General features: G+C 60.4%; 3 protein-coding genes across 3 annotated transcripts in view; 1 reads left to right on the top strand and 2 right to left on the bottom strand.

The window, feature by feature from the left end:
* Positions 1–13602: 13602 nt before the first annotated feature.
* CLBA1 (clathrin binding box of aftiphilin containing 1) lies at positions 13603–20172 on the top strand. Its single transcript, XM_021679934.1, has 5 exons — positions 13603–14034; positions 15403–15533; positions 16952–17081; positions 18244–18357; positions 19424–20172. Exons 1-5 carry the CDS (start codon positions 13603–13605, stop codon positions 19586–19588), a joined length of 972 nt encoding a protein of 323 aa, XP_021535609.1. The 3' UTR covers positions 19589–20172.
* A 6134-nt stretch (positions 20173–26306) lies between these two features.
* Positions 26307–33685, bottom strand: CDCA4 (cell division cycle associated 4). The gene is made up of 2 exons (XM_044918099.1): positions 33608–33685; positions 26307–28853 (listed from the first exon to the last, which is right to left on the bottom strand). Exons 1-2 carry the CDS (start codon positions 33608–33610, stop codon positions 28119–28121), a joined length of 738 nt encoding a protein of 245 aa, XP_044774034.1. The 5' UTR covers positions 33611–33685; the 3' UTR covers positions 26307–28118.
* Positions 33686–50444: 16759 nt separating this feature from the next.
* GPR132 (G protein-coupled receptor 132) overlaps positions 50445–64677 on the bottom strand; it is a 57166-nt gene continuing 42933 nt past the window's right edge. The window contains exons 5-6 of the mRNA XM_021679935.1: positions 54882–54999; positions 50445–51610 (exon numbers count right to left, since the gene is read on the bottom strand). Coding sequence (XP_021535610.1) covers positions 50484–51610; positions 54882–54999 — 1245 coding nt within the window. The 3' untranslated portion in view covers positions 50445–50483. The remainder of the gene's footprint in view (positions 51611–54881; positions 55000–64677) is intronic.

Below are 64677 nucleotides of genomic sequence, written 5' to 3'. Positions count from 1 at the left end.
CAGGGGGCAGGGGGCTGAAGGCTGGGGGCTGGGGGCTGGGGGCAGGGGGCTGGAGGCTGGGGGCAGGGGGCTGGAGGCTGGGGGCAGGGGCTGGGGGCAGGGGCTGTGGGCAGGAGGCAGGGGGCTGCAGGCTGGGGGCAGAAGCAGGTACAGAGGATAGCCACAGTGGCTTACCCAGGTCGATGTCCTCCCAACTTGCCCAGAAGTGAAGATCCCAGCTGAGCTCCCTCCGGCTGCCCTCCTGGGTCCCTCCCCTCCACAGCCCTGCTCCGCTGCCCCACCCTGGCCTCCTCCTCAGGCAGGCCTGGAGTCCCGCCAAGCCCCCTCGCCCCAGCAGAGGGATGGGCGGGCCCCCTTACAGGCCTGGAGCTGGGCCAGGCCCCGCCCCCCCAGCCTCAAGGAGCTGGGGAGCCCGCCCCTCCCCCAGAGTGCCCCCGCCCCAGCCCAAGCAGCTGACTGGGAAAGGAAACGCTGGCCAGCCCCGGGATGTCTGAGTCACTACCACCCGCCAGCGCAGTCCAGTCCAGTCCTGCTGTGTAGACAGGTAGGCAGGACCAGATGTCAGATAGGACATCCCCCGCAGCCCCTCCCCACCTCGGCCAGGCTGTTCATGGGCCCTGCGCCTCAGTTTCCCTGTACATGGGGGACCAGAGGCTCGGAGTGGGCCAGACCGGGGGTTCAGGGAACAGGGGGCACAGCCCGAGAGGTAGATAGGCCCTTCCAAGATAGTCTTGCGATGGGCACTAATTCCGGCCCCGTCTGGGACCTGAGGCCTTCAGGCTGTATGGAGACCCCTGCCCAGGGTACAGTCAGCCCTTCCACATGCAGCACAGACCAGCAAGGCCAGAGCAGGGCTGGCCCAAGCCCACCCATGGCCTGGGCTGCTGAGTGACCTTAGGGAAGCCTTGCTCGTCTGCCCATGTCCCTCAGGGGCAGCCTGACCCCGGCCACCCTTCCAGCCCCTCAGCCCAAACTCAGCAGCCACCACCTCCCAAAGCCCTAGGGCCTCCAACGAGCCAGGTCGGGGGAGGGCCCTAGAACCTGCATTTTAACCCCCTCCCCAGTCATCTGGCTATAAGCACAGCTTCTGAGTCTGAGACCCCAAGTCATCCACTCCCCAAAGCGCCAAGTGCCTGGCCTGTCAGCTCTTGTCACTCACCCTGCTGACCCTCAGGACTCAGCCCCCACCCTAGGTGCCAAGGGGGTGGGTGGGAGGATGCAGATTCTGGCTCTGAGGCCCCTCCCAGCTCCAGGAGCCCAGGCAGGCCTGGGCAAGACTGCACGGGCTGAGCCATCAGCAGATCTCTCGCTGGATCCCAGAGCTGCCCTGCCCTGTGCCCCACGGCCCCGTGGGGTGGGGTTCAGCTGGCTGCGGCACCTGCACCCCACAAGCAGGTTGGAGCAGGCCCGCACAGCTGAGGAACCCAGCCTGGGGTTCCAGGGCAGTGAGGGGTCAGGCCCAGCCCTGGGGAGGTGGTGGTGGGACGGCTGCACCCAGGCCAGGATCAGCGAGGCCGCTGCAGGCTGGGGGCTCTGGGGACCGCTGAGGGCAGCAGGCCCCGCACCGGGACACAAGAAGCCAGGAGCGGCCTGGGGTGGGGGGACAGTAAGGGAGGGCGCCTGGCCACTCAGAGGGACCCCAGGTAGGGAGGAGGCTCTGGCTAGCCTGGGCCAGTGGGCATTCTTGGCCCAGCGCGGGTGAGAGGCCCCAGGGTGGGTCCCCAGTCCAGGAAGGAGGGACAGTACCCAGGCCTCTCCCAGCCTCCCCCTCTCTAAAAATTTAACGGTCACAAATGAGTCTATTTACCGTGAGACAGGAAAGCTGGCCAGGCCTGCCGGCCAGGGACCTCACCCACTCCCACAGCCCCAGATGGCTCTCACCTGGGAACTCTGTTTACTGCCTGACACCCCACAGGTCTGTCATCTCCCCCAGGGCAGGGCTGAGCCCAGCTGGAAGGGAGGCTGCTGCTGGTACCGAGCAGGCCACCCCCCTCCTTCCCTCCTGAGCCTGGGTGTCCCAAACCCGCAGAGCCTCGTCACCAGCCCCGTCCTCCGGGACCCCACTGCCCCCCAGCTCCCTTGCCCCCGGCCGTGTGGCCCTGGAACACTGCAGGAGCCTGGGCTGGGCCCCCAGCTCACACGGCCAGAGTGAGCTGTGGCCAGATCCACCCCCCACGCTGTGCGGCCTGCAGGCTGGGGCCTGTCCTCCGGCCCCACCCTCCCCCACACCCTGTGCTCTGCTCCCCGGCATGCACAGACCCCCTCCAGGCTCTCGGCTGACTCTCCCCACGGGCAGCTAGCGCCCACAGCCCTCAGCAAGCGCTGTGGACTTGCGGCTCCCCTGCCGATGGGAGATGCGGGCGAGCAGGGCCTGCAAATGTGCAGGCCACAGCCGGGAGCCCTGGGCCGGCAGAGTCAGGCTGGAGGCACAGGGCTGTGGGTCCAGGCCACTGTGAGCTCGTAGGGGCAAGAGTCGGGGGCCGCCCTTCATACCTTGCCCCTGAGCTGGTGTCCGGTCCCACGGGGTTCATACCCGGCTCTCCAGCACAGAAGGGCCCTGGTGCAAGGCCCTGCCCACTTGCCTCAGCTCCCAAGGACCCCATGCGGCCAGGCAGGTGCTGGGCCAGCTGATGGGTGTCTGCTGACCCGCCACACCACAGGTCCCGAGACCCAGGCCGTCCAGCACGTGTCCGCTGATGCCCACTGCCCAGGCAGTTGCAGCTCAAAGCCACGGGCACCCCGGGCTCCTGCTCAGAGTCCACACGGGAACTCAGCTGCCGGCAGGGGCTGGGCAGGGCCGGGGGCAGCTGATAGTGAATCAGCTGGGGAGGCGGCCAGGGCCAAGCTTGGTGTTCTCAGGAGATGTGTCACGGAGGAACCCTTGGGGGCTGGAGCCGCCCAGGAGTAAAGCCGGCCAGAGAGGGAGCTGCCCCTTGAGCGGTCCCACAGCCAAGTGCCCTGTGGGAGGCCATCCTCGTCCCCCCACTGGGAGGGGTCCAGCAGGGCTGGCAGCTCTCGGGACACGCGGGCCTCAGTGGGAGACAGGTGCGGGGGTGCGGGCAGCCCCTGGTCTGACCCCCACTCAGGGCAGAGGGGCTGGAGCCCCAAACAAAGGGGGCATGACCTGGCCAAATGGGGCTGAGCCCCCGGGCTGTCCCCTGCTGCTCCTTTCAGAGCCTCGACTCTCCTCTTGGCACTGGACACCCGCATCCGGTGCCATGTCCAGGCCGGAGTGCCGCTTGTGGGCCCCTCTCAGGATTCCTGCCGCAGACCCCAGCAGGGTCCAGGAGGCCGCCAGGCGGCCTCAGCCGGTGGCCCGGAGCCTGCTCTCCGCCGACACTCCCGTCAGTCACCGGGTCCCTGCCGGAACCTCTCTGGCCCCACGGCGCCATGCCACCCCCACCCTCTCACACACACTGGGGTCACCGCAGGGCAGGAAGCAGGGTGGGAACCCAGGGCCACCACGTGCCGCCCCCGGCCCCAGCCCCTCAGGCCTTTGCATTTGAGAAAGTGCCTCAAAGTATTAAATATTTACCCCAGCAAGGCGGACCCTTGGCTCTCAGCCGCCTGCCGCTTCCAAAAAAAGACAAACAGAGAGAAGCCTGGCGGTAGAAGCAGCAGCTGGGCGGGCGCAGGCTCACCGGGAGCTGCGCCCAGACTCTCGGCAGAAAGCGCCCCTGACCTTCAAGGGGGCTGGGGGGCATGTCAGGGAGGTCAGGGTCACACAGCCAGGTCTCACCATGCATCCAGCTAAGCACCCCCACCCCAGCTCTCCCCACTTCCCCGCCCAGTCCTCTGCCCCCCTCCATTTCCTCCTCCTCCTGCCTGGCTTCATCCCTTCCCACGCAGACTGCCAGGAACCCGTGTGGGGCTCCCAGTGCCCTTGGAACAAACCCCCCTCCTAACAGCAGGCCCCTGCTTCTCTACCCTTCACCCCTACATGTATCCCCAGACCCACCCTGTTAATCTACTTGTCCCCCAGCCAAAGCTCTCTCCAGGCCTCTTGCACTCCTGCGCTCTCCCTACCACATGCACCTTCCTCCAGGAAGCCCTCCCTGACTCCTCTGTACACCCAAGGCTGGGCTAATGGCAGAAGCTGTGCCTGACTCACCTTAGCCGGATAGACAATGGTACAGTGTTCCCCGCTGTGTGACCTCCCACGGCCCAGGGCCCCCGACAGAGCCCTGAGTGTAGGATCTGCCTCCTCCGGCTGGGGAGATCTGGGTTTCCATGCCTTGAGTGAGTGGCAGGGGCCCCCAGATGGCTAGTGCCCTGCCCCACCGGCCTGGGTCCTTCCCCCTGACACCTCCACTTCCTCACCCCCAGGCAGGCCAGCCCCAGGCTCAACCTGAAACAAGAAGCCTTCAGCCAAGGGCAGCCGTGGAAGAAGGGATACAGAGAGGGTCGGAGTCTGAAGGTGAGAAAGAGCTGGGCCCAGCAATCCATGGGGCTTCCTGGAAGAGGCAGCTCCTAGCCAAGTCAAGGATGGAAGAGCTCAGCCGGAGAGAGAGAAGGCCATGAGGGCATTCCTGCCACAGGCCCAGCCACGATGAGCCCCAGCAGAGTGGGGCTCACACCACCTCTGGCGCACAGGGGGCGGCAGGGCCTTTGGGGCGCTGGACACCGCCCCCTTCCCCCCTCTGAGACCTTGGGGCAGGAGCAGACTGTCCAGCTTCAGTTCTCCCACAGGGAAAAGAACGAGGGTGCTGTCAGGAATCCATCTGCCACCCAGAGGGGGTTGGAGAATCTGCCTCATTTAGCTTAGGGAGGGCCCGTACCCCCATCCAGCATGGCCTCCGTGGCCTCCTCCTTGCTGCCTGCTCCTGCCGCGGACACTGTGGGCTGGAGGGAGTGCCCCAGAGCTCTCCCTGGTGGGGTAAGGCAGCACCCGCCGACTTCACAGCACTGAGTGGGTGGAGGCCAGAGAGGCCCCGCGCTGCTGCAGGGCTCTGCCTCCCGCTCCGAGCGTCAGTGTCCCCGTCTGCAAAATGGGGACACGGCCCTCTGCCGGTGTGGACAACCCGGGGAAAGCTACCGGTGTGGACGGTGTGGGGACACTTGCCACGTGTACGGGCCCGTGGCCTCCCTGACCACACAGCTCTAGCTTTCTGCTCCACCTCTGCTGTGGGCAGCCGTGGTCACTTCTGTTCACGGACACAGTTCCAGCCCGCAGACCCTTGCAGCTCCAAGCCCAAGGCCATGTGAGGCCACCAGCCCTGCTCAAAAGAGGGAAGCCACCACAGGGATGCCCCACACCGCAATGCTCTTGGGAAGGGCCCGAGTTACCATGGCCCCCCACAAGAAGAGACCACCCAGATCCTCCCTTATGGTGGGGCCTCCCAGGACCCAGTAGGCGCTTCTCAGAGTGGGGATGGGAGGGGGGCTCAGGCTAAGCCAGGGGCTTCGGGTGCAGGGCAGGGGCCCAGGGCAGGAGTAGGGGGCTCCCTGTCAGTCCAGCTGTGCAGGACCCAGCTCTGCCTTGGGAAGAAACTGGCTGCCTCTGGGGAAGGAAGCGGTGTGACTGCTGGTACCCATCACACAGTGAAGTGGGGGCAGTGCGCCCAGGTGGAGCTCCCTTCCCTCGCCTGCAGGGGCCTGGAAGGAGTTGGGGGCGAGCTGCTCGATGGCCAAGGTGCCCTGAGGCTGGGCGGATCCCCCCACGGGTGTCTTCTGGGCGCAGCCACCAGGGGGCAGCCTCCCAGTGCAGGCTGGACAGGAGATGGCTTCCTCCCCCAGCTGAGGGGAGAAGTGCACCCAGGCTCTGGGAGGGGTCTTCAAAGGACCTAGCATGGCTGGCCCAGGAGGACAGGTTTGGACTGGGCGGAACGATGAGGGTGCGGCAAGGCCTGCCCATCTCTGGTCTTCAAGGAGGGAACCGCGGCCGGGAGGACCAGGACCAAACCCCCCAGGGGCCTTATCGGGAATGCATGTTCCTTAGCCTTGGTGAAGGGTGGGGGAGGGCCTGGGAATCTGACCCAGCCCCCAGGGCCTCTGATCCAGCAGGTCTCCTCTCAATGCCCCATGAGAACCGCTGACATTCCCTAACAGCTGATGGTTTCCTAGACAGGACCTGAGGAGGGATGGCCCTGAGGCCAGTCCGAAGTCAAAGCAGAGAATAAGGGTCTCAGCTGCGGAGGGGCCTCCCTGAGGCAGCAGGGTGGATGAGATGGCTTTGGACCCTGCAACTTGGGAGTCTCCGGGTAACCTGTGAGTAAGGGTATAGGCCAGTGCTGGAGGCAGCCTCATGTCCTTCTGCCCCCCTCCTTTCCCTGTGATGCAGCAGATCCCCAGGGATGTGGGCCACGGCCAGCCTCGGTCAGGAGGAGGGGGCTGGAGGCCCACCACAGCCATCATTCTCCCGAGCTTGTCCACGGAAAATCCCTTGGACAAGGGAGGGCCAAACGGGGGGCCAGCGGGGCCTTGGTGTTCACCAGAAAATTGGGCAACAGAAGGGACCCTGGGGGCTCCTGCTGCAGCTGGACGGGCTGCCCAGGCCAAGGGGCACCCCTCCCCGCTCTGCATCAGCAGCACCATCATCATCTTCTACCCCAGTTTCCCAAGGAGTGGGGTCCAGTCTGCAGCAAGGCCCAACCCCCCCTGCTGGCAACTGGCCAGATGCCCTGGGTGTGGCTGCCGCGTCGCTGACCCACTCCTGCCCCTGCCTCACCTCACCCTGCCCCCCAAGACGCTGAGACACCCAGGCTCTGGAACCAGACCTCATGCAAGGACAGACAGATAACAAAGCAGCTGGTTCCCATTCTGCAGCCAGAGGCGTGGGGAGGGGGGAGTGCCCCATGGGCAACGCCCACCTTCACCTTCCCTTGCCCAGCACTGGGTACTCCGTGGCCTGAGCTCTGACCCCACTCGGGCCCCTCACCAAGCCCCAGACCTCAGGTCTAGCCCCACCACCTACCCAGTGACCCAGCCACACAGTAGCCACACTGTGGACCCAGCCCAGCCCAGCCTGGGACTCAGGACCAAGGCCAATAGCCCTAAGTCCTGTTCCAGCCAGGCTGCTCTCCCCCAAAGCGGGATAGAGGGTGAGCCTGGCAGCAGGTCCCCATGCCTGTGACCCACGGCCCTCACGCCCCACTCACGCCCCACTCACACGTGCGGCCCTCCCCAGGCGGCCGCCTCTAGGGACAAGACGACATCCCAGAGGGCTAGAGCAAGGGACAGTGACAGAGAGGGAAAGACAGGCAGGGGTAGTGAGTGACAGAGGTGGGGAGCGAGAGTGAGTGGTAGAGATGAGTCAGCGACCCAGAGAGACAAAGTGAGCGGCAGAGACGGAGAGAGGCAGAGCCAGGTAAAAGGCGAGATGCAGCAGGAGGGAAGGCAGCCCCGAGCAGCCCCGAGGCGCAGAAACGCGCGCGAGACCCCGGGCCGGTCCCCGAGGCGCCCCACCCCGGTCCGCACTGCGCACCCCGACGCGCCCGGCGCGCGTCCCCGCGCAGAGCCCACCCTCCCGAGGGGAGCGGGCTGCAGGCGGAGAGGAGGCGCACCGCTGCCGGGGGCTCCGGGCCAGGTGGGCAGCACCATGTGGAAACAGTCGCACATCGCGGCGGCGGGGCGGTGCGGGCCCGCGGCGGCCCGTCGCGTCCAGTCGCGGGTCTCGGCTCCGGTGCGCGGGCGGCCGGGGAGCCGGCGGGCGCCCGGGGAGCCGGCGGGCGCCGCGCTCTGCCTCCGCTGGCTTGCGCTGCCGCGGGCCGCCGACCTCGGACTGCGGACCCAGCCGGCGCCCCGGGACCCCGCCATCGCCCGGACCCCGCCCCGCCCCGCCCGGCCTGGCCTCATTCAGCCCATTGGCTGCCGCCCGCCCGGCCACGCCCCCGGGGCCCACCTCCGGTCCGACCCCCGCTGCAGGCCCGCCCCGCGCCCTCAGCTGGCCTTTCTGGGTCCCGACAGTTGACTTTGGGCCCCTGTCAGGGAGGGGTCTCCACACGCCGCGCCTGGGCTCCCGGGCTGGACCCGCGCTCCGCAGTCTTACCTCCCAGCCCAGAGACGGACATTTTAGTGACAAGCTGGGGTGCGGGGCACCCTGGGGGCCACAGAGGCAGCGGGAGCCCGTGCAGGCCATGGGCATGTGATTTGACCTTACTGGCCCTGCCGAGGGGGCTCCCAGGCCAGAGGTGTGCTCTGCCCAGTAGCACGGTGCCGCGGTGGGCGTGCGTGGGGAGGGGTTCCTGGCAGGCTCCCAAGGGACAGTGTAAGCTGGGACTTCAGGAGTGCGCGAGGAGTGTTGGGTTCAGAGGCCACAGAGTAGTGTGTGTGCCGAGGACAGGGTAAGAGAGCCCAGGCTGAGAATTAGGTGCAGTGAGGCAGGGGGCAGCAAGACTGGGCAGTGGGAGCTGAGGAAAGACCACCTGGTGGCTGGGGGCAAGCAGGGTGGTTGTCCCTGGGGGGCACTGCTGGAAGTCAGGAGCCCTACAAGAGGGTGGGTGGGGGCTGGGCCAGGGCAGCAAAATGAGGAGGGAGACAAGGACCCAGGATGTTCCAGAAGATGGCAGAGGGGCTTGGTAAGGACTGGAGTGGGATGGGCCCCTGGGCTCCAGCTTGGGTAGTATGCAGAAGATGACACTCCTTGGGGAATGGGCAGGGAGTCGCAAGGCCCAGGAGAATTCCGTTTCCACCGAAGCAGGGACTTAGCTGAGGCCCAGCCTGATGTAGATCTGAGCAAGGGGGCCTTGCGGTGTGGGTCCTGCTGGGGCTCGGGGTGGGAGGCCTGGGCCAGAACAGACCCAGAAAAGCACAACTACCGCCATGAGGACCATTCCGGGGGGCTTCCTAGGAACGGTGCCAGCGGTGCTGGGACAGACAGATGGACACACACACACACACCTGTTCCTAGGGCAGAAAGAGACAGGCTGCAACAGGGGGCGGGCACTCAGACACACAAACTAGACACAGAGACACACACATCACACACACACGGAGACAAGGTGACGCACATATTCACACCAACACACAGACACAGACTGACTCGGATACGTCCCCGTGCACACACACTCCCACACATACGGACACAGGTGTGCCCACGTGCCCAGGTATGCACAGCAGGACACAGACACACCCATGAGCACACACAGGCGCACTCCACTCCTGGGCTTCCGTGGGGATGCACACAGCCAGCCGGGCCCAGGTGAGCCTGCCCAGCAGGATGACTCATGCGTGCCAGTTCCCGTTAGCTGGGCTGCAGCCGGGCAGCCGGCCAGCCGTAGGTCGGACAGACATGCACGGCACTGCTCGGAAGCCTCCCCTCCACTGAGCCCACGGCACAACGGGGCACAGCCCTGTCCTTCGGCTGTGGGTCTCACCCTTCCTGCCCTGCTGTTTTCCCGCAGGCTGGGCAGCATTGCCCTGCAGCCAGAGACCCTGTGCTCCCCTCTTGTCCCTGGAGTCCTGCCCTGCTCTGTCCATCTGGGAGTCCGTCACTCATGGGTGCAGGGAGGGGGCACTCTTTGTGTCCCCGGGTGTGGTCCACATCTGTCCAGACCTGTTGGGATCTCGGCCTGCCCGTCTGTGTATGTGAGTCTGGCAGCAGGGGCCTGGGAACAAGGGGCCCTTGTATAATCAGGGACTAACTTAGGGCACAGACCCAGTTCTGTGTCCCCCTGCCCCATTAGATGAGTGACCTTGGCAAAGTCGTGTGGACCCTGGCTCCCTGTCCAAATGAAGTGGCCTCATTCCGTGTGACATCCTGATGTCCAGCATGATGGGGCTATGGTGGCTCCTCCCAGCTCTGTGGGGAGGGCAAGGAGGGGGCCCTGGGTGGGGAGGCCAGGGAGCTGCCCCTCCTGAACAGAGGTCAGGAGCAGGGGTCTCACATGGCTGCTGAAGGAACAGCCCTCACCCAGCCCCTGTGCAGCTGGGTGGTCCCTGGGACCGCTGGCTGGCCAGGGACCCTCCCTGGGGCCACTTCTGCACATGGCCTTGGTGAGGGCTGGGTGGGCTTACACTACTCTGCTGGGGCCTTGCTCACTCTGCAGCAAGGGAGTTGGCTTGGCTTGGCTCAGGGCCCAGATTCAGGATGCTCCTGCCCCAGAGGCTGCCCCTCCCTTCTGCCTGCTCTCAGGCAGAAGGCCGATATCACCTGTTATGCTCACCCCTACACATCCCCGGGGGGCCCCTGGGGGCCCCATTTCATCTCTAGGAGGGCCTGGCACCTCAGCAGAGTATGCCACTGTGTAAAGGGAGATGGTCCATACTTTGGCCCTCACCCCCACCCCAGGGCCTGCCATCCCGGGCCCTGTCTCCTGGTACCCACCACTCCTCCCTCCTGCAGGGGCCTCAGAAGCGCCCCCCTGGCCCCGGGATCACAGGGTCAGCCCGGGGAGAAAGCTGCTCGGGTGGAGCCCGTGAAGCCCATCCACAGCCACCCCCCACTCCCCGCCTGTCGCTACCCAACCCCCACCCCCCGCCAGCCAAAGCCTGGCTGTGAGTCTGCCGCAGAGCCCTGAGCTGCCAGGAGCTGCCGTCGTCCCGCCCCGCTACAGCCCTGCCCCGATGGCCCCTCCAGGGACAGATGCCCTGCTGGGAAAGGTGACAGCAGTTGGACATGGCTCAGGAGCCCCTGCTCTCCCACAAGCCAGACTCACAGCCACCCCTGGCCCATACAAGGCCCCCACCCTCGGAGCGCTGGGCGGGGCGCGCTGTTCTGCAGTGCCCCGTGCTCTCTCCCATGGGCACACACAGGCTCAGCCTCCTGCCTCGGACCACCGCGCTAGGCCACACCTCAGCCCGGCCCTCGCTGATGGGCGGGGGTGTCAGGTTTGGCCTGCAGCCTCCAGAGGCTGGGTGCCTGGGAACCAGGGCCTAGGATGCAGGGCACTGGTGGGCCGGGATGAGGAGTCGGGCCTCTCCAGGCTGGCAGGGACGCCCAGAGCATCAATGATTGATGTCTCTGTGCGGCAGCTGCTGCACCATAAGCAAAAATAGCTCTGCATCGTCCCTGGCCCAGCCCGGCCCAGCCCAAGAGTCACAACTGAGTGGGGGGGCCGCGTAGGACCCCATCAGCTGCCATCTGCCCTCCCATTCAGTCCTCACATGGTGGGGAGGGGGCGGGCTTCAGGTCTGCTGACCCTTGGCCTCTAACTGCCTCAGTCTCCCCCAAGCTGAGTGCCTGCTCCAGGCCTGGGTAAAGGTGGCCTCCTTGACTCATCCCAGTGGTTTGGGTCTGAGAACCCCAGAGGAGCAGGATACCTAGATGCTTCTGGGAGCAAGGGACACCTCCCCATTGCTCATCAGGCAATGGCTGGGAGGCACCAGGATACTGCGGGGCTCTGAGCCAAGTGGAGGCTGGCCCCTTTCTCCTGAGGCTGGGACAGGGGAGGCTTAGTTTGGTGGCAGAGAAGCTGTCCCCCACCCCTGTTCCGCAGGGCGGGGGCTCAGGGATGGACTGAGCTATCCCGAGAGGAGCCTGGGGGGCCACATGGGCTCTTCCTCCTAACTACACTGTGCCCACCCCCTCCACTCATGCTTGTGTCCCCTGAACCCCCACTTTAATGGTGTCATGCTCCCCTCTGACCAGTCTCCCTCAGCAGGTGAAGCCTCTTCAACTTGAACAGATACCTGCCCTGCCCACCCCCCCCCCCCCGAGGCCTGGCCCTTGGCTTGTGCCCCGTGTCTCATGCCCATTCTGCTCAGTTGGCCAGAGGAGCCAGGAGCCACCTGTCAGCTCCCTGGGTTACACCCCCCAAAACCTGCAGCCAGGACTGAGCACCCTATGTCAGTTCACCTCTGCCACCTCCTCTGAGTCTTGGCTCCCACAGGCAGCACCTTTTTAGTAGTCAGAGGTCACCGCTGTAACAAATAACCACAGCGGCTTACACCGACACGTTCATGCCCTTGCGGCTCCAGGTGTTGGGAGGGCTGTATTCCTTCTGGGGTTCCAGGGAGGTGTACTTCCTTGCCCTGTTCAGGTCCTAGAGGCGGCCCGCATCCCTCCGTTCAGAGCCCTGCATCACTCTGACCTCTGCTTCCGTCTCTCCAGCTCCTCAGACTCTGACCCCCCCGCTTTCTCCTTGTAAGGGCATCGGGCTCAACGGCATAACCCAGGACTTTGTCCCCATCTCAAAAGCCTTAACGTAACCGTGTCTGTAAAGCCCCTTGTGAGGCCTTGTAAGGTCCCGTATTCACGGGTTCTGGGGACCAGGGCGTGGACATCTCTGGGCGGCATTATTCATTCACCACGGCTAGTAAGACAGGTCAGCCCACCTGCACCCTGAAGGTCACAGCAACATTTTCACTCTTCGCTGAGGCCCAGACAGGGCGTGGGAAACTGCTGAGCTCCCAAAAGCTGGTTCCAGCCCCAGCAACACTTCTCACTCGGGCCTTTGGGCCCGGGCTTCAGTTTGCCCACCTGTACACAGGGACAACTTTTCTCCTACCCCTTTCCCTCCCTGGACTACGAAGACAGCAAGGACAATGGATGAGGGGGTTCAAGCAGTGGTAGACAGCAGAAATGCCTGGGACCAACACTGTCCCTGGGGTGACATCCAGGCAGGACAGCCGGCACTGGCCACCTTCCCGCAGGGTCCCCCAGGTGTCTGCCCAGAGCTGGGCAGTCGGACTGCATTGCTGGCTGGCGTACCCCTCAGGAAGCACGGGAGGAGGCAGGAGGCTGCAGTCCAGGAGTCAGCGATGAGCTCATCTGATAATTTTCAAAATTAAAATTTTCATTAGCTGGGCTGACAAGGACCAGGGAGAGCGGGTGATTCATGCCAACAGGACAGGGCCCAAGGAGGTCACAGGGTGGAGAAATGCGCGGATAGAGGGAGCCTGGGGAGCGGGGTGTGGATCAGGGTTTCCGTCACTTCTGGGGAGGCTGGAGTCAAGCGCACTCAGCAAGGTGGATTTCGTGAGCCTGGGGGTGGGGGCGGATGGGGAAAGGTCTGGAAGGGCTGGGAGGGAGCTGGCGGGCGGGCCAGGCTGCCGCAGTAGTGCCCTTGCCCGGGGGCGGGTGGCAGCAGGAGGGGCTGGCTGTCCAGGGCCCACACCGGGCCTGCTGCGCCCCCTGTCCGGCCCGCAGGCGGCGGACCGCCATCCGCCCTCACGCGGGGGACAGCGCGGCCCTGGGACTCGGGAGTCGGCCGCACGGTGCGGGAGGCAGCCCCACCGGAGAGGCCCGCGCGCACCGCGGAACCCGGCAGGGCGCGCTCGGGGCGGGCTGGCGAGTCGGGGCTCCAGAGGCGCGCGGAGCCGCTGCCGTTAAACCAGGGTCCCTCCTCCCGGGGGGCGAGGAGTTGGGGCCGGGGGGTGGGGTGGGGGACACGCAGGCGCACGGCCGGGCGGGCCGGCGCGCTGACGTCACGACGCCGGACGCCGGACGCGGGGGCCAGCGCGCTCCGTTGCCGGGCAACGGGCGGGCGTGGGGACAGCGGCGGCCGCAGCTCCGGTGAGCCGAGGTGGGTGCGGGCCGGGGCCGCAGGCCGGGCTCTCGCGGGGACCCCGGCCCCGGGCTGTCCTCCGCCCCGCCCCTGGGCGACCCTACCCCCCGCGCTCCCGCCCCGTGCAGCCCCGGGAGGCTCTGGCGCAGCGCTGTGGGTGTCTCGTGAGCACCTCCCCAGCTCCCCATCGCGTGGACGCGGGCCGGGCGGCACCGACATGCAGGGCCAGCGGCAGCGGGGGGCAGGGCCTGGCCAGACACCCCCTCCCAGCAGGTGTCGGAGCGACCTCGCAGAGGAAGCAGGCGACGTTTCCCTCTGCCGGGCTTCTAAAGACAGCGGTGCAAGCAAGGCGCCAGCGGGGCGGAGAGGCGCTGGCGCCGAGTGGCTCTCCGGGGGCGGGGAGGGCTTTTCTACCTGCCCCGCCGGCGGCCCGGACCCCGGGGAGCACAACAGCGCCTGGGGGGAGTTTGAAGGCTTTCAAGAATCTTCGGCCAAGTCTGAACAGTTCTCCCCAAACTTTGAGCTCCGGGAGAGACCCCCACATCCTCGACGGCAGTCAGTGGCTTCTACCCAAAAGGAGCATGGTTCTCGCCAGCCTCCCCAGGGCAGGCCTGGGGTGCCAGGAGCCGCGGGCAGCTCACCTTGTGAGGTATTTCTACAGCAGACCCTCTGGCTTCGGTGGGCTCGCCCGGGAGGGGGTCTGCTTTTCTCCTGGCCTTGGTCCCTGCCTGTGTGGCTGGCTGTCCTGTCCTGAGCCAGGGAAGGAAGGAGGCTGGATCATGCTGGGGGGCGACTCAGGAGCGAGCGCTTGTGTGCCCAGTGCTCCTGAGTCCAGGCACTGGGCCTCCACCATCCCGCCAGCCCACCTTCCCCGCTCCGTTCAGGGCACACCGGGAAAGAGCTTTTTGTCCAAATTGTCACTCTCCTTATTCAGAAAGCCTCACCAAGAGTCCCTTCCAGCCTGTGTGTGCTGACCGGGTGCTGGAGATGGCCTGGAGATCCCAGGCCACGTCCCCTTTGCCTGTGGCACTGCCCTTCCTCACCTGACCACCAGTTTCACCTTTTTTATGACTGCATCTGATCCGTCTCTTCTTGTCTTCCTCTTCCTTCCCTTGCTCCTCTTCCTCTGCCATCTCTTCCCAAGGGCTTACCCCGAAACCTCAGAACACCACGAGAACAAAAGGAGTCAGATGAGTAAGGGACGAGAGAAAAGGTTTCGCTGGTTCTAGGGATGAACTGTTTGCTTCCTGAACCAGTGTTTCCCTGGACCTCTGGCGGGAGGCGCTCTCCGTGCAGTCTGCTCTGCTAGCCCGCTGTTCTGAAAACAGGACTTGTCTTCCAATGGGACGAAGAGATCAGGGAACACTCTGACAATAATGTGAACTTTGCAAGAGACACTAGGTGAAGACAGAAAACTGCACCCTGCTGATGTGAATATATGCACTGCACACACACACCCCCTCCAACAGCTCTCGGGGCTCCCCGCCCTCCCAGCTCGCACACCTGCCCTCACCTCCACCTGCCCAGTGCACACCCACCCTCACCTCCAGCCCACCCAGTGCGCACACACCCACCCTCACCTCCAGCATGCGCTCAGTGTGCACACCCACCCTCACCTCCAGCTCCTGGTTTGCACTCCTGTCACCTCCTGCCAGACTTTGGACGTTCATTCCAGCACTTCACACTAACTCCCAACCTTCTGACCTCAGGTCTTTGTCCAGGAAGGGCCACCTTTACTGTCGTGTGGATAGATTTCCCAGCCAGCTGACACGCGGGGAACACTTTTTTATCAGGTGCCTCTTTCTCGTGTGTCACTGACGAAGCTTATGAGTGCTGTGCCCTAATCCCACTTTCCACGCCCTGTGCTTCTCATCGGGAGTGTGCAGAGCAGAGATTTCGGGGAGCGAGGGTGGCGCGCTGTGGCAGCAGCGATGATCTGATCGTCCACACGCTTCATTTGCACCAAAACTACATATCAGGGGTAAGGGGACGTAATGTGTGTTTTTCTCTTTTCCAGCTTCTGCACAGCTACAAGGACGTGTTCAGGTTTGTTTTTCAAGAAGTACCAGTCCAGCAGGCAACTGAAGGCGTCTCCCCCTTAGACCGCATCTTAGAACTGCCTGGCTGTGAATCTGGACAGCAACTGTGGTAAGGAACTTACGTTCTTACAGCAAGTCTGAGTTTATACTTTCGGTTGACCAACTGGACCTTTACAGAGAGCCCGTCTCTCCCGAAGTTCCCACAGCCTTGGGGTCATGGGGTCCTCATGAGGGACCAGGCAGCACGGGTCGATGCTCTGGCCATGGTCACCCCTCTCGGAGCCATGTTCACCTGGAACGAGGTGGACAGGGGGTACCACCTCCTGGCGTCTCAGTGCGAGTGCTGGGCGTGCGGAAGGGCCTGGGGGCCTGGGCCGTGGGCACGGGGCCCTCCCGGGGGGCCTGACCGACTGATCCTCAGCCACAGAGAAGACATGCTGGCGCCCCTGAGGGACAGTGTGAACCCACAGGGTCAGCCAGCCTGAGTGCATCTGGTGCTAGCGGCAAGGCTGTGGTCCCCAGGGCCCGTGCTCCGGGACATCACAGATGCAGGTGTGCGCAGATGGCCGTGTCCTCAGATGTGCTTTCACTGGGCACTGAGAGAAAGCAAGTGCAGCCCACTGCATGATGTGCAGTGGTCGAAAAGCTCGAGGTCCGCTGAGCCCAGGCCACAGGAGGAGGAGGTGAAAGTTGGTGTGAGCTGGCTTCCCTAACCCCGTGCCCTCTTGGTCAGAGAGTTCTGCACATCAGCCCTTCTGGGCTCCGGTCTTGGGTCCAGTCAGGGCCCGTCCCAGGGAGCCCCAGCAGGGGCGCGGAGACAGAGGCCTGGAGCCCGGAAGGCTGTCACCACCACGTGCCCTCTGGATATGGTGCTTCCCCAAGGTGTGGGCCGGGCCAGCAGACAGGTGGAAGGGCCTTTGGTGGCAGCATGAGCCTCAGACACCCAGAGACATGGGTGGTCCTGGGTGTCAGGCCTGGCAGGGCTGGACACTGGTGTGTGACGGGAAGTGGCTGTGACTTGGGTGTGAAAGCATTAGGCGGCTTGGACATGATGTGGGCACTTAGCGTAACTGTCCCTCCCATGGTTCTTTGTGTGAACACCTTCCCTGCCCTCGCGGGAGCTGCGCTAGCAGCCGTGGACGGCACGTGGCCAATGGGGGATGGCTCCTAGCTGTGGACAGCGCATGACAGACTCCCAGTAGCCGTCTTCTAATCAATGCCCCACCCCTGGTTTTCAAGTGTCCCTGTGGTCCCTGCGATCACCAGGAACACAACCACGAAGCCCCGGGCCTCCAGGACATCTGCCCCTTGGAGGAGCCGCTCAGCCGTGACCGTGAGCCCGGCGGGGCCAGGGGAGGAGGGTGGGAGTGGGGTATTCGTCGGGGGACACACGTCGTTTGAGGAAAGCAACTCATGACTCGGCCCAGAAGGGAGCACTCTGTTCTCACAACCCCTGGGGGCAGGTGCCCTCTTGGCTTCTGTTCTGAAGGTTTCTCAGTCTCTTTAATTAACATATCTCTTTTCCAGTTCTGAATCTAGAAAACTCTGGAGAGCTCTCCAGAACACAAATAGCACGTCGGCCTCTCGATGCCTCGGGAGTGAGTCCCATTGCCAGGAAAACCTCTTCCTTGTTCTTGGAATAGATGCTGCTCAGAAGGTGAGTCAGGTGGACACGGGGCTCCTGGGGGTGCAGCTGGACTCCACAGCAACTTTGCCGGCCACCCTGAGGCCACAGGGAGCCGTCTACACAGACGGCATGAGGGTAGGGGGCCTTGCTGCCAGAAAACAGCAGGTGGGGGAGAAAACACACTGGTTTCCAGGGGTGGTGGTGGGGGAATGCAGCAACACAGGCAGGGAAGGGGCGAGACGGGTCAGCTCGTCGGTGTCAGGACCTGCCCCATGCCAGGCTGACAGATGTCCAGGTGCGGCCCGACCCTCGACACGTGGTGGAGGAGGCGCTGTGGCCCAGCAGAGGACAGACACAGCATGTGGGCCGGGGCGCGGGAGCTCCCGGCGGAGGGGAGGGTGGAGAAGTGCCCCCGGCAGCAGCAGCCTTTGCTCAGGGGCTGGGGACAGGGAGCGGCAGGTGCCCGCAGACGCGTCGGTGGCGTTAGCCACCAGGTGGGTCCCTAGCGCCTGAGGTGGGAGGCAGCAAAGCTGGAGCAGAGAGGAGGCCAGTTACCAGAGAAAACGCAAATTGTATCCAGAGCAGTCTTTCAGCCGTCAAGTTGGCAAAGACCCTTTTCTGGTTTTTAGTATTATGGAAATTTTCAAACGTGGAAAACGAAAAGTGGCTGATGGGCCTCAGTGACAACGGGGGCTCGGGGATGGCTGCTGCTGGGCCTCGGGGTCACGTGGGGCTTACCAGGAGGGACGTGAGGGCTGGAAGGAGCCAGAGGGGCCTGACGAGGCCACCCTGGCAGCTTGTGTAAGGAAAACAGCCTGGAGGATGGGGAAGGGGACAGGCAGCCTGAATGGGAGGTGGGGAGGTGGGGAGGTGGGGCTTCTCCAGGTGCAGCCAGGCTGGGGGAGGTGGGAAGGGGCAACTCCAGGTGCAGCCAGGCCGGGGGGGGGGGGGGGGGGCAGGGCTCACTCTGGAGGCAGTGGAAGACTTGAGGAGGTGGAGGGTCCTGCGGGTCTGGAGGGAGAGGGTGGCTATGAGCCTGGTGACAGGAGGGTGGGGACCATGACACTGAGTCATGACCATGTTGCAGTTTAATGGTGTGGTGTGCCAGAGGGGTCTGGGTTAACAAGGCAAACGCAGAGAAAGCGGTTCTTTATCTTCCTTCCCCTGGTGTGACAGTGGCTTGTCTCACTAGAACCTTTCCGGAGACCTGGGTCACATTCTGGAATGTTCTGACCCCCAAGAGCCTGAAGAACTGGGTGTGCCCACCTTCCGTCTGCAGCCCTGCAGAGCCCTGATCCAGACCAAGGTGAGCCACCCCCCGGGACAGGCCACGGCCGTGCTGGCCACATGGGTCTTTGTGTTGGCACCTGCTACCTGAGTCTCACGGACTCGGGAGGAAGGAGCGCTGCGGCCATCTGGGGCTGGCAGAGCACCCCCAGGCGCTGGGAGGTGCGCAGGCGTCACGGGCGACCGGTGGGCTGCAGGAGGGGCTGCAGGTAAGCAGCAGGGCAGGGGGGTGAGGGGCACTGCAGGCCCCGCTCGGCAGCGGGAGGGAGGGGTGCACAGACAGGGCCTTCTCCTGCTGCCCTCTTCTGAGGACAGGGCACAGCTTTTCCTGGGAGTGGGGGCGCCTGCCCACTCATGGGCCAGGTATTGTGGGGAGCAGTGCCCAGCCTGCAGGGACCTGTTTCCCCCGGGACCCGGAGCACAGGTGGGGTTCACTCTGCATGCACCCCTGCCCCAGGAGAGTAGTGGCACCTGGGGAGTGTCCACCGCCAGGGTCTGTTCTGATGGTGGTTGGTGTGGACAGCGAGTGCAGGGGAGGCCCCTTGTCATCCAGCTGCACGGGCCAGGGCCATCTCCAGGACGTCCAAGCACGCTGGTCCATCTGCTCTTTGGGAAACCCCACAAGGCAGGAGGTAGAAACTTCTAGAACTGCAGACAGGGGCCATCTTAGAGCAGCAAGACACAGAAATGTCCATCGCAGCATCGTTCACAGTTGCTTACACGTCCACAGCGGCCAGTAGGTGGAAATCCATGGACACTGCAGACGAGAGCAGGAAGGGCCCTGTGACCCCAACTAAGCCCTCAGGACAGGGTCATAGGATCACCTGGGATGAGGAGGGCTGCATGGCCCTGGGCACACAGCATGGCTGTCCTCCCAGCGTGGTGTCCCCTTTGCTCCGGGAGAAGCCACGGAGCTGTCCGCTCCATCCCATGCGCCTCCGTGTTTGTTGACTGCACCATGACAGGAGCTTAAGGCAGGAGAGAAAGCCCCACGGGGCCCAGCGGCAGGTGCAGCAGGCCGGCCCCAGGGGCAGACAGCCCACTGGCCTCTGTAGGCCCTGACCATGCCCTTCCTTTCCCATCAGCTCTCAGGGACGTCCGGTGGCAGACAGGGGAGCCTGCTTGCGTGCAGCCTCTTTCTGAAGACCCCCTTACACAAACACGGGCAGTACCTCACAATTCCATGGAAAAAGAAGATTTTCAATCCACGTAACCTAAAAATGACCTTGTTTAATAGTGACATTTGCTAAAGCGGGAGTACTTTGTATTTTTATCAGTTTTACATTTTCTTACTGGCTTGGTTTGGTACTGGAAACTGGAACTGTTTTGTGGGCATGTTTCCAGGGACACCCTGTGCGCACCCCGGCTGTGCCCCCTGGTGCATTTTGGGGTGTGACCACTTTAGAAGAGCGTGTCCTTTGGCAGAGCCAGTCTCAACAGGGAGGGGGTGCCCAGCGTCCCCAGGAGCTCCGCCCCAGCATGACAGGAACCAAGGTGGCACTGGGGGCCCTGTGCCTGGTGCAGGTGCTGCCGGCCCCTGGGGGCACCCAGGGAGGAACCCCAGGCCTGGCTGCCCACGTGGCTCCGCCGGGGGCACAGCCGGGTGGCCTGGCTCTCAGCTGGAACTGTCTGCAGGAGGCAGGCGCCCACACGCTCAGGGAGTCCGGAGCACGTTCCTGTCACTCCTGGGGGAGAGCGAAGGCCCTGGGAGCACTTACCTGCACCGCTGCCTGTCGGCGGCCTTTCTCTGCACCCGGCCCTCCCCTCCGACTCCGAGCAAGCGCTCTCTGGTTCTGGTGGAGGCACTGATTTTTGTAAAATTTTATTAAATAAAATGGCCTGGACAAGCCCACGTTCTTGCTGGTTCATCTGCTCCATGGGGACTGTTGCCAGAGGTCCTGCGGCTGCAGGCTGTCCCTGCCCGAAGCCCCTGGCCTGTCCGTCTGGCAGAGCCCGGCTCCCAGGGCTGTCCCGCATGCGTGGGTCACACTTGCTGCCTGGAGAGCACAGATGGGGGCTGGCCTCAGATGCCAGCTCCGTCAACCCGAGTCAGACCCAGACAGTGACCAGCAGATGTCGCCCGTCACGGGGAGAAGGGCGCTAGCGGTCACTCTCCACCAGACTGCAGGTGTCTTATGTGAAGGGGTAATCAGATTTTTTTTTAGTGCTGTAGGTTTGGGAAATCTGCCCTCGTTTTTCTTTTTCAGCCAGAAGGAGATGGAAATTTGGAAACTGCTTTTCTGCCACACTGCTTCCACCATAGGGCAGCGTCTGCCCTGGGATGTGCCATCATTTCCCAGCCTTTGGTGCAAGTCAGACTTGCACCCAAAATAGGCCGTTCTGTGTCCTGCCTCCTCCCCCGAGTCACTCTCGGACACGGGCACTGGACTCCCCACAGCTGCTCCCCTGCCCCGTTGCTGGCGGACCTCTCCTGACCCCCAGCCAGCCCAGCGCCCCCAGCTCTGTCCCCCACGCCAGGGGCCAGGGCTGTCCCTGTCCCTCAGTCCGCGTCCAAGCAGACATCAAGTCTGGCTCTGATGCTGTGTCCGGGTGCCTGGCCAGGCTGCTCAAGGAGGGGCCTTCTGAACCGGGAGAGTGAGTGCTGACTGGTCCCCTCTGGTTCAGAGGCTGCCCCTGTCACCCCGCCCGGAATGTGCCCCATCAGCTACAAAGTCAGGGTTCAAAATAATCACAGAGCTGAGGATACCAAGGAACCTACATTAATGGAATTCAGTGCCCCCAGGGGCAGAGAGGGAGGAGGGGGACCCCAGGGACCCTCGTCCAGTTCTCGGCCTTCACTGAGTGCTCAGAGTGGGGTGCAAGGAGAGAAGGCTGACAGAAAATCCCCAAGTAGAAGCCAGCCTCTCTCAGAAGTGGGGGCTGGAGACCCCCTCTGAGGGGTGCTCTGGGGTTCTTGCCACCCGCTCTAGAGGCTCCGTGGGGCAGCTGGGCCCCTGCCTGGGCGCTCCAAGCCATGGCGGGCTGGAAAGACCTGGAACAGGGGCAGAGGGAGCCTTCAGTGATCTGCAAACATGGCGCTGGGCTCTGCAAGGCAGGCTGATGTCCAGAGCCTGGCCAGGGCTCAGACGTCGGGCCCCGCTGAGCAGCAGCCCTGCCGGCACCTCGAGACACAGGAAGCCTCTGGGAGCTGCAGCGGGGCCCGGGCCCAGCCCGATGGCGGGCGAAGACTCAGACCCTCCAGGAACCTGACGGCTCCTCGCTATGGACCTCAGTCTCTGCTGTTCTCTTACCGAGTGCTTCGCAGTCAGCAAGACATGGCAAGATCACGAAAATGCGAGAACCCCTGATCCCTGGTGGATAGGAGCAGTGGCAGAGATGGCCCAAACGGTGCAGGTCCGAGACCGTAAAATGGCGTTGGACGAAGTGGTGAGGATCCAGTGGGAAAGGGGAGCACACACGGGAGAGACGCGGAAATCACACAAGAGAACAAAACGGAAGCGCCAGGAATGAACACTGTCACCCCACCCGCGAGCCATTCTTGAGAAGGGCCCGACGGCGGACCCGACACGAACAGTCCGTGATCGCGAACCGGTCAGTAGAAACCATCTGAGCAGGACGCAGAGGGACAGAAAGAGGGAGAAGACACAGGACGGGGTGCCCAGGACCTGGGGGCTGCGCCAGGCGGTGTGCCCCCGCATCATCAGAGGCCCAGAAGCAGAACCCCAGAGGAGAGAATGGCTAAGAACTCTCCGACGCTGACGAGAGCCACAGACCGGCGGCCCAGAGCAGGATCCACTGGAAGAAGACCAGACCTGCGCTCTGAGCCTGCAGGAGCCCAGCCTGGAGGGACAGGGAGCTCTGCATGTCCGGACAGCTCAGACGCAGGCCGGCGGAGGCCTCGGCCGCCGTGCAGGGCTCTGGCCCCTGGCGCCCGCAGGCTGGAGGCCGTGTCCGAGTGCCTGGACCAGCCCAGTAAGCAGCCCTGCGGGGAGGATGCGGCCACACGGGGAGGACACAGGTGGGACACCATGAGAGAGACACTGGAGGGGCCACTGTGACCGCGGGCCGGGGTCGGGGAAGGAGGCGAGCATAAGAGCCATGAGCAAGGCTGTCGTGTGCTGGCAAGAGAGAGATTTAGGTTCAAACAAAGTAGAAGAAAGGAAGTGAGGACAGCAGAAGCCAACGAGGGGAGCCAGGGCCCAGTCCTGGACGCGGAGGCCTGTGGTAACGCGCACCCGGGACTGAGCCAGATGCGCCCCGACGGCCGGCCGGCCGCCCTCCCCCCGATTCGGCTGCGTGTGGCACCCCGCTGACAAAGGTACAGGGAAAGGACAGTGGGGACACGTGAGTATGACTGCGTGTCGGCCGGTGGGAAGGAATTAGTGTTCCTTTTCTGACCACGACACGGGATTGCGGTCCTGAAGTTTCATATGTATTTACAGGCAAAACGTCTCCACATCTCGGACCTGCGTTAAGCTTCTTTAAGGAAGAAACAACACGGTTCACAGCTGGTCACCACTGGCAACAGGCACCAGGCCGGTTCCCTGGCTCTAGAGTGTGTCCACTCTTACAGGGGACCTTTCTCCGTGGCCAGAGGCCCCCCTCCCTGAGAGTCATCGTGCCCCCGTCCCCAGGCTGGCCTGCAGCAAGCAGCGCAAGCCCCTCGGCTGCAGGTGGGGGCCCGGTGGGCAGGGTTTCAGCAGGGCCGTTCCCCATCATTGGAGCCCCTCAAAGCCGGCCACCGGGTCTGTCTGCAAGGACGACCCAGGGCTGAAGCAGGGGCTCTGAGCACCAAGCTCCTGGTGCAGGTGGCTTCTGAAACTCGGCGGGGACCCCGTGGATGGGCACTGGGTGGGCGGGGACCAGGGAGGGGGGCAGCCCACAGGAGGGGCGGGCGCCGGAGGGGACACTGTGTCTCAGCTGTGTCTCAGCGGGCTCAGGCCACTAGAACAGAGCGCCACCACGCGCGAGGCTGGACAAGCTCCTTCCCACAGTGCTGCAGGCGGGGAGTCGCCGCGGGCCTCTCCTGGTTCACGGCTGCCTTCGCTGTACGTCTGCGGGGCAGAGGGCAGCCGGGAAGCAAGCTTTCACATCTCCTCTGACAGGGGCTCGAGCCCATCACGAGGGCACCTCCCGGAGGGCCCCTCCTCACGCCAGCACAGTGAAGTTAGATTCCAACACATGAATTTGGGGCACATGAACAGTAGTCCAGTAACACATAGGCAAACCCCAAACCACCCCCGGGGAATCATCCTCTCCATGCCTCCTCCAGTAGGCACACGCACGCCCCCATCCGCGTGCACGCGTGCCGACCAGACTCCCCGGGGAGCCTTCCCTATCCGGCTGGGCGGGCCCCCACAGCAGGGCCAAGGGCAGGGAACTCACCCACGTCTCCGTCCTCACCGTGAGGCCTGGGCTTTGGGCAGACAGGCGCTGGCTGAAGAACTGGGCCAGGCCCCTGACCTTACCCCACCCCTGGCCCTGGGCTGGGTGGATCCCGGGACACAGGGCAGAGAGGCTCCCTCAGCATGAGGGGACTCGGGGTGCTCAGCAGCTGCTCGGGGCCACCGTGGACGCAGGCTCCCTTCCTTGTTGTGCCCTCCCCGGGAGGGGGCTGTCCTGCATCTGGGGCCTCGGTGCTGATGACGCTCTCAGGCCGGTAGCCTAGGCGGGAGAAGAGCGAGACCCCGGCCAGAGGCCCTCTGGAGGCTGGCTTCCAGGGGTTTGGCCCCTCCAGTGCAGGGGCAGGAAGCACAGCCGGGCCTATGCCCGGCTCTCGGCCCTGGCTCATCTGCCATCCGGTAGGTGGGGCCTCCATGGAGCAGCACCTCCTTGGGCCCAGCGCCCGGCCACCCCGCTAGGCTCAGCTCAGCCGGCTCCGACATGCGCAGCAGGTGCTGCCCACGGCCGTTCGGACGCTGGCCTCCGTGTAGGGGCAGTGCCCCAGGGAGGACAAGGCCAGCGCAGGTAGAGAAGGCCACACTGTGCTGCCAGGCGACAGCCCCAGGCCCCCACCCCGTCAGTGAGCTCGCTAACCTCCCCAAGGAGCGCCCCGCTGCAGTTTATAGACGTGGGGGCTTTTTTTCCCCAAAGACTACAAAACTACAAGTACAAAATTAGCCACAAAAAGAGAACAGAACGAGAAAAGAAACAAGTTTCCAAGAATTTAAAAAGGCGATAGCAAGAAACGTCACAAACTGCAGGAAAGCGGAGCTCTGACTAACCACTGCCTGTCTCCACGCTCCCGCGGGGCCTCTCGACTGCACTTCTTAACCCCCGAGCCCTGTGACAAAGCTGTCATCCCACCACTTGCTATCCAGAAAGACAACTCCACGTACGTTTACGACTGCTGGTTCAGAGGCTCTTCCAACATAAGGCCCATCAGCAGCCACAACGTGCGACCTTCGTGTGACCTTCGGGGCTGTCAGTCAGGGCGAGGCCCCTCTGGAATTTTTCACAGGCCCGCTGTCATCCCTCAAACTTGCTTCCCCTCCCCCAGGCTCCGGGGGACAGCGGCGGGGCCCCGGCCCGCCCTGGGAGCCACAAGCCAAGACAGCAGGGGCAGCGGGGTGGCAGGCATACCCGAGGCCCGTCCTGGCTGAGGAGGGCGGGCAGAGGCTCAGCCATGCTCGGGAGCAGCAGGGAACATGCAGCCGAGACCCGCTGCCCTCAAACCCGGCTTCCCCTGCCCAGAGCCCAGAACCGCAGAGATCCCCTGCCCCACCGGAGAGGCAGCAGGAGAGGTGGGGTGAGGACAGGAGCCTTAGCATGCTGTGGCCGACAGCGGCGCTGAGACGGCCGGAGTCCTGCACGTGCAGGTGGGATGCATCCTCGGCAGCTGGCCACCTGCCTCTGCCCCTCTCTGGAGGCGCTCACATGTTTCCAGGGCCATCTGCGGTCAGGTGCCCACCAGCCAGCCTGGCTGGGATGACAGAGGGCCTGCAGAGTTGGCCCTGCCCAGGGCAGCCAGGCCACCAGGTGGGCGTGAGGTGTCCCACGGGAGGGAGCCCCTGGAATGGGAGCGGACAGCTGGGAGACAACAGGAGAGCAAAGGGGGAAAGGAAGGGCGGCCGGCAGGAGCAGCTGTGTCAGCGAGGTGGGGACCCCCAAGCCGGAGGCCCTGCTCGGCCGGCCGTCCTGAGCGCACCGGTTCTCTGAACTGCTCCACCTCGGACAGGGCAAGTGGGCGCTGCAGCCACTGAGCCTGAAAAGGTAATTTTTAAAGAAATCATATAAAGACACAAGGTACTTGTTAACCTTGAAAATAAAACTGCCAGTTATTTCACCAGCAAAAGACGGATTTATCTGGGAATAACAGAGTTTCAATGCAGGACAAGCAAGCTACGGAAAAAACCGAGCACATCACACAGGAGGCGCTTTTCTGGGGGGCGGGGAGTGGCGCTGTTAACAGTAAACGGAAAGTCCGTTGGAGTAAACTGGGAGCTCATAGAGGTTTCTCATTGGCTGGGCTGGGGCAGCCTCTTATTGGCCAGGCTGCACCACCTGTGATTGGCTGAGCCGTGACGGTCTCTCATTGGCTGGGCTGTTGCCAGGGGAGGAGGAAACCTTCCTTCGTCCTGCTGGGAAGGTAACATAGTATCCATGGGCAAGGGGCGTGTCTTCCTGTTGGGTCGGCTGTGGTCAGTGAGTGGGGGGCGGCAGCGCTGCTCCTGCCGGCCTCCTGAGGCCATTCTAAATGAGGTGTCCTTTTACTGATTTTTCACACTGCTTCAGGCTTCTTGTTTATTAAGACGCATAGACTATTTCCACGAGGAAAAAGTACGTTCAGAATCTGAAGGAAGCCGTCCGTGGAAGTCTCAGCCTGCTGCTGGCCCCTCCAGGGCACTGTCCCTCCCCCCAACCCCACAACTGGGGCAGAAGCGGGTGCTGAACGTCGAAGCCTGTGTGGTTGGCAAAGTGCCAATTTAACACATCCAAGTGAAACAGATAAGCCACTCGAGGATTATGTTGTAGCTGATAATGAACACATTTCCATTTTGTTTGCTGGGTAATTTTTAATAAAGCAATGGTACATGGCTGATATTAAAGAAAGGTCTTATGCAGGAAAGAAAACAGACTGTTTTGGCTAAAGGCTGGGTAAAGAAGAAAAAGCGAGAAGCAAGAGATGGGCAGGGGTGGGGCGGATAGTGTAAGCTTACTTGTAAACCAGTGAAAAAATAAAAAAGGTGTGGGTGTTCCCAGTGTCCAGGGCAGGGTCACAGGGAGCACACAGGATACCCCAAAGCTCACTTCCGCAGCACTGTTCCGCCAACCCCACTGTCAACCACCCTCAGGATTGAGAAGTCATACGATGACGAGTGTCCAGATTTAATTCTAGACTTCAACTTACAGTTCTGTCCCAGCACCAAAGCGTGGGCACTCTCCAGTCCAGCGCCCTTTCCACACACACCTGGCACACGGTGGCCTCTGTGCACACCAGCCCAGCAAATGTGCGTCCAGCAGCTAGGCTAGTGTTGACCTTTTTACCAGTAAAATGGGTTTATTCAGGAATAACAGAATTGCAACCCGCTACGGCAGAACCATACGCAAGTCCAACAAACAAATGAGAGGAACATTATTTATGGAGAAAGAAGGAAGCTGGAAGGGCTGTTTGGAATGTAAGTGCACTGGAGAGAAGCGGGAGTCCTGGGTGATGAGGGCTTGTCTCTGGCTGAGGTTCTGGGGCTGGCAGTTTCTGGTGGGAGATGCAATGTGCACCTTTTCCTGTGGGGCCTGCAACGGACTCTTTCCTGTTGAGGATTCTTCTGCTGGGTCTGTGATCGACAATCCTTGATGTCCAGTGGGACGGAGTGAGAGCCCCCTCTTCAGGCCTCCCCACTCCATTTTAGTGAGGTTTTCCCTTGATTAATGTCCATACCAGTCGGAGGCCCTCTATAGTGGTGAGGCATGCTGGGGGGCAGCATCTTCCGGGGAGAGGCCCATCGTGCTGGGAAAACCACACAAGAGGGGCCCCAAGAGTCAGATCCTCTGAAGGCACTGCCTGAGACACCTGGGGTGCCCACAATCTGACCGAGTGACAGGATCTGACCCTCGCCTCCAACATATACATATAAATAGGCATAAATAAAACCTTCTGAAATCCCCACGTAACTCTAACGAAGACAGGGCTGGCACAGCAGATCTGGTAATGACACTCAAGAATAAAAGGTGGGGCTATGCAAGGTGCTCTAATCGTCACAGAGGACAGGAAAAGGTTCACACAAACGTCAACTGAAAATTCATGACCTAGGTATGCTACATGGAGTGAAACTTCATGTAAAAAAAGTCCTTACTTAAACCTTAAAAAAAGAAATATACCAACTGCAACTGTTTAGGTTATAAGTTTCTAATGTAGCAGCAGAAAATGTTTATAGAAAAAATATACTTTTAAGAAAATAGCTGAAAAAATCTAAAAAGATAAAAGTATAAAAAGTTTAAAAAATATATCTTAAGACAAAATATTGCCCAAAACATGTAAAACTTAATTTAAAAAAATTCACCTATCTAAAGTTAAACCAGGCTGGATACAGAGCTGGCAACTCGAGCCCTTCACAGAGCTGCAGCAGGACAGAGGGGACGAGTGCCCAAGGCCAGCGGGATGTCAGACTGGCCCAGATGACCAGCCCGAAGGAAAACCGCCTAGCCCCCTTGGGGAGAAATGGGAGAGGGCAACTGGATGCTGTTCTGGAACGTTCCCCTCATCACAGACAAACCAGGCGCTGAGCCCGCAGACACAGGGCAGCAAGTATCACAGGCCAAGCACTCCGGATGCCTTATGAATCCATCCGCGACGTGTCCCATCAGGGCACAGCTGCCCTCTCAAGTCTCCACCAGGATCTCCACCGCGTGGTCCAGCTCACCCAGATCCGACCTGCAGCTGGAACTGGGAGGCGGCGCGGTCGTGGAGGAGAAGGCCTGGAGCCCGCTGCCATGGCCCGACTGGGTGCTGCCCACCATCCCCGTGAGCACCGCGTCCAGGTCGTAGTAGGAGCTGTCCACGTCTGCAAACAGCTCTTCCACAGAACCAGATGTCTTATTCTCCAGCGTTTCAAATATCTGATCCAGGGACTTCTGAAAGCCTCCTCTGTTTTCTCGAGAGCTGTCCACTTCCCAGAGGCCGCTCTGCGGGCTCCTCAGGGCCTGTGCAGACGGGACTGCGGCAAGTCCCGGAACCAGGTCTGGCGTGTGGCCATCTCCCGCGTCAGGGGCAGGGCGCTCCCCCTCCGGCTCCCGCACCGAGCGGCACAGGATGTCAGTGGAGACGAGGCGGTCCAGTGGCGCCCGCCCTGCCGCCTGGGGCGCCACCGCGCGCCAGGCCCCGTCCTGGGTCATCTCTTCCTGGATCTGCCGGACTGTGTTGGCTATGAGGACCGAGCGGCAGAGGTTGGGCTCGACCAGCATGTGGCACAGCTGCAGTTTAACCAGGGACATGTCCAAGAGTGACTGGCGCTGCAGGCTGTAGGAAGGCGTGGCCTGCGCACCTGCCAGGCCTCCTTCCACATCCTCCCCGTCCTCGGCGCTTTTCCTCTTTAAGCCTCGTGCAAACATCGTGCCCTGTGGAAAGCAAGGAGGATGCCATTTAGCACATTCCAGAGTCCCCAGCAGACCCTGCCTGAGACTCAGTCTGCAACTGTCAAAGGCGGGTGTAGGAGGGGGCCTGGCTGCGGTAACGCCACCGCTGGGGTCCTGGGGGCACATGGAGCCCCAGCTTCTGGGAGGGAGGGCTCTGACACACGACAGAGCTCTAAAGCACTCCCCGCCCCCATCTCCATCAGAAAAGACAAATGGACTACAAATACAGGAAATACACTTGTACAGAGCAAGGCTGAAACTCTACACCCAAATTCTGGGCATTGGTGCCTACAAGGGAGGAGAGCATGGGGGAAACGGGACAGGTGCTGGCCTGCCTGCCGCCCCCCAGCCTGTGCCCCCAAGCTGACGACCAGGGGTCCCCGCCACGGGCAGCCGTTGTCCCCTCAGGGCTTTCCTGCCACAGCCCTGCCAAAATGTGCCCCTTGGGTCCAGAGGGCCAAAGCCTTCACAGCCCAGGGTCTTGGCAGCACACTCGGCTGGGGAGGGCGGGGGAAAAACGACACTTGGGCCGATTCCCTAGACAACTGTGTCCCCCCTCCTCCAAGGTACAGCTTGGACTCCGCCTCACTGGGCACAGGTGGGGACTCCGAGGCCAGCCGCCATTCCAACCTGGAGGACCAGACACCTTGGGGCAGGTTAGGATGCACCTGGAGGCTCTGGGGTGGCACCGGTCTCATATACCAGAGCAGGCTCACTATGTGTCTGCTCTCAGAAGCCAAAACAGGAGCAAACTGTTCTTTTGAACTGATTCTAGGTTGAGAGATCTCTGGAGAATTAAAAAGCAGAGCAGGAAGGGTCTGGGGCCCCAGCTTGGTACCTGCAGCACCTGGCCAGGCACCAGGAGGGCTCCGGAGCCGACTCTCAGGGCATACCACAAGCAGCGTGTGAGGTCTACCCTTTCTAGAACAAAGGTAAGCCATAATGCATCAAGTTTCTCTCTTCTCAAGTTCATAAAGTAGCTAAACATTTTTATTTCAAGTAACTTTTTAAAAAAGATTTTATTTATTTATTTGAGAGAGAAGAGAGCCCAAGCAGGGGGAGCAACAGAGGGGGAGGGAAAAGCAGGCTCCCCACCTGCCCGATGTGGGGACTTGATCCCAGGGTCCTGGGATCATGACCTGAGCAGAAGGCAGATGCTTCTGAGCCACCCAGGCGCCCCTTATTTCAAGTAATTTGAGTTATTCATAAAGAGGATTAGTCTTTTAAATTGGTAAATTTTTAGGGGCGCCTGGGTGGCTCAGTCATTAAGCGTCTGCCTTCGGCTCAGGTCATGATCTCAGGGTCCTGGGATCGAGCCCCGCATCGGGCTCCCTGCTCAGCGGGGAGTCTGCGTCTCCCTCTCCCTCTCCCCACTGCTCCTACTCTCTCTCTCTCTCTGTCTCAAATGAATTAAAAAAAAAAAATTCAAAAAAAAAATAAATAAATTTGTAAATTTTTAGGTTTTTTTTTTTTGTTTTTTTTTTTAGAAAAATCAATCCAGTGGCTCTCTGTGACTGCTGCTGGCCTATTACTTTGGTGTGCCCAGGGGCCCCCAGAGAACCAGGCTGGGGCGGGGGTGGTGCCTGTGCTGTCCGCACTCAGGCCCCCGAAGTTCTGCACCCCCGCCAGGAGCCCCTCTGAGGACTCACTCCTGCCAGCCCCACCGTTAGATAGAAAGAGAAAGGACCCCTGTCCCTGGGGTTTCCTTTCGATGTCACAGATCTCACCCCCATACGTTTAACATTTTAAGAAATTTTTAAAATTAAGTGACCTTGGGGGGCATTTATCCCAAAGAAATGAAAGCCAACATTCATGCCAAAACCTGCACAAGAATGTTCCTAGCAGCTCTACCCACATAATGACCCAGTGGAAACAAAGCCCAGCACCAGGGAGCGTCTGACACACTCGGGGCACCGGTCACACACTGCCACTCAGCAGGAGGGCAGCGTGCCCCAGAGACACCCACACCTGGCGGGGTCTTAGGGGAATTATGCGGAGCGAGAAAGCCCATCTCAAATTGTTGCATATGGCATACATTTCCAGAACATTCTAACATGACCTAGATAGGAGGTGGGTGTAGTGGGTCCATGAAGCTATGCATGTGCTCTGACCGCACAGAACCACGTGTGTGCACACAGGATCACTCAGCTCTATGGTCACACGGAAGACACGTGTGTCTGCATGTCCATTTAAATGTCAACACTGTAGCTCCACGTCATTTCTTTACAGTGGCCTGCACATCTGTAGTTATTTCAAACTAAAAGCTTTAAAACACTAAGTGACTGTAGCTTATTCCCCTCCCAGACTACTTTCCCCAGAATAGCAAACAGGTGTGACTTACCAACTCTGAGGCCTGAAACCACCACCATTTCTACCAGAACACCGGCCACACACTGACTTATCGACTATTTTTAAACAAATGAATAAACAGGTTTACCACCAAAACACATGAAAAAGATTTCACTCACTACTGGTAGCAAAGGATTCAAGGGTTTTATTGTGGCTGCAAATTCAACTTTTACAGAAGCTTTTTTCTGTCAATATTTGTGTAAAAATCACTTGCTTAAAATTCATGAGTATATGAAGAATTAATATGAAATTGTCAAACTACAAGATACACTGTGTTGGGGAAAAAAATTAAGTCTTCAGGGTTCCTCTGTGGCAAGTCACTTTGTCTTTTAGTACCTCTTTTCAACCAAATCTAAAATCCCAACTCTGTATGACAACCGATTTAATTTAGAGCCCAACGAAACTCTTCAAATAACATAATGAAGCCCAAGTTACCAAGAGAATGACTCAGAGCCACCCTTTCTGCGAGCCCTGCATAGCGAGGTCGGTTAGCAACACCAGGGCCGCTGGGAGCAGCGAGAGACCCACAGCTCACATAGCTCAAGACGCCACGCCAAGCACCCAACTCCCTGGGGCCCCATCTCCCTTTCCTCGAGGAAAGCCCAAGACATGAGCTTGTGCGTGGTCAGTGCAGCGGGAGCCTCCCGCACCAAGGCTGAATTCAGGGCCTGCCACAGCTGCTCCTGTTAACAACAGCCCGAGACAGCACTAGGAACACATCACATCAGGAAAAGCCTGGGGAGGGCCCCTGTTAGTATTTGCTTTGAAAGAATAAACATACACAGGGTACCAGCTAGATCCATCCAGGACGCCAACCCCTAACCTGCAGCAACCAGCCAGGAAAATTAATAAAGGCAAGCCTCCTAAAATGGAGAAGCTAGAACCGGGAGCCAGTACCACTCATGGCAATGACAGCCTCCCCCCCCCCCCCGGAAATACGCACACTGCATCTCCCACAGGAAACCGACACCGCAACTCAGCCAGTGGGAAACCCTCACCACCCCGAGCTCCCGCATCTCTCCAAGGGACTTCGTTTCCTCCAGCTCCCTCCTGACTCGCCTTCGTTGGATTTGCCTATGGTTTCGCCGGAGCGTGCACGTCCTGTTAACCTTAGAAGTAAACCTACCAGTTATTTCACCAGCAAAAGACGGATTTATCTGGGAATAACAGAGTTTCAATGCAGGACAAGCAAGCTACGGAAAAACCCAAGCACATCACACAGGAGGCGCTTTTCTGGGGGGCGGGGAGTGGCGCTGTTAACAGTAAACGGAAAGTCCGTTGGAGTAAACTGGGAGCTCATAGAGGTTTCTCATTGGCTGGGCTGGGGCAGCCTCTTATTGGCTAGGCTGCACCACCTGTGATTGGCTGAGCCGTGACGGTCTCTCATTGGCTGGACTGTTGCCAGGGGAGGAGGAAACCTTCCTTCGTCCTGCTGGGAAGGTAACATAGTATCCATGGGCAAGGGGCGTGTCTTCCTGTTGGGTCGGCTGTGGTCAGTGAGTGGGGGGCGGCAGCGCTGCTCCTGCTGGCCTCCTGAGGCCATTCTAAATGAGGTGTTCTTTACTAATTTTTCACCCAAATAAATCCATTTTCGCTAGTAAAATAACTGACTTTCATTTTTAAGATTAACACAGACCAGGAAATCAAGACTTGTTATCTCCATGACAACCCAGGAAGCCGATGACGTCTGTAACAGTCACCCCAAGGGCCCAGGGCTTCCATCAATAACCGACGGCTGCCCTAATATTTGTCCCCACTTCCTAGAAAAATCCAAACATGCTGCCCACGAAACCACAAGGGCTGCTCGCCTCCCCAGCCTGCAGCCCCCATCAGGGGCCCTGGAAGCCGGTTCCAGCCCGCAGTGCTGCCACTCCCCTGCCTGTCCCCAAGTGTCTGTCCACAAGCCAGGAGGTGGCCCACTCCCTGGCTGCAGGTGCTTCCAGTAAACAGCCTTTGCTCTTCTCCCACAGGTGCCTTCATTGGTTTCCGCAGCTTACTGTACATAACTGGGAAGAGCATCAGAAAGTACAAGACAAAAATCACTGCGGCCGACCCCTCAGAGAACCAGTTAGGACGCGGGTTCTTCCTAGCATCTCCCTAAGCAGGCTCTTCTCTGTGCATAAGAGCTCACTACGAGCTCTGCTTTTCTTGCTTATCACACTTTCCACCACACGCAAAAGCTGACCGTCACTTCCGATAGCCTGGCGGTGACCCTCAGGTATAAACACACAAGGAACTGAGCCTTATTCCCTGCCTTTACACCACTCACGATCTCCCCAGTTAGTGATGCTGGGTTCTGACTCTAGGTTCTGATATTGGCAGTACTTGGCTCTGCAGAGGTTCTACTAGGGCAAAGCAGGAGCATTTGTAAAGCACGTGATACACACCATCAAGCTGCTCTCTAGGAAGGCGCCATCAATTCGCCCTGCACCAGGCTTTTCTGTAGGGATTTTTTCACATTTGCTGGTAAGTTCCCCTCCACTGTAGCCATTACCCCAGCTCCATCTTCCAGGCCCCTGCCATTAACCTGTTTCACCACCCTGGATGTAAACATTATTTTCAGATTCAAAATAAGCAAGTCAAATGGGTAAGCTGGGGTGTGTATGACAATGGAACACTACCCAGCAAATCCACAACGATCTGTGCAACATAGGCAAACCTCAGATACTATGCTTAATTACAAAGCAGAAACAAAGAAATAGGTACCATATGATTCCATTTATATGAACTTCTAGAAGAGGTAAAGCTAACCTAAGTTGTAGAACAGCAGAATGGTTACCAGCAGAGGAGTAGGGTCAGTCAAGAACTCCCCAGGATGATGGAAATTCACCCCATCTAGACAGGAGCATGGTATTTGTCAGATTCCCTGAACTGCACCACTAGTAACTGCTCATTGCATTGTATGAAATAAATGATACCTTGATTATAAAGAAAATACATAAACAAGTTGATGGCGGGGGAGGCCACTACATTAGTTTAAATCTAAACCATTTTAGATATTGCCTCCCCTGCATCACTAAGTGCTTGGATCTCATTCCGCATGCCAGGACAAGTATGTTCAAAGCCATTCTAATTATTCCCTTCAAATGTCCCGAACCCTGAGCAACTGTTAATTTTTGTTGCACTCAGTACAAGAAAATGCTGGCAGACTTAGGACTTGAGACGGAGTAGCTCAAGGTCAGCGCATCCAATCACGCGAGCCCAGGTGCTGTCACCAGAGCCGTGTCGGGGTGATGCGCCAGGCTGAAGGTGGCCGGTAAGGATCACCCTCCTCAGACATTTGTGTTTGGGACCAAGTCAGCACAGAGTACGGTTCTGAAGGCAGCAGAGGTGGGCACACATTCCCCCAAGCACAGCTCTTTGGGCAGCCCAGGATGGTGGTCTGGGGCGCTTGACCCTTCGAACACAGCACACAAGACCCCACACTTCCCAGGCTGTCATAACTGCAGAGCCTGACTCACCATTCAGTTCTGAACAAAAAAGTGTCCGGTATTACGCACCTCCATCCACTCCACAGATGGCCGGAAAGTCTTACTGAGTTAAGTCCCATCAACCCCTCAGGATTAACAGTGTTTCGCTCAAAACCCTCCAAAGTCAGTGGACAAACAGGCCATTAGTGCTCAGCTCTTGGTCAGAGCACAACAGCCTCCAGACCAAGGGCTGACCAAACAGAGAAAACTGGAGAAGACAGAAAGACTGAGGGTCCCCTGTGGTGGGTGGAGCCAGGGAGGGGCACTGTGCCGGTCCCATCAGGGCACCCCCAAGACAAACGGGACCCCGGCCTGGCAGACTCCCCACGGTTCACGGCAAGTGGCCTCTCCCTCTCCTGCAGCTGCTCTCACATCCGGTGGCCAGCAATCCCCAGACTCCGAGCAGAAGAGCTTGGAGAGCAGGAGACAGACTCGGCTCTGACCTGACCTGTCACCACAACCTTCAGCCACCACCAAGCACGCTCGTGACACTCAGGTTTTTCAGGCAAATCCACGTGAACTCTCAGTTTCTGTCACATGATCAGACTGTCTCTGAAATACCCCATTAAAGGAAAACGGGAAGACAGAGCAAGTGTGCCAACGTCTTGAGAAGGGCTGCTTTGGAGTCCACCTGTGGGGGTTCATCTTCACTGTCTTGAAATTTCCCTTAAGCTATTACTAAAAAGTGCATTTCAGGTACTTCTGTTACTTGGAATGAAATACACAAACTTTCTCTGCCTGGAAACATGTTCCCTTAGGAAGCTGAAAAAAACTTCCTAGCCCTCTTTCCAAGATAAAACCTGCCATTCTTTCTAGAAAAAGGTCATAACTGACTTCATTCTGAATTTCAACTTCAGCTGTAAAACATGGCAAAATTTGAAAATAAAGTTATGTGCAGAAAGTGTGTAAGACATTAAACTTAATTTTGTAAGCAGGCATTTTTTCTCTTCTTTTAAAAAACAGTTAACTCAGTCCTCCTGTCCTGTGCATGCAACGCAAGGGTCACCAGAAGAGGCAACAGAGTTGGGAAACCCTCCATTGGGACCAGAGCATCTCCCAGCAAACTATTACCTGGTAAGCTCTTTTCCTGGTAATCCTGTTTTGCAGACAGTAAGCTTTTGAAAATGTGGAGTTAAGCTTGCCTCGGACTTCTGGAAGAGAGGTTGATACTTTTCCTAGTGACAGCACGGCTCCCTCCCACACACCTGAGTGGCAGGGCAGCAGGGCACAAGGAGCCCATTGAAGATGGTTTACCAGTCAGGTCTGGGAATTCTCCTGTCCTCACTCCCCACTGCCCTCCCCGATGTCCATCTCCACTGCACTGGGCAGCTTCAGCTGGACTGCACAGGAGGCAGGCAGGGCGGGAGACCACCCAAGGCTGTCATCATTTGCTCCCCGATATTCCCTAGCCAGCTTAAAGAGAAGTTGGGCCCACTCGAGTACGGGGGACGGAAGCCATTGCAAAATATCCTTAACGTTCCTTTTCAAAGCAATTAAAACCCAGAAACAAAGGAAAAGGAGCCAAAGTGAACACTCAGAGGCCTGCAGCCCGCAGCAGAGACCGTGCGGCCCTCCAGGGTTCCAGAGAATGGTGCCTCTCCATTGTGGAAGGCGTTCTAGTACCAGCAAAACCCAGCTTCGCTCAAGGACTTAGAACGCACCACGCACTCAGTGCCAGGAATGCAGAGCAGGACGAAGACCCGGGAGCCCGGCCACCACAGGTCCCCGCGGAGGGCGCGGAGGGCAGTGCGGGGCCCTCTGGTCGGCGCTGGAAACACCGGCCGGCCGGACGCGGGGCTCGGCAGGCGGCGCCGACCCGGGTCCCAGGTGGGGAGGCGGAGGGGCTTCCTGGGGGGTCGCGCCGCAGCCCACGGCCCCGGCTGGCGCGCTTCCCCTTCCAGGGAGCCCGCAGCGCGCTTCCAGCCCGGGGCCAACCACGGCTCTGAGCTTCAGACAGAGCCGGACAGCCGAAGTCCGGGCTGCGGCCGCACGACCGGGAGTCCCCGGGCGCCGGAAGACCCGCCAGGCCGGCCGGCCGCCCGCCCCGCGTCGCGCCCCCTCCTCCGCCGCGCCTCCGAACCCCCCCGCCGCGCCCCCCGACCCCCGGGGCGCCCAGGGCGGCCCGCCTCTGCCGCACAAAGCCCGCCGCCCGCGCCGGGACGCTCACCTGGCCGCCACCGCCGTCTGCGCCCGCGCCGCCGCCGAGGGAGGGGCGGGGCCGCGCGGGGCGGGGCGGGGCCGGGCGGCTCCGCGCCCACAAAGGGTCGCCATGGCGCCGGCCCTCCCGCCCGCCGATTGGCCGAACGCGGGGGCGAGGCCTCCGGTTCAAACCGCGGGCGGGGCCTGGCGCGCGAGTTCCCGCGCGGCCGCGTTGGCCGTTGGGGCCCGCGCCCTGGCCACCCCGCCCCCGCCCGCTCCCAGGGCTCCGCGCGCGGCCTCAGCGCGCCTGCGCAGGGCTAGCGGGGCGGGGCGCGGCTTGGCGGGAGAGGATTGGGAAGGGAAGGCGGGGCAGTCAGAGCGGTGAGCTGGAGGGGAGGGGACGGGATGGAAGGGAGGGGGGAGGAAGGGAGAGGGACGTTAGGAGGGGGAGTGAGGGTGGGAGAGCGGTGGGCTGGAGGGGAGGGGACGGAGGGGGTAAGGAAGGGGAGGGGAGAGGGATGTTAGGAAGAGAAGGCGGGGTGGAAGTGAGAGCAGGGGGAGGGGAGGGGAGGGACGTTAGGAAGGGGAATCAGAACAGTGGGCTGGAGGGGAGAGGAGGAGGGGGCAGAAGCTCTCTGGACAGCCTGGGGTCAGTACAGGGACTTCCCAGGTTTACATGCAAGAAATGAAACCATAAAAGTCCAAAGCAGGGGAGGTTTCTTAGAAAATAATTTCTCCAAAGGTTTTAAGTAGAATACAGAATCCTGACTCCATTAATTCAAGCAACATTGCTTGAGTGCAGGCCAGGGCTGCAGAGCTAAGCAAGTAGAAGCCTCTCTGCTCTGTTGTGTCATGTGCTGGGGCTATGCACCAACCCAAGGGGTAAGTGGTGTTGGGAGAGGCCCAGGTGAGGTGGGTTCCCTGTGCAGCCACCAAAGGGAAGGGACTAGGCTGGAGAGGAGGAGCCCTGGGATCCAGGGAAGGTGACATGGCAGGGGTGGGGGATGGAGACCACTGGACACTGGATGCTGGGCAGAAGAGGGGCAGGTCCTGAGTGGGGCTTGGAGAGCATGACTGCTAAGATCAGATGTGGGGAGTGGAGGGGGAGAAGTAGAAAGTCCACCTGGGTTCCTGCAGTGCTGGGGGTGGCACAGATGATGGGCTGCGACTCGCACAAATGTAAATGTTCGTTTGACAGTGGGAAAAAGCTGGGGGAACTTTTGTTCCTAGCCATATGCCACACGGATTAAATTCCTTAACACACAGATACCCTGCAAATGAAAGCAAGATGAGCAAACCAATAGAAACTGGGCAAGGGATATTAACACAGTTCAAAGCAAAAGAGAGAAAATGCCCTTCCCTAGTGGAAGGGCCTTCAGCCCGGAAGAAGAGCCACGTGTGTTCCAGCTGTCAGACTGGCAGAAATAAGAAATATTCTCTGCAGTAAGTCTGTCTTCCAGAGCTGTCACTCTTTTTCACCCAAAATGTCCAGCATAAAATGAAAAATTAACAGGCATACCAGGACACAAGACCAAAAAGTGGGGAAAAAAACATACAGATAATAGACTCATGGGTGATCCTGATATTGGAGTTTTCAGACTTTTAAAAACAGCAATCATTTTATTCATGAGAATTAGTGACAAGGTGAATGGGAATGTGTTAAAATGACTCAAATGGAGGAAATAGGCATAACCCCAACGATAAAACCCAGAAAGGAGGCCAGAAGGAAGAATCGCAGGCTGATTGCTCTCACAGCCATACTTGAAACTTCCAAACAATAGTAGCAACTCAGAGTCCCACAATACACAGAAAAGAAGATAAAGCACAACCAAGTTAGGGTTGTTCCAGGAAACAGAAGGTTAACACTCCAAACCAAACCAAGTAATTCATGACATTAACAAAATGAAAAAATAGTTGGAAATCTCAACAGGTGGAGAAGTATCCCCTGGTAACATTCAACCCCCGTTCATGGTAAAATACTGAGCAAACTGAATATACAAGTGCAAGGTTAGGAACAGCCCACAGCACCCCCCTCACCTCTGACACCCACTGCAAGTTTGGGGCCACCAAGACCACCCTCGGTTCAATAACTCACTACAAAGGCTCGCGACAACTCACACTCGCCGTCGTGGCTTGTTACCGTGAAAGTCCTGCAGGGACGAGGTCCAGGTGGCCCCCCTGCCACACCCGCCCCCCCGCATGGGGCTTCCACACCAAATGGCGCAAGGCCCCCTGCCAACAGTCACCCACGGGCAGGCAGGACATCCCAGGGGGTTGGGGATCCCCTCCCAGGGCCCAGGGGCAAAGACCAGACCTCCTTGGGGAAGGCTCATTTTTTTTTTTTGTTACACAACAAAGGGACTCCCTTCACCTAAGGGAGGTGTATTTACAAAGAACCTACAGGAAACCCTGTAGTGTGCAGTGTGCCATAGTGAAACGGTGCAAGCTGCCTCCCGTGATCAGGAATTAGGGGCAGATTTCTACCCAGCATCGTGTGGGAGGGCCTGGGGGGCAAACAGGCAAGGGAAAGAAGTAGAAGGTATAAGGATTCAAAAGGAATTGGGATCATTATTCCCAGAAGATCAGTTTCTGAATGTAGAAAAATCCAAAGAATCTTGTCCTAGCCGGCATGGATGGTCACCCACAGATGGGTGACCTAGATCCGCCATGATTTGTTTTCTCTCTGTTCCAGAGTTTGGAAGGCCATGGGGAAGGTTCTGATGTGCACAGCGAGCGGGAGGATGAGAGAGAGCCGTCCTGCTCTGAAGCCAGCCGTCGTCCCCTTGGAGCAGGGCCCACCCTAGGAGCTCTTGCAACCTTATTACCTCCTAAAAGCCCTGCCTCCAAAGACAGTCCACTGGGGGCCAGGACTGCAACATAGGAACTGGAGGGGGACATCATTCCATCCATAGCAAATCTCCACATAAATGAGTCAAATGAATGAAGAATTAGGCATGACCATCAGATAATCCTATTTTTATATACAAGTAACAAGCCAGTATAGAATTTTTAAAAATGTTTTAATGATACCATTTGCAAAGCACCAAAAACATCAGCACCAGATGCATCTAGCTACAAATATGCACAGACTGTACCCGGAGGAGCACAAACCACTGTGGAGAGAAGTAAGGGACTGAGCTGGGGAATATGCCAGGTCCCCTACTGGAAGACTCCCCGTTGTAAAGATAGCGGTTCTCTCAAACTTACCTGTAGATTCAGTGCGATCCCAATCAAAACCGTAACTTGTTTCCTGGAAACTGACAAGTTGGTTCTAAAATCTGTACGGATGGGACACTGGGGGGCTCAGTCGGTGAAGTGTCTGCCTTGAGCTCAGGTCATGATCTCGGGGTCCTGGGATCGAGTCTGCTCAGTGGGGAGCCTGCTTCTCCCCCTACCCCTGCCCCTGCTCTTGCTCTCTTGCTCTCCGTCAAATAAATAAATAAAATCTTTTTAAAAAGGGGCCCCTCCATTATAGCCCCAAACTGAGAACAGCCCAAGTGCCCCAACGGGAGAATGAGCCGGGCATATGCAAGCACGCACGCTGCTGGCTAAGAGCAGGCGTGCACACGGAGAAAGAAGGTGCCAGAGCGCACGCCGGTTCCACAGCTGCAAAGCTCCAAGCAGGCGGAGCTGTCCTGTGGAAGAGGAATGGTGGGGCGGGGGGAGGCCCAGAGAGATTTCTGGGACCCCAGGACTGTCCATACTGGATCTGAGTGCAGGGGGCTCACCTTTGTTTAATACGTTCCCACCGGGAGCATCCTCTGTTTGTGCTCCGAGAACTACGCTGACCAGGACATCGAAGGCAGGGTCCTCAGAAGGCCGGCCCCCAGGCCCCCAGTCTCGGGCGATGCACAGGCTGTGGTGCCTTGTGGTCTGTCACAGGCCCTTGGAATTACTAACCACACGTGTGTATGACCCGGTCCAAGAGTCCAGTCTTTTCGGTAATAAAGAAAACCACACTGTGGCCTCACAGCAGAGCCCCTTCCTAGAGCCTTGGGGAGCATGCGCTCAGCCACCTCCAGGCAGGAGGAGGGGGCCCCCAGCCCCCGCCTGCCCTCCCGCACTCTGTGACACCTGGGCTCGCCTGGGACCACGCCCTGTGGGTCCACCTGTCTGCCCCAGTCTCGCGGGTAGAGGTGGGGTGCTGGGGTGGTGACAGGCCCAGGCACAGAGGAGACTCCGAGGCCGTGGCCAGGAGGCCTGTCCCAGAGATGCTCCAGGCCCACCTGCTGGCGGGGACCCTCGCCGGACCCCAGCCCTGAGACCCCACCACCCTTCCTGGGATCTCCTGCCCGCTCTCGGAGGGGGTCCCACTGGGCAGGGGACACGTTTGCTGCCAAAGAAAATAGGTCAGAGGGTTTATGACCTCACCCATCTGGTGTCATCACCCAGTCCTTTGGATGTGGCCAGAGTTAGAATTACACTTTGACAAGTGGACTTTCTTTGAACATCGGGAACATCGTTGTGAACGTACCTGTGTGTCTTGTTTGGTGAACTTTTCCCATGAGACATCCTTAGGTATCCAGAATCCTGGAAGGTTCCTCATTGGACTCTGTGTTGTCTACAAAAAAACAGAATGACGTTAAGAGATGCTTTCCTTTCTGTCGGTCGGTATTTGTATTAAGAGCGGCGGTCACTCACAGAGCGGCTGCCCCGTGAAGGGTGAAAGCAATCTCACCTCACATCGGCTGGATCGGATCGGCTGCAGGAACACAAACCCTCCCAGCTCCTTGGGGCTGGAAGGGAAGGTGGGGCAGGTCTGGGGGTCAGGGAGTCTGGCCTCCTCCGGGCACTCCCAGCCCACGTCTGGCTTCTGCCTGCACTGATCCCCTGCCTGGTCTCTGTCCAGGGACCATGTTGTCCTCTCCTGTACAGACCCCCCCCACCAGCTCCCCAGCTTCTGTGTTCCCGCCCAGGTGAATAGCCCAGACCCTCTCGGTGCCCCGAGAAACGGTCTGCCAGGGCCTGGCATCTGCCTTTGGTGCACCAGCCCCAGCTGAGCAGGGGGACCCTCCCCTCTGTGTGGGTCCAGGCCTCAGGGGCAGGCAGAACGGCATGGGCTGGAACCTCAAATCTGCCCATGGTGGTCCATCCCCCCAGCATAGCTTTGGGGTGCACACGGGCACCACGGTCCCTGAACTCACAGATGCCACAGACCTGGGTGCATGGCTGAGGGGGCGCCCTCGGGGTCCTCTCTGGCCACCCCCCCACACGTGGGGGGCTTGCTTTCCCACGCAAGACCTCCGAGGGTGAGCCCTGTAGGTGGGCGCCCTTGGAGGGCTGGGATGTGATTTTGTTGAAGGAGCCCTCGGTTTCCTTACGTGGGTAGCTGCTAGCTATTTCCACGTGCACCGTCACCGTCTGCATCAGCCGCTGGGGGACCCCGTCTAGAGATTCCCTCGAGGCCTGGGGACCCACCTGCCTCTGCACCTTCTCAAGCCCCTCCCCTAGGGCCCCCTCGCTGGGTCCCCCTCTTCTCCCCCCTCCAGATGTTGGGGTGTCCCAGGGCCTGGACCTCAAACCACTTCTGTCTACACCCACTCCCTGGGCTGCCTCGCCCAGCTCCCGATGAAGCACCGTCTACCCCACAGCGCAGAGTTTACAATGCCCAACGGTCCAGTCTCCCAGTATGTTCACGCACCGCTGTGGCAGACAGGATTCCACCAGTGGCTCCCCAGGACTCCCTGCACCAACCCAGAACCTGTGACTGTGGCCGTGGCAAGATGCCCGTCTGTGGCCGCGTTGTTACATGGCAGGGTGACCTGCATACCCAGATTTCTGGGACGGCCTGACCTGGTCACATGAGCCCTTAAAAGAGGCTGGCAGCAGAAGGGCAAGCCACAGAGGCCCAAGCAAGACAAGGACGGGGGCCCCTCCCACGCTGGTTTTGAGGAGGCAGGGGCCGCGTGAGAAGGTGTGTGGGCACTCCGCTGGGCAGAGAGCAGCCCCCCGCCCCGGCAGGCCGGCAGCCACAGGAAGTGGGGGCCTCCGTCTGATAACCGACAGCGGCAGGAATGGAGTCCGGCACCTGCTTGAGCGTGCGGGACCCCCGCTCCAGCCGAGGAGGCTCCAGCCACCTGCCTGATCCATGCCGCACGTCTGACCTACAGACGGCCGGCGGTGTCCCCCAGACCCACCCCTCCTGTCTCACTTCCCTCAGTGTCTCCTGGACGCTGGCAAATTAACACACCTGAAACGGAAGCCTTCGCTCTACCCAGAGTGTCCCGTTTCTATCACCAGTCCAATCAGCCACTCGCGGCTCGGCCAAAGACCTTAGGATCCTCCCAACACCCCTCTTTTGCTCATATCCACCTCCAATCCTGTACAGACCTCGTGGGCCTCGTGGGCCAGCGACCCGGCCTTGGAACCTCAATCACATCCCCTGTGGATGCGTGACGCGGGCCACTAGCTGGAGGTCCTGGAGAGTGAGGGGCCGTGTTGGGTGTGAAGCCCGGGCGTGTGGCTGCTCCCCACGGGGACAGATTCCGTCTGCTGTTTCCCCGGCACCTGGAACAGAGCTCCGCGGGCTTGAAGGATGGCTGGCTGAATTAAGTTCCATTTTCAGCTGCGGGCGCCGTGCCTGCCCGAAAGCCAGGAGCTGCAGTCGGTTCAGAAACTTACCTGAATGCAGGAAAGCCTGGCGTGGAGCTCTGGGCTGTCGGGCAGGGCCCTGGCCCTGAGCCACCCCCCGCCACCGCGGTGCCCAGCCTGTGAGCCACGCCGATTAGGAAGAGCGACTGGCAGAAGCACCGGGAGTTTGTAATTATCCATGACAACGAAACAGCGCAGACCTGCATGGAGGACAGTCCTCTGGGCCCCTGTGTTGTGTGTCTCCTGAGCAGAGGCCTTGCAGCTCTTTCCAGGGATGCAGTGAGCAGATCACCAGGGAGAACAGAGAGCAGCATCTCTCCCTCAAGGTGGAGGACGGATTTGCTGTCCAGGATCCCGATGACGCCTCCGTCTGGGGCCAGGATGGGCAGGCTTGCCACCAGTGCCCTGGGCAGGTTGGTGTTTCCCAGACGTAGGCTCCCGCCCTGTGTGCACTGCACCCACGTGGGCCCGAGGGATGCGGCGTGAAACGGACCCGCTGCGCCGTGAGTAACGGGCTCCCGTGTCCCAGGTCTTCGGGCAGCAACCCTGACAGGGAGGCGCCCCTGTCACTTGCAAGCAGGGTGAAATCTCAGACCCTTCGGGGCTTGACACTCAGCTCCCTTTTCTGTCCTTCCCCTTCCCTCCATGGGGACCAGCCTCTGGTAAATCCCAAGTGCATGCCAAAGGGCGCTGTGTTCTCGTCGGGGGAAGGGGGCGCGAGGAGAGGAAGACGCCAGGCCGGGCCAGCCCGGTGTTGGGCTGCAGCTGGAAGTCGCAGAGCACACTCAGTTTCACAGATGCAGACGTAGAGAGGTACGGACGTGTGTGCGTGTGTTTGTGGAGGCCTGCCCATACCGCCCAGCTCTGCAAACCACGCTGCCGGCCCCAGTGGGCGTCCCTGGCGCCCGGCTCTTGCTCTCACCACTCTCGGCAGCGAGGAGCCAGGTGTCCTTGGAGAAAAGGTACCCCAGCAGCCTGTACCAGAAGGTAAGGACGCGTCAGAAGGACGCAGGAACCGACTGAAGGTTACGGACGGTATTCCCTCGAGCAAACCCCAGCAGTCCAGATGTAAGAGCGTACCCCCCCAAGACGGAAGGAAACGCCAGCCTCGTCGAAGACTCTCACGCTCTCTCCCCACAAACTACTTACTAACTAATGAGTGCAAAGTGCTCACCAGCTCACCCCGCGGTGAGGGTGTTGGCAGGTGCCATCTTATCCCAGTGCTGGGACTCCACGGGAGTGGCAGCATGTGACCGGGAGGACGGGGCCTCCCTCCAAGGTGGTCCAGCAGACATGCAGAAAGCACAGGAGACTCTGCAGAGACCCCAGAGGATGTCACCGAGACTGTGCATGTTAGATCAGTGGCGATTTCCCGATCTTTAAGGTTGCACCGCAGTTATGCAGGAGAGAGTCCCGTGGCTCTGAAAATTCTCTCTCAGGTGTTAAGGGCAACAGGCATCGTGTCTGCAACTTATTCTCAGATGGTGCAGGAATAAATTGTACGGAACAGAGAGTGAATAATAAGGCAAATGCCCTAAAATGCGGACAATTGGGGAATCTGTGGAAAGAGAGAGAGAATCCAGAGTGTTTTGGCACTGAGTGTACCACTTTTCTGTAAATTGGAAATTATTCTGAAATAAGAAGTTGCATAAAAGCAAAACAATTCCACATAGTTTCCACAGGTGCCCACGTAGACAAGTAAATGTTTAGGAATAGTCTGGAGGGTTGTGCAAAAGCGTGTAACCTGTGACCTCAAAGGAGAGCAGGGTTGCAGGCGGTGGTGGGAGGAGACTCAGAGGGGCCTGTGGTGTGCAAGGAGGCATCCTGGGCAGCTTGTGTGAGCCAACGTGGGGGTGACAGTAGGGAGAGGCAGCAGTGGACACCACGGACACTGTGGGGGGTGCCAGTGTGGGAGAGCCGGAGGAGGCAGGGTTGGGGGGATGGCTGCCCCGCCTTCCGAGTGGAGCAGGCCCCGGGGAACAGGAGCAGCGCTGGACTACAGGGGAGCGTCACTAGCCCTGATGAGGCCAAGCCGTGGGATGAGCAGCATCAAGGCCCTCCCCTTTGTGCCGGCTTTCTGCTTCAATGGCTTTGCCCACAGTCTCAGAACGGCTGCCGCAGCTCCGGACCTTGCACCTGGCCTCACAGCAGGTCCAGGGAAAGGGAGAGCCTTTCCTCCAGGAAGCAGACTGAATCCCCGGTCCACCTCTCACTGGCCAGAATTGGATACGTGCCATTTCGATGGCACTGGGCTGAGGCCAGAGGTTCTCAGTGTGTGGACTTGAATAAGGACCTCTTGGGACCCTGTTACAGATGCAAATTCTCTGACTCAGAAAGCTCGGGGCTGGATCCCCTCCCTGCTTTAACAGGAGGCCCCCTGGGTGATCTGGATGCAGGCTGCCCACCCCGGGCCACATGCAGGGCGGAAGGGCAGACAGGGCGGGGCTGCTCCTCTCCAGGCCAGTCAGGAGCGATCATGATCCCAGTTCTGCGCATTTCACAGAAATGGAATCCTACTGACTGTGGCCTCTCAGGTCTGCTCCTGTCACTCAGCGGTGTTCTCTGTCTGTCCGCCGTGCTGCCTGTGTCCCACCGTGGGGTAGACCGCAGTTTGGCCTGTCTCCAGCCTCCGGCCTTAGCGAGTGTCAGCCACCCTGTGGCCGCGTGCTTTCAGCCCCGGGCGGCGCGGGGAGGGGTGCTGCTGGGGCAGGGCTGACTGCAGAACTGCCAGGCTGTTTCCCTCTCCGTTCCCGCCAGCACCGCGGAGGGGCGCGGACGCCAACACCAACACATGTTACCCTCTGACTGGTTCTAGTGCACGAGGAGGCCCTGCCCTGAAGGAGATGTGCAGGGGGAGCCTGAGATGTGGCGGCCGGCGGTGGGCGTGCGGAGGCATGCTAGACGCATCCTGGGAGGGCTTCCTGCGGCCAAGGCTCGCGCGGCGGCCGCCACACTGCCCTGCCGGGAGCTCAGTCTCTGCCCTGTGGCCTCCACCCCCTCCAGGAGCCCAGTCCCGAGCTTCACCCCTGCCCCTGCGGCGTCTCACCAGCCGGGCAGGGGGCTGATGTCCCTGCCAATAATGCTGTCACCAGGGCTCAAGGCCGCTCGCCATTCCTCTTCTTCTCAGACCCAGCTCTGGGCCCGGGGGGCTTTGGGCTCAGCAGGCCAGCCTGGGAGGTGGCTGGGCTCCGCCTGCCCTGTCCGTAGGCCCCCGGAAGCTTCCTCCCCGAGATTGGGACTGGGGAGGGGCCGCCCCCCCCCACCGCTGTGGCGGTGCTGCCCCCTGGTGTCCACGCACCGCACCTCCAGGGGCCGCCCCTGGGAACGCATGGTCCTTTGTAAGGAATGAACTTGGCATCTGCACAGGACCCCAAGACCCCAGACTGACTTTGAGCACACCCTCGTGTCAGGTCAGCTTAGGCCAGGGACATACACGACTCAGTGTCCCCAGCAGCTCTCTGGGCAGGTACGGTGGCCAGCCCCGAAAACATTGAAGACAGAGGGTGAAGTGACCTCTTCACAGTGAGCTGTCCTCGGGAGCCCCGCTTCCGAGGTGGCCTGGGGGGCCTAAGTGCTCCGTGCCATGTTGGGGTGCATCCCATGCCAGCGCTTCTCACTCCCTGGGCACCACTCAGGAGGGCCTGCACATGGGTTGCCCCAAGGCCCTCCCCTGCAACATCCCTCCCGGGGTCAGGAGGCTGCCTGTACCCCTTCTAGACCCACTGCAGACCACAGCAGCCCAGAACTCCCAGCTACCCCATTCTGAGTCCATGTCCCCCCACTGTTTGGCCTCTCCTGAGGGGTGCGCCCAGGGTGTCACCAGCAGTACCAGGAGAGTGGGGTGGGCTGAGGAGGGGTCCGGTCCTGCACCTGACCAGGAGCGTCTGTCAGGGCAGGAAGCTGGAGGGCGTCTGGTTGAACGGTCCAGTAGGTTGGTTTACGTGTGGGTGCTGAAATGTCAGGTGACCTGGCCGGGATCCTCAGCTGGCATGGTGCTCGTCCACGCACACGGCCGTCTGTCTCCCATGGTTCCTTGAGGAACAGGAAGGGGACTACCCAGGCACAGGCCCTGCCCAGGGAGCCAGGAAGGCAGCCATGAGCCGCATGAACGAGGGAGGAGCGAGGCCCAGAGTGAGTGTGTGCGTGTGAGGGAGCAGGTGGTGGGCGAGTAAAGGTCTCACACACAGGTATCTGGTCTGGTCACCAGCACTGGCAACCCCACTGCTCACCAGAGAAGTTTCCGTAAACGACATGAGTCAGATGAAAGGCGAAAGGTCTGTGGTCAGTGAGTGAAGACAGTACCATTACTCATCATCAAGGAGGGGAGCACCACCAGGCAGGGGGCACTGACGCAGGCTGGGCCTGGGGTCAAGCTGGGCGCTGGCGCCCAGGCCAGCCCTTGCCCACGCCCTCCCCAGCTGCCCCTGTCCAGCTGGGATTCGGACCTGGTGCCCTCTGCCTGCTGCCCCCCAGGCCTTGCCCTGGGTGCCCCCACACCCAGCATGCAGCTGGCCCGTGGCATCGGGGTTCCCCTAGCAGCCCGTCAGCTAAGGTGAGCGCGCCCTGCACACTGTGTACAGTGGGTCGGTTGGTGTCTTAGTGCGGACACGCGAGCTGTTTGGGCCCTCAGCACAGAGCTTCTCCTGGTCCCCAGGGGTCACTGTCCCTCCTCATACACATTTTCTCATTTCACGCGGCCCTATGCCGTCACTGCAGACACCCTCCGAGACCGGCCGGCGAAGGAGACCCTCCAGGTCATCCCTTCTGACCCTGGACCCCGGCTCACTGTGCCCTAGCCCCGCGCACCCGGGCTCCAGCCACCTGATCCCGCCCACGCTGGCCCCGCCCCGTGCCGGCCCCGCCCACGACAGGCCCCGCCCACACGGCGGCAGTCCCGGGTCCGTCACCACCGGAGGAGGCGTGCCCCAGCGGCGGGTGCGATTGGCTACCTGAGCAGGCCTCCACCGGACCCCTCGCCCAGGGCTGGGGCCGCGCGTGCCAGCGAACCCCAGCCCACCTGTCGTTCTTCCCTCCTGTCCGAAAACGCTGGTCCCCGGGCAGAGCTGAGGCGCCGGGATCACGTGGCTTGTGGCAGCTTCTCAGGCTGAAGCGCGGAAAGACCCAGGAAGACCCCCCAGGTGGGACACTTGTGCACCTGCCAGGGGCCCTCAGACAGCCTGGTCACCCTGGTCACCCTGCTGCCCGAGGGGCAGGCTCTGAGCTCCCTGAGGACAGAGGACAGAAAGCCGCCGCGGAGCACGTGGGGCCAGAGAGCTGAGAAGCCAGCAGCCCCTGCCCGGGTGTCCCGCTGGCCACTGGAGGCCTTGGGGCAGAGAGGAGGTGGGGACAGGCTCCCCCAGGGGAAGGGCCCGTGAAGAGGGAGGCAGAGACGGGAGGAGGGCCGGGGGTGGCTGAGAGAAGAGCCGGGACTGGTCCTCCCCCAGAGCCCCCCGAAGGAACCGGCGCTGCCGACACCTTGATCTTGGACTTCCAGCCCCAGGCAGAAGTGGGAGAGAACAAGTTTCGTGTCAAGCCCCCGGGCCTGTGACAGCAGCCTCTGCAAACCAACACAGGGCACCCCGTGAAAGGCTCACGGGCCCCTCCGGCGGCGCCCAACTCTCACCCCAGCGCGGAGCATTCCGGACAGTTCCCAGAAGCCACGGCACATCACTTCGAGAGCCCTGGGGCTCACACCCCTCCAAGAGAGCCCTGGAGGAAAGCATGTGCCCGAAGAGGTAAAGGACATCATTACGTCAGAAAGGAACTTGGGACTGGCGTGCATTTTTGCAACTTTATTTCCAGACTTATTTTCTAATTGTGTCTTTTCAATGTCTTTCACTGCAAGGAAGGACAGTGGACAGCCAGCTGCCTTCCAGACACGAGAACGTGCCTTGGCACCATGGCCCAGCACAGCTCCTGTGAAGGGCAGGCACCTGGGGGTGCCTGGGCCCCTCCGCGGGGCGTGCAGCTTGCGGGACTCCTATTTCAGAGTGCCTGAGCAGAGGTAGTGGGTCAGCCCCCCACACTGACCCGCGAGGTAGGTGTCATTGACCCTGTTACAGGCGGGAAACCAAGGCCGCGCCGTGACCTGGCCGCGACGAGGCTGGCTAGCGCAGAGCCAGGCCCCGACTCCAGGCCTCGTGGTGGCGTGCTCTACCTGAACTCCATCTGCACCTTGCTGCGGGGATGGAGGCCTGGGCATCACCTGCTCACTCCTGACCCCCCTGTTGCGAGCCCTCGGCGGCTTCTCCCCTGACAGTGAAGCCAGGAAGCCTTGATGCGCAGGAATTCCATCTATTCTCCGAGGCTCTTTGGCGGCCGTGTCACCCTTCCTGGGGTGTCCGCTAGCATTCCCGGCCTGGGCACCCTCCAGAAGATATGTCGGCCGCCCTGCTGGAAGCTCCGCTGTGGGGTCCACAGCAGCCTGCGGCCTCAGACCTGCTCGGCACGGAGCAGCCCAGGGCCTTCAGGGCTGGGCTGCTACCCCCACCTCTCTGGCCTCGGCTGTCCCACCGTGACCGGGCACTGCACGAAGGTCCCAGTTTGCACGGGCACTTTGAGGCAGAACACAAAGGTCCCATGTTGTACAATCACGGTCATCCAAGCAATGCTTGTAGAGAAGCGCGGCAGATAAAGTCATCACGGTGGATACTGACCAGGCACCTACTTGGTGCGTGGCCCGGGCCAGCTGCCGGCAGCACCAGGCGGGCATGAGGCCTCTGCCAAGGCCCTGCTGTTTGCTAATAGCCGGGTGAGCCAACCAGCTCGAGTGCAGAGGAAGAGGCCGTCCTGCCTGCCATGCGCTGCCAGGGCACCCCGCGGCCTGGAGCATCGCCCTTCCCCTGGGCATGCTGCCACCTTCTGTGTGGGGCCCAGTGGGACCGCCCAGGGGCGCCGGGACCCTGAGGGGCAGGGGGTTACGGAGGGCATGGCTCCAGGAATGAGAGATTGGCGGCATGCTTTCCAGAGGGACCCTGGCTAGCAAGCTCTCAGTGGATGGGGAAGCCACACCCCTGGCCCCTGGGCTCCCATGATGGCCACCCTGCCCTGCAGGACACTGGGCTCAGCGGGACTCTTCACACAGCCTCTCCAGAGTGTCCAGTGAGCCCCCCAGGGCCGGCTCCGACTCTGATGGGTACACAGTCCTGGGGAACGTGGAGTCGTTTGTGAGCGACGTGGGCAGTGGCACCTCCTCTGAGTCCCTCGAACATGTGAGCTTGGTGACTTCTGCTTTCGCGGAGCACTTTTTCCATTCCTTGTGGATTCTGGACACTTCTTGCCGTGAATGGTCCGTGGCCAGCACGTAGATGATGGGGTCGGCCACGCTGTTCACCGTGGACAGGCACAGGAACACCGCGGAGAGCTTGCACAGGCTGGCTTCGAAGGCGCGCATGATGCCCGGGTCTCCCTTGTAGTAGGAATAGGCCACGGCTTTAGTGAGGAGCACCAGGTGGTAGGGGGCGAAGCAGACCAGGAAGATGGTCACGACCGCTATGGCCGAGTGCTTCACCTTGGCCTTCTGGGTGTCACTCAGGCCCGTGCTCAGCTTGATGCTCCTGAAGATGCGCTGGTTGGTGAACGCGATGACGAGCAGGGGGATGGCGAACCCCACAGTGAAGCGCAGGTAATAATACCCAGCGATCTTGGTGTCCATCGAGGCCTCGAAGCACGTCTCCTTCTCTTCCATTTTAAACACTGGGCAGTGAGCGAGCCCCACAACAGCAAAGACGGACACGGAGATGAGGACGGCGGTCCACTGGTGGCGGCGGCCACGGCTCTCCAGGGCATACACCACCGCCATGAAGCGGTCGCAGGAAATGCAGCACAGGAAGAGGATGCTCACATACAAGTTGCAGAAAAAGATGTAGCCGGTCACCCTGCAGGCCCAGATGCCCAGAGTCCAGTAGTGCTGGTTCTGGATGTAGATGGCCCAGAGGGGCAGGGTGCTGATGTAGAGCAGCTCGCAGAGCGCCAGGCAGAACAGGTAGACGGCCAGCACGTTGCCCTGGAGCACCTGCAGCAGCGTGAGCCAGGCCGTCAGGCAGTTGGCCGGCAGCCCCAGCATGAACACCGCGCTGTACACCACCACCAGGAACACTCTGCTCTCCTCGAAGGACCCGTTACAGTTCGAGGTGACCACGTCAGGGAGCACGGTCACTGGCACAGGGCTGGTGACTGCGCTGGCGTTTCCTGTGGGACAGACAAGTGTGAGGACAGGCATCCCTGGTAACCACCTGGGAGAGACCTTATGGTGCTAAGAAAGGGTAAGATTCAGGCTAACTCCAGACTAGACACACCAGGTGCTTACACATTTCCAAGTGGGTTCCTTAAAATGACTCTCCGATCTCTGGTCTCCAATCTGATGGCACTGTGGACAGAATACACAGGCTGGTGCAGTACCCACTCCTTGGGACAGGAGGTAAGGCCGCAGAGGGAATTAAGCTTGCTAAATGGCTGACAGAGCAACAGGGAGACTATCACGCATGACCCGGGGGCCCGATGTAAGCACGGGGTCCTTGCTTGCCGAAGAAGGAGGAAGACAGGAGAGCAGTGTGGAGGGTTGTGACAATTCCGGCAGCCACTGGCGACTTTGACGAGGGAGGAAGGGGCCGCGAGCCCTGGGAAGCAGGCGGCTTCTGGAACCCGAACAGGCGAGGGAACGGATCCTCCCCTAGCGCCTCCAGAAGGAATGCAGCTCGCGCCACCCATCTTGGCCCATCTCCCACGGCTCACCCCCAGGACAATGACGATAGTAAGTTTGCACTTTTAAGCCTCTAAGTTTGTAGGAATTTGAAGCAGCAACCGTAGGAAGGAGGTCAAATTTCTAATAATGCTTTTAGTAGAAAGTCTTTTATTGCTTGAGATAAAAATAGCAGCTCTCTTTTGATTACTATCCATTTGGTGTGTTTTTTTCCAGCCTTCTACCTCCAAGCCATCTGCATCCCCGTGTTTTAGATGTGACACTTAGGAGAAACTTACAGCTGGATTTGAAAACCGGACACTCTGAGCTCCGTTACTGCGTGCGGTCCGTTTACATTGATACGGTTTTGTTTCCCCCTCATTTTGTGCTCTTCTGGCTGCCCTTTCTATTCCCCTTCCGCCTTCTGTGATGGGTTGAACTGTGTTCCCCACCCCCGGAAAAATACTTGGTGAAGACCTGCCCCCAGCAGCTCAGAGCATGGCTGGAGGTGGTCAGGTTACAGGGAGGTCATTTGGGAGGGCCCTAACCCCCGGGGACATTCGAGCACAGGGACGCATGCAGGACGGACCATGTGTGTGGGACACGGAGAAGGCGGCCATCCACAAGCCCAGGAGGGCGGCTGGAACACGTTCTCTCTTCCGCACCAGCAAGCACACACCCCTTCTGGATTTGTTCGGTTCTTGAATGCTGTTTCCCCCCTCTATGGGTTTGGAAATCATCATTAGGTCTACTTGTAGTCTTGCAGGGACTACCCTGGAAATGGAACGTGCAGGTTTGTAGCATCTGGAGCTCGTCGGAGCCTGCAGCCTCCTGAACGTGCGGGAGCCTCAGGCACTGTCCATCCAGCGCCCCGACTGGCCCGTGTGCCACTCTAGCCTAGTGTGGCAGCTCATGTGTTCGCATCCTCATGCGTGGGCATGGTTGTCCGCTGTGTGCAGGACGAGCCACGTGGCAGCCGGGCTCCCACCGGCTCCCCTCCCTTAGTCTCTGGCCTCAGGACCTCCTCCGCCCGCGGAGAACCGGAGCCTGCAGGACGCCCTCTTCATGCGGTTCCAGCAGGTGTTCTCCCGGGGGTCCTGGCCTCTCAAGCCGTGAGGAGCTGTCACCCGTTGGTCTGACTTTGAACCTTCTGCATCCGAGAGCGTATAAACGCCACCGTTGCGCACAGACCCTGTGTCCGGCCCCTCGGGGCTCTGCTCTGTTTGTCCGCCACACGAGGCTCCTGGTCCCGCCCGTCGGAGCCCGTGGCCTCCGCCCCGTCCTCTATCTGCAGTGCCAGCCGACGTCCCACGACAGCATGCACGTCTCTCCGTCTGCGTCTGTCTAAGCTGTGCCTTTTTAGAAGTCAGTGATACGCTTTCATCACCCGAGCTCGGGGGGCCAGAGGGCAGGGGTCCTGGGATTCACTCCAGAGCTGCTTTCCCGGCAGCTCTCACGCTGGGGCTGTCCTTTGGGGTCCCGTAGGCAGGTGTCCCCTTGCAGACCCCACGCCCACCCCACATGAGAGCCCAGGGCTTCCCTGCTGTCCCCATCAGTTGGGAAGAGAACAGCATTGAATCAGCACGGGAACGGAAAACAGGCTCTGGGGCATCACGTCGGTGAGCGTCCCCATGCTGATTCTCCCTGAGAGTCATCGTGCGTGCCACGTGGAGTCCAAGGCCCAGAGATGTTCAGGGCTCTGGAGTTCCGGGGACCCAAGGGGCCCCGTCAGTGCACAGCCTCGGTCACCCAGCCAGCCCAGTGCCTGCGGAGAAGACAAGCTTTCACGGAGCTCTGCCGACAGGTGACCCGGGCTTCAAGGGACTTCCTAGCGGGAACGTGTTGAGGCTGGCTGATGGACCACAGTGTGCCAAATGGGTGACCCAGGGGAGTGCGCCCTGACGTGTCCCATCCACGCCCAGACACAAGGACTCCTCCAGGCCCCACTCCAGTGCCCATTCGTCAGGGAGGACCCTGGAGGAAGGTGTGACCTGACGCCCGCCTGCCCATCACCACCCCGTCCAACAGCAAGGAGGCCCGACCCCACGCTCGTGCTGCCAGAGCCCGAGGCCGGTCCTCACCTGCCCTCCCTCCCGAGTGCTCCTGAGGGGCAGGGGACATGTGGGTGGATGAGTCACGAAGACAGAGTGCTGTGCTGGGAGGGGCGACCCCAGCACTAAGGTTCAGGGACACAGCCGTGCCTCACGCATTGTCTGGGGACCCGCCGTGGGGAAGGAAGCCGCCGCATCCCAGGCACCGCCCGCTCCTGCCCGGCCTGCTCTCCTGGGCCCCCTCTGAGCCCCGACCTGCACCCAGAGCCTCCCTGGAGCCTCTCCTCCCTCCCGCCCTCCCCTGAGACCCGTCACGGGGATGAGCGTCTGTGGCCTTCGAGATGACGCGTGCTTCCCAAAGCCTGTGCCCCTGGGCTCTGCCTTTCCGTTCCTCCGGAGACGCCGCGCCATCCTAGCCCTGGGCCCCACCTCTCCTCCCCCATGCGCTCATGCTCCCGAGGTGAACAGGCACCCGAGGTCAGCAGGGAGCGTGGACAGCCACCAGCCCAACGCCAGCGCAGGCCGATCGCTCCTCTGGCCACGGCGGCCCCTCCCGGGTCTGGCTGGGCCTCGGTGAGGGCACGGAAGGGAGCTGCTGCTTCTCGAGCCCCTGAGTCACGACGCCGCGGCCTCCCCGCGTGGACGTCCACTCGGTTAGGAAAGCAGCATATCCCAAGTGCTGACCTCGCCGCAGGCGTCCGGCCAGGGCTCCTGCAGGCCGCGCACGCGCCTCGCTGGGTCTCGGCAGCCCGGCCGGACAGGGCCACTGTCGTGGAGTGCAGGCCGCCGGCGGCACCTGGCTTATTTTCCTGCTGGGGCTTCATGGTCAGGCCTCCGACAGTGCGTCCCTGAGCGACAGGGTCCGTCAGCCTCACGGCCGGACCCTGACGCCCGGTCATTCCACTCACGCGTCTCCCCCAGTGCTCTGATTCTGGTAGAATGCACGTAACAGAAAAGTTACCGTCTTTGCATTTTCACATGGGCAGCTCAGGGCCGTTGGCGACATGCCCGTTGCCGTGCAGCCACCGCCGCCGCCCCTCCACAGGACGCTTGTCATCTTGTGAGACCCACACCCCGTCCCCATGACATCGGAGCTCCGCTCAGCTGCCCGGGGCCTGCCCCCCACGTTCTGGAGGTGCCCACGGGGGTGTTCTTGTGCCTGGCTTCTCTCCCATGTCCTCGAGGGCCACCCACGTCCCAGCCGGCGGCATACGGGTCACAGTCCCGTGTGCTGGAGCCATCCGAACCTGTGTCCTTTGGCAGAGGGACGCCCGGCTCGTCCCCATGTCCATCTATGGCTTGTCCCCACATCCATCTGTGGAGGGACACCTGGCTCGTTCCCACATCTGTCCTTCGTGAGTCCTGCTGCCCGGGACGTGGGCGTGGAGCTTCTCCTCAACACCCTGCTTTCACTTCTTTTGGGTAAATATCCAGAAGTGGAGTTGCTGTATCACAGGGAAGTTCTATGTCCGGCTTTTTGAGGAACAGCCCAGCGGCTTTGCACCCGGCCGCACTGCTTTCGCTCCCACCAACAGTGCACGGGGTTCCAGTTCCTCCACAGCCTCGCCGACACTTGGCTGCTGGATTTTTGAGTCGTCAGCGTGATGGGGCGGGACGGCCGTGTGGCTGACCCCCCGGGCGCCCCCTTCCGAAGGCCTTGGACAGGTGCTGTCATCCCCACGTGGAGGCGAGGGGCCGGCGCTCAGGGGCGTGAGCGCGGCCAGGCCCAGTTGTGGGTTCTCGCCCAAGACGGGGGCGGCAGCGGTGGGTGGAGGGGGCACAGGGAGACGGGGTGAGAGGCTCCCGTGGGGCATCTGAGACAGCTCTGGGGCTCCGCGCTGCCCCAGAAATGGGAAGGGTGGGGGGCCCTGGTGCCCCCTCGGTCCTGTTCCTGCTCTTTCCTAGCACTTCGAAACAATAAAGAAACAGATGCCCCCCGATGTCTTGACGGAGAGCCTCCACCTTCACTGTTTATGGCTTAGTTTTTATTTCGGTAAATCTATTTTTGCATGCTAAGTTTTGAACTAAGTATCCCGTTTGAGGCAAAGCGCATCGTACAAAAATTCTTACAGGCTCCCTCCTAAATGTTTAAAGTCAAAGGAGACGTGAAGGGAAGGCGTCTCACCTGGCATATAGGAGGGTTCCAATATCATGGTGGCTCTGAAAGGCTGTCTAGTACTCGTCACACATTCTGTCAATCCTATTGAGAAGTTTGCTCTGAGAGTTTAAAATGACCTGGAGAAAGAGGAAGGTGAAATGACTTTGGGGAAATCAGATTAAATCACAAATGAAGCCATTCAACAGATGCTTAGTGAGCATTTACTTTGTGCCAAATCTTGTATTTATCTTATGGGGTACAACAGCAGCTCCTTAATATATAAAGAACATCTACAAATCAATAAAAATAAGAAGTTTCAAAGCCAATAAGCAGATAATTCACAAAAGAAATAAAAACAGCTCCTAAAAATTAAAAAAAAAATGTTCAACTCCATTTATAATCAAAGAAACGTAAACATAAACATCACAATGATAGTCTTTTTTTGCCTATGAGGTTGGCAAAAATAAAGAACTTTGATTCTCAGTGTTGGCAGAAGTGTGAGGAAGTGGGTGCCCTTTCCTGTGTTGATAGGAGCATCAACGGGCACAAATGTGTTGGGGAACAATTTTGCAACATGCATCCCAAATCCTCAACGTGCTTAACTTTCGATCATGTAAAATCCTTTCTAGGAATTTTTCCTGGTGAAATAATGAGCCAGGATGTGAAGTGCATGCAACCTGGAAGCACGTCACAGCACATCGCCCCGTGTGGACAGGACCAGGACCCCCAGGCAGCGCCCACGACGCCTACAGAGCACGGAGTGTGGGCCGGTCTGAAGGCACAGCGGGTCCTGGCAGGTAAGGGGCACCGTCCAGGGTGCCTGCTTCCTCGCCTAGGCAGAGGCGCCTCGGAAACAGCCTCTGTCCTCATCAGCCAGAGTGTCCGGCCGGAGGCGAGCGCTCTAAACCCATCCTCTGACCGCGCGGATGGCACAGCAGAGGCTGGGGGCCCGCTGGCTCCCGCCCTGTGAGGCAGGGCAGAGGCTGGGCCCAGAGGGGCTCCTGCTCTGGCTCCCACCCCACCCCACCCCAGGCTGCCTCCTCAGGGGAGACGCCCATGGGGAGCCAGTGGCTGCACCCTAAGAGTAGATTAGCCACCCAGCCGCCCTGTCACTGTTTCTCTGTTGACTAGGGTGGCCGGGATGTGTGCCTGAAGCTACAGAAAGCTGATTGACTTAGCAAGGACTTTCAAGGCCTACCTGGAAAATCCAGACAAAGGGGACTCTAGAAACAGTAGAAGGTATTAACCTTCTGAGGCTGATGTTCCCGGATAGGCCGGGAGGCGTGGGCCTGGAGGGTCACTGGGCCTTGCCTGTCCCACCCCAGGTCTCAGATCTGCTCCCCCCACCCAGCCCCCGACAACCTACGCTGGGAAGCGGGGCCGCCCCTGGGCATTCTCTGCCTGAGGTCTGTGGCCTGGCCCAGGAGGACCACGTGCAGGACTCTGCCCCTTAAAGAGAGGGGCCAAGCTGCTCCCGGCGGCCACACAGCAGAGCCTGCGCGGGGCACACCCCAGAACAGAGACCCAGCCGGCTGGGGGGGACTGAGCGGGGTCCCCAAGGGAGGAGTGGCTGGGAGGCCAGGCGACCTGTGAGGCATCCGGGTGCTTCTGGGCCCCGGGAGCACGGGTGGGACGGACACGCCAACCTCGCCCCGGGCCAGATTTCCTTCCTCAGAACGGTGAGCTGCCTGAGGCAGGGGCTCGGGGAGGTCTGCAGCGTTCTGGAAGCTGGGGTGCTGAGCGCCCCACCCTGGGGCCTCCACTGCTCGCTCTTCCCTGAAGCACACAGGAGCAGAGAGGGGGTGGTATCTCTGGAAGCCGCTTCTGCAAATATCAGAGGAAGTGGTGGCCCAACTGAAAATGTGTGCTCTCCTTCCAAGTGCGGCCCGCCGGCAGAAGGGCCCTCTCCCAGGGCTGCCCCTGAGGCCCAGGGCCCTGCTCATGTGGTCCGTGTAATGCCAGGTGCTGATGTCCAGGTCTGGGGCCAGCCTGGCTGGACAGAAGGGACAGGGACAGGGAGGGACCTCCCTGGAAGAGCCCGAGGGCCAGCACCAGGCCCAGGCCGGAACAGCTGGGCGCTGGGGGGGCCCGAGAGAGCAGGTCCCAGCCCCCCAGGGCATTCTGACATCGAGCACCGTGGTCTTGCCGCCGTTGGCCAGCGCTCTAGCCGCTCACCTCCCGTTCCTCAGAGCCTGTCCTGTTCCCTGCCTGATGGATACGTAGCTTCCGACCTCAGCCCACGGGCCTCCCAGGGTCTTCCTGTCTCCCCTGCTCACCACCCCTACTGCCCCTACTTTCTCCTACTTTTCTGTGCCCCCCCCCTTCCAGGTGAGCAGGCCCCAGAGCGGGCCAGGGCCTCACCCCCGCCAACCTCAGTGGGCCCTCGCATCATCCTGGCGGCCAGGACGTGGGGCAGCCGGGCCCGGATGTGGAGCCCGGGTGCTGACCGCAGCGCCCAGCACGGCCAGGGTCTTCCCTGGGCCGGGGGCGGGTGGGTCCTCCTGCAGGGCCGGATGGTGTGGGGGGGACAAGGGCTGTGGGGGTGGCTCTCTGCACTCCACACCAGCAGGCCATCTTGGGGACCCACAGAGGCAGGTCTCCGCAGCGGGGCAGGGGGAGAGACAGACAGTGCGGGATGGACCGACTCAGTGGCTGGCTGCTCCCAGCCCCGGGGCGCAGGGGAGGGGAGAGCCAGCCCTACCTGCAATGCCAGCCTGGGCCTGAACCTCGGGGGTCTCTGTGCTTGGTCTGTGCTCTGGGGAAGCCACGGTAGCCACAGAGCTACGGGTGGGTGGGCCGGGTCAGCCCGAAGCCTCTTTCCCCCTGCCCCTGGTCCCCTGCCAGCCTTGGGCACGACATCCCGGGGGCCCGCGAGCCCTGCGTCCTCCTGGCCAGACCTGGCCTCTCTGCCTCCAGCTGCACCAGGTCCCCTTCTGGCCCTTCTCATCTCGCGGCTCACAGCGTGCCTCCCCCAGCGAGCCCGCGAGCCCGTGGCCCACTCACAATGCTGCTAAGCCGGCCCACTCTCCCAGGGCAGGAGCCCTGCATTCGCCGGCACTGTCCCCGGCGTTCCGCGTCCTGGGTTTGCCGCACGTCCCTCAAGTCTTTGAAAATACATTCTTTAACTCGTATTACGTAACTTTTCAAGCAGAACCAGAAGCACAGCCACAGGATGCACACGATTTTCACCCTGCCCTGGCTCACTTGGCATTTGTACGAGTGGTTGCCCCATCCTGACACGTTGTTGAAACCCCCAGGGCCGGGATCGGCTGTACCATGGCTGGATGTTCCAGGTTCTTCCAGGTTCCCCACATCCTCACGCCCAATCCTTGACTTCATTTCTTTTTCTTTTTTCTTTTTTAAAAGATTTTATTTATTTGACAGAGACAGACAGAGCACGAGCAGGGGGAGCGGCAGACGGAGTGGGAGAAGCAGACCCCCAGCTGAGCAGGGAGCCCGATGCGGGGCTCGATCCCAGGATCCTGGGATCATGACCTGAGCTGAAGGCAGACACTTCACTGATGAGCCCCCCGGCGCCCCCTTGACTCCATGTCTGTGTTCGTGTTTGGGGTAAACTCTGGGGAGGGAGTTCCTGAGCTGTCGGCCCCCATGGCATATCTCCCACGTGGGCTTCCCATGCTTTTTTCTTTCCATTTTGATAGATTTTTTTTTTTAAAGAAATCTCTAGGCCCAGCATGGGGCTTGAACGCAGGACCCTGAGATGGAGAGCCATGTGCTCTACCCATTGAGCCAGCCAGGCGACCCCAATAGATTTTTAAATGCACGGTTTAAAATCTCATTTGCATTTCTTTGATTGGTAATGAGGCTGACATCTCCCACTGTGTCCATCCTTTTTTGTCCTGTCCCCCTCTGCCCCAGGTGACTCTGCGTCCACCCTCTGCCTGGCAGGTCCCCTAAAACATCATCTCGTCACCCTTCCGAGCACAAACACACTTGAAAGAACAGTGCAGCCTGACTCCCCATCCTCGGCAGCCTGCCCACCCTTCTCGACAGGGGAACACCCCACGGCCCATGCTCGTCACCAGACAGCATCCTGAGAGGCCTGCCAGCCGCCCAGCCCCAGGACCATGCCCTGCGACCAGGGGACCGTCCCCGCGGCAGACATCTCGCTGTCCCCCCCCCGTCCCTCCTCTTGGCCATGTGCCCCTCAGCCCAGGCAGTCCCTGGAGGCAAGGGGGCCAGGCCCTTTATATCTCACCCACCAAGCACCCCGAGATTCAGCCACAATGCCACCGCACCCGAAAGGTTCCACCTCTCCACCCTGGAGAGTTTCCAGGGGCGAACCTGCCCCTGAGCTCCGACTCTCTGGCCCCCGTGGACCGGCAGCCGTGGTGAGAGCTTCACAGAAGGAAACCTCAGGGTAGGCAGAGACTTTTGGGTACGGACAGAAGCTGCCGCCCCTGTCACCCCCACACCCTTCTGCCCTACCACATCTGCACACACTGGTGCCCCTGGGTTCGCTCTTGGTGAAGGACCCCAAGCTGAGACCCCTGACCAAGCCCCCACCTTTACGCCAACAATCACCTTTGCTTTCAGACCCCAACTGTCACGCACACCGCCACCCCACCACCCTGCTGCCCCCCAGCACGTGGGGCCTATGACTTACTTAGGGAGGCAAACCTCACACTCACGCTCTGTAGGCCCAGCTGAGTGCTTTCAAGAAGTCGCAGGGTCCAAGTGTTTCCTTTAGAGCTCCCCTTACTGGGGCGCCTGGAGGCTCAGTCGTCAAGCATCTGCCTTCGGCTCAGGTCATGATCCCAGGGTCCTGGGATTGAGCCCCACGTCCAGCTCCCGGCTCCACGGGAAGCCTGCTTCTCTCTTTGCCCCTCCCCCTGCTTGTGTTCCCTCTCTCGCTATGTCTCTGTCAAATAAATAAATAAAATCTTAAAAAAAAAAAAAAAAAGAACTCCCCTTACCGTAAACGGCAGGCCCCGGGTTGACTAGCCCAGCTGAGGTGTCATCTGGCTGATGCCTTGGAACTTTCCTGGGGCAGATGCAAGAAACCACCCCGGACTCACTTCTCCTTGTGTCTGTCCCAACACTCAGAGACAGGCTACACCGTCTTCCCAGCTGGGGCCGGACAGACGGAACCAGCTCAGTGAGCTGTGTGCCCAGCCTCCCCAGACAAGATAGGGCAAGGCACGGGGAGGGACCCTTGGAGAGGAACTCGGCTCCTGCCCTAGGGCCCCCATTCGTCCTCCCCCAGGCAGGCCTAGCCACGTCACGTGGGGCCCTCCCTCCCCACTTCCTGTCTAGGGGTGGGGTCCCACCAGCAGGAAGGGGCCAACACAGTCTGTCCTTGGCTCTGCCTCTGGACCCCTAGAGCTGATAGCGGCCGGGCCCAGGGGACTCTGCAGGTGAGTTTCTCTGGGAGGGCCGCCTGGGTTCCCCAGGACACAGCATCCCTCGCCAAGGCACTGCCCAGCCCTGGCAGGCACGGCTGCTTGTCCCTCTCCCCGGCTTACAGGACCCCAGGCGAAAACATCTTGGATCCAAACATCCACCCACTTTCCTTAGAAAATGCCCTGGGCTATAGGCAGCCCCCTGTCTTACCAACCACCCTCTGCCCAACGAGCTGCTTCTGGATTTGGGGGTGAGACGAAACCACATCTCCCACCACCAAGGCCTGACTCGGTCCTGGCGCTTTTAGCCCACGGGGGCAGGGCTGGGCCCACCAACACTCGGGGTGATCTGTGGCCAGCCCTGCAGGAGGGACAGTAAATGATGGTGGACCCAGACAACGGCACCCGGGCACTTTCAGGGCTGGGAAACTCCCCAGGAAGGTGCACCCCCACTCTGCTCTTTCCCCAAGGCACATTCAGGTCTCAGCCCGCCCCAGGGCTGTGTGCAGGGTCTTTGTGGCTCTGGGCTGCTGTCCCGCTCAGCCCCACCCCGAACAGTGATTTCTCATGGGTGTGGGCGGCTGCCAAGTACCTAGAAAGCTGGGCATGGAGTATGTGTAGGTCTGAGCGTAGGGCTGACCTCAGCCTTCCAGAAACACCCACCCGGGGTCTGGCCACTGCCCTCTCCGGGGCTCGGGCCCAGGACACCTCTTCCCAGATGGGCAGTAGCAGGCGGAGCTAAGACTCTGGGTGGGCCTAAGACCCACCCTCCCTTGGCAGCAGCTGCCAGAGGCCCAGGCATCCGTGGGAGGTAAGGCCTCGGCAGACACAGAGCCCACATCAGGCCAGCTAGGCCAGGGGTCTCCAGGGACGCTGGGTGTACATACTCATGGCCCAGGCCCCCCTCCGGGACCTGCTCCCCTCTGGAGCCCTGCTCAGGGGTCCATGTTTTCTGTTGATGGATCCAGGTGTGAAGCATAGCTCCAACCCGGACCATTATCATCTCTGCACATGGTTGGTCAGTCAAGGATGACCACTGATTCAAGTTAGGTCAGCTGAATCCTCTGCTGGAGGCCCACCTCCACCCGCCGGGTTTGCACCGTCTCTTCCAGTGCATGAATTCCTGAGCTGCAAAGGAGGGAGGAAGGCTCCCGGGGAGGACGGGCCTGCAGAGAACCAGAGATGAGCTCACCCGGCCAAGGGGTCTGGGCCCTATTCCCGAGGGCTGGCCGTCTTCCAGGCAGGGGGGAGGGGGGCCTGCAGCCACCTGACAATACGCCTGGGGTTCATTTACCTCCTGACTTCTGCTGGGTGGGTGCCCACGAAACCTGGAAGGGCTCTTCGTTTATCCTGACTACAACATCATGCTCTTCCTCTCTCAAGGAGCGAAAATTATTCACCATTTCAAATAGGTCCTATGGATTTGAATTTCAGAAGGTACAAAGTGTGGGCGTTGACGGCTCTCTCCCACCTGCCCTGCTCCTGGCTCTCTCAAGGCATCTGCGTACCCAAACAAAGGTGTCCATTCTCTTCCCAATTTCTGAAGTCTTTATAATGAGAAGGAGGAAACGTAGAGCCCTCCAGTAGCCACTACCTAGATTCAACCAACGTGTAGATCTCAGACGGGCTTCATCTAGCAACAGCCTGAAAGAGGTCTCTCATCAACTGGAAGCCAACGACATGCCCCGCCGGCGGTGACGCTCTCCACGGGCAGCTAAGGACTTAGAGTCTTCTCTCTCTGAGTATCATCAAGGACTCATAGATTTGTGTTTTTGTTTTTGTTTTGTTTTGTTCTTTAAGATTTCATTTATTCATCTGAGAGAGATCCAGAGAGCGAGCACGAGTGGGGGGAGGGGCAGAGGGAGAAGCAGGCTTCCCGCCGAGCAGGGAGCCCGATGCGGGGCTCGATCCCAGGACCCTGGGACCATGACCTGAGCCGAAGGCAGACGCTTAACCGACTGAGCCACCCAGGCGCCCCAGGATTTGTTTTAATGTGGTAAATTATACATAACAAAACATTTACAATTCCAACCACTTTGAAGTCTTTTAAGTGTACACCTTGGCGATATTAACTGCACTCACCATGTGCAGCCGCCTCGAGCATCTCCAGACCCTGTCAGCTTCCCAAACGGAAGCCCTCTCCCCATGAAGCACAAGCCCCCCTTTCCCTGGCACACATCACTCTTCCACCCATGTCTACGAATCTGACCCCCCTGGGGACCTCATACGTGTGGGTCATGCAGGCTTTGCCCTTCTGTGTCTGGCTGATCTCATTCAGCACAGGGTCCTCAAGGTCCAGCCATGTGGGAGCGGGGGTCAGAACGCCCTTCCTTCTGAAGGCAGAGTAATCGTCCATCGTGTGGATGGACCACATTTCCCTAATCCATGCTCATCAGTGGACCCCAGGCTACTGTCACCTGTTGGTTGCTGAGGAGGTGGGGGCACCAGGCTCCATGTCCTCAATGTGTCTCAGTGAACCACAGTCATTAAGCTGTCCCAAAGTGGACCCATGACCCACACTGCCTCTGGCGGCTTAATTATATGGTTTGTCTCTTTGGATTTGTTCTCATGGTAACGTTACCCATCGGCTGCCACGTCTTCCTTCCCCGACGCCTCTCGGCATCTCCCCCCTCCCTGGAGCAGGGCTGAGTCAGGGGCTAGAGGAGAGAAAGGCAGGGGGCTGCTGGGATTTCCAGGGGCTCGGCGGTCCTCAGAAGAGGGCAGGAGTTTCCCAGGCACCAGCCCGGAAGGGGTTTTCGGGGCAGTTCCTAAGAGAGCCGCCCTGAGAGGGAAGAGGCTGGGGCAGGAACGGGGCTTTTGAGAGGGGACACCCCAAGAGCTCAGTGATTCTGAAAGGCTCTTTCTCAGACCATGTTCTTTCTCAGACCATGTTCCTCTGACCAGGGCACCTGCTGAGTGGGAACCGTGGGTCCTGGTTCAGCCAGGACAGGCTGCCCCCATTGCCCCAGATAACCATGCTCCACACACAGGGGTTGTCTCTCTGGGGGCTGGCCTGGCAGCTTCCATAGCCTTGGGAAACTGGTGCCTTATCTCGTGGCCCAAGA

This window comes from Neomonachus schauinslandi, chromosome 9 (assembly GCF_002201575.2).
Source record: "Neomonachus schauinslandi chromosome 9, ASM220157v2, whole genome shotgun sequence".
NCBI classification, from domain to species: domain Eukaryota; kingdom Metazoa; phylum Chordata; class Mammalia; order Carnivora; family Phocidae; genus Neomonachus; species Neomonachus schauinslandi.
The sequence above is the reverse complement of the archived record's forward strand: the minus strand, read 5'-3'. Positions and strand labels throughout refer to the sequence as shown.

Bases quoted from the DNA above. Each gene is read 5' to 3' on its own strand.
- CLBA1 (XM_021679934.1), top strand. From the start codon at position 13,603: ATGCAGGGCCAGCGGCAGCGGGGGGCAGGGCCTGGCCAGACACCCCCT. The intron at 14,035-15,402 runs GTATTTCTACAG...TCTCTTTTCCAG, and splicing joins CGGGCAGCTCACCTTGTGAG to CTTCTGCACAGCTACAAGGA. The intron at 15,534-16,951 runs GTAAGGAACTTA...TCTCTTTTCCAG, and splicing joins GAATCTGGACAGCAACTGTG to TTCTGAATCTAGAAAACTCT.